Genomic DNA, 72,089 nt, shown 5'->3' with positions numbered 1-72,089 from the left:
TTGCATAATGAAGGATTTTTTCCCCCCTTTATCATTAAACAAATATTCCTGAAGAACAACTTGCCAGTGAACATTGTTCCTCTAGTGAAAGCTTATGAATCCTATCCCATGTTTTCTAATAAAAATTCTAATATAAATTTTGAACCCATCAAATGCCTTAAATTGGCTCGGGTCATTTGTGATTTCAGGCTTTTTAAAGTCTAACTATACAAATGGTAAGTTCTGAAGAGTGTTGACATGCATGAAAAAAATATAATTAAAGATTCAGCTGCAGAGTTTTTGCTGGTTCACCTGAGTTGGATTTCTGTCAGTGATTTGCATAGCTAATGACCCATAGGAGTTTGCTGCTTTGCTTTTTTGTTCTGCAGCTGAGCATTCTTTAAGTTTTACATTGTGTTTGTCTTTTTTAAAATCTTTTTTTGGTTGGTTCTTTTGTTTTGTTTTGTAGTTTTTTTGTTTTGCAAGTATCACATTTTTATAGAGTTGACTTTCAGTTTTAATTATTTTTTTCTTTTGTGAAACATTTGCAGATACAGTGTTTATTATCTAACCATATATGTAGAATAAGAATTAGACTTTTGTCATGACTATAATTGAATTTAATTATGTAAAGAAGCATTGCTCGTCTAAAGGGATTTTCTAATTGAAATTTACCATATCTGAAAGACTGATTGCTAGGGACCCACATGATTTAATTGCTTCTGAATATCCATGACAACTGTTATCCTATTGCTTCATAGCACCAGGTCCTGCTGTCAGATTATGTGGAGCTGTATATATTTGAAAATGCCTGCTTAAATTATCACAAGTTTAAAAATATGCTAAAATAATATGTATACTAGAAAAGGTAGAACTTCTCTTTCCTTTTTACTTTGCAGGTGTTACTTACAGTAGACAGAAGTATTCTAAGTACTTAGGAGATTTTAAAATTGAATAAAATCTTAATATGAGCATGGTATGCAAAATTTGGTATTAAATTATGTTGAAGCTGCTTGAAATTTGAGACATACTTAAAAATGAGGGTATTGTAAAAGAAACTTCAATGAAACAGCAAGTTTGTTATGTGGGAGAGTTTGTAACTAATATTTAGTATTAAGAACTCGTGAAGTCTAACATAAAAGCCATGGGCTGAAACAGCAGATGGGATTTTACTTACACACTCTCCTCTGAGCCCTGTTCCCAAGGCGTATTGTTGGCTTTCTTCCAGAAATCGGACTTTAATGTTGTACACTCTTCTTCCATAATAAACAACCAAAACGTATGGTTCAGCCTTTGATTTCTTTGAACAATCTCTAACCAAGAATGTCTCATCCTGAATGATACAGATTTAAATTATGGACTGTATGGTTAGTTCACAACAAAACTTGTAAGCCATTGTGGACAGCTTACAGAAATTTCCCCCCAGGAGTTCACATCCCATGTTTTGAGATAAATGGTACTTACAGTGTTTTTCTGTAACAGGATCTTCTCTGCTTTATGGCGATCATATTCTCCAACATACCACTCACATTTGTGTAAATCCTTAATTTTAAGATAGTATAATCAGTGTATAGAAATTAACAACAAGCAGAAGAAAAACCAGATTGTATCTAATCTGCATTTAAAGCACAGTATATAATGGTAATGCATCTATATTGAGAAGTCCTGTTAGGAAGTGTTAATCAAATTAGACATTTAAATTCTTATCCATGGTTTCAAGAGCTCATATTGGACTTTCTCAATGGTGCTGAACACCCACAGCTTTCAGAGGGGATCAGGGTTGGTGCCATATAGTGTTAATCCTGTTTCCTAAAAGCTTGTATTGTTATGTAGCAAAGCCGGTCTTTACCTTTTCAGTGGGTTTGGTAAGAGATTGCATTTCCTGTTCTACAAGCAAATGTTTTGATTTATTTTTGCATGCTGCGTATGACGTAGGAGGTGGTGGCTTCTTCACTGTCAAATTATCTACACTTAATGTGGAACCTGTAAAAGTAAATTCAGAAGGAAAAAGGTTGTATTCTTAAAAGCTATAATTTAATTTTACACTTTGTTTTACTTAGTAATTTTGAGAATAGTACTTTTAATTTAGAGTATTGTGGTATTAACCTTTAAAATTTAGAGCTATCTGTTAAGAGTGGCATTATGCTAATGCAGCATCAGTGATTTCAGATTAATGCCCCCAGAGATTTAACACATAAGATTTCTGATGGTTTTTAATTGACTTCAGTCTGTCAGGCTATTGTGGACATAGCAAAATAATAAACTGTAAATAAAACAGCAGATGCTAAATAAAATACTAAATATGGGACAAGGATAATGATTCATTCTGTTCTTCTTTCACCTTTTGAATCCCTTTTATTTGTGTTGGATCCCAGTTACTGTTACGTTGGATCATATTATAGCCTCTCATTATTCCATTGCCAACTAGCATTGTTTCTACCAAGCTGTTGAACCCTCAGATGAGTCAGAAGTTCTGCCATGCTGCTGAATTTCAGTTTTCTCTGTGACTTAACAAATTCAGGACCCAGGGGTGAGGTTGCTCTCGCATTAGGGAGAGGCTGTTGGTCTGTGGCTGTGTGTGCCTGCTCCGTGCGGTGCTGCTGGCACAGGGTGCTGGAGTAGCTGAAATCCTCCTCCCCCAGCAAATGTGATTTGCTGTCTTTACAAGCTAGACCCAGCTACCCAGGTCTCTGTGGAGATAAGGAAGTGCAGGGGTTGGGTCAGGAACACAAGAAGTCATGTAATACAGGAGGCTTGGGCTGACTTTGAGGATGCAGAAACAACCTCAGAAAAGCAAGGGCTTCCTTTCAATGTAAAGATCAAATGTAATTTTAAAATATGTGACGTGGGGAAAAATTGTTAATTGAAGATAAAAACCACCATATTCTGCTGTATAACAGAAAACAGATTTGTGTTTTTCATGCAATGCTGGTGGGAGAAATGATCCAGTGTCCATTTTAAAAGTAAATGAGAAAAATGTGTTTATCAATGGCTTCCATCTTTTCCTTCTGGTTACTGTCACCAGAGACAGTGCTGTTTGTCAGGGTGGTATTTCATTGTGCTTTATCTCTTCATGCTTTATCAGTTTATTGTTGTTATGCTGGTGTGTAGCATAAGACAATATTAAATTTTACTAGGATGACTTCCTTTTACAGAGGGGAAGCAGTTTTCACTGCCTTTCACTGTTCCATTCATATTTGTACCGTGTTCTGATTTATAACTGCATTGCTTTTGTTTTTAAAACAAGATCCACTGATAGCAGTAGACAAAGAGCCATGATCTTCAGCAGGCAGTCAGTCTGTTCAGTAATGAAACCACTGCTCAAAGGGCCTGGCACCAGACATCAACCTTTTGTTTCTGCAATCACTTTGACTTGCCAAATGTGACATATTCTTTCTGTTCAGCTTATTGGATCATGATTTTAGCATTTTTGTTCACATTGCATTTTTAGTGGCTGGCATCCCCAGAATTTATTTTTAAAGAGACCCCACTGCTAGGACCACAGTTGCTTTGTGGACCTGTGCTGTGTATTTTTTGCAGATTTATTTTTTCTGCTGTGTCTTAAGGTGTGGGACAAGAAGGGTAAAATTAAAATTCTCTTGAAATGTTTATGTACCAAGTCTGGCTGAGATGGAGCTAACAACACCTTGTCAAGAAATAAGATTTAATAAAATTTGTTCTTACAATATTTTTTAAGCCAAATATAGACTTTAAAGGCAATTACAAGGTAACAGGGGAAAGGCTACTTATTTGTTCTCTCCCTGTTGCTTCAGGAGGGCAAGGAATTGACAGAGGAAAAAGGATACTCTGCTGTCCCAGAGAGTCTAGAGGAGCAAAAGCCCTGGTAAGAATGGTAGGAAGTGTCTGAAGTGGCAGCAGCAAACAGAGACCTGGATGAGCTTTATGGATTCTGTAAAGAAGGGTTTTTAGTAGGTGTCCAGAGGACAGTGTGTGCAATTGCACCCCAGCAGAAGAAGGAAGGGGGTCAATGGAGGGAGCCCACCAGAATCTGGGAGCTGGGGCCTGTGAAGCAAAGCTGGGGGAGGTAAGCTTGGTTAGCCTGGCAGTGACCAAAGTTCATTTGAATCCTACTTGATCTGAGCACATAATGCAGTCCATATGTTCTTCCTGGTGGTATTTGCTGTTACCACAAGTTCGTGTTACGCACTCAAGGTTCTTGGCACAGCTTAGGGGTTTGTTTTTTTGATAAAGGGCATTTGCAGAAACATTTACAGGAGAGTAAAAGTATGCTATGTTGTCAAGGACAGTAGGAAGTGCATTGAAAATCCTCACTGCAGACATACAAGCTTAGCAACCTGAATCTGTTTCTTACTCTTATTTTTCCATGTTTAGTTTGGCTTTCAAAGCAATCTCTGGTTCTTACCTGATCTGCAGATGTTTTTAAAGCTCCGTGTACATTGAGGGCTAGGAAAAAGCAATGAATAAAAGTAATGTCAGAAAAATATTTCTTATAGTGGCAGTGTAAGAGTCAAATTAGAGAGCAATGCATAGCTGTGACTCCCCTGAATACCCCTTTCTCTTACTGATGGCAGCTTTGGGCCTTCCCAGGTTTTGGGTGGTAATTTCGTATTTAGTGTCTTTTGACAGATTTTCCTCGTTTTCATGAGCTACTTTTTCAAGTTGCATAGAGTTTTGGGTTTGTTTTAGTCTCCATAAGAGTTCCATATTTTAACTGCATGTGTAGTAAAGCACAGTTGCTTTTGTTCACTGCTAATTTCAGCTGATGTTCCCAGTGCCTCTGTAGGAAGACCCAGGGAGCAGTTCTTCCCTGCCTGTGCTGATTTTCTAGACTGCTCCTGAGTGGCTGGCCAGTTAGTATTTTATGGTGTTACACTGGGAGAAATATTGGTCAAATAACTTCTCATAAAAGAAGCATAAGAAGAAAGAGAATACTAGGGGTCACAAATATGATCATATTTACTCCATACAATAATATTATCCCAGAGAAATGCCATTATTGTAAACAACTTTATGTGAGAGATTCTGTGTTTGTCTAGGAAGGATGTTAAATCATTCATATACTTCCTATGCTGTCTCCTGTATTTTTGGGTTTTGTTGCATACTTCAGTAGAAAAGAGATTACAGACATTTAGAAAGGAAAGATTTGTATAGGTTAGAAAAACAAAGTAGGTCTAACTATGGAAGATTTCTGTGGAAGAATAATCAGCCTTTAGAAAACCAGGTGTGTATCCTTTGTAAATAAAAATAGAAAATGAGGGGGAGAGGAAATGCTGAGGCTGGAGCTAGCAAAACTTCTTTATACAATATATTTAACATCCTATCACAGAAATAGCAGCAGAAATGTAATACAGCAGCATGCTGTTAAAGATAAAAATTGGCTGTGCAATTACAATAGCTTGAAAGCAATTCCCAAAGATGTTCTTGTCACACATCAGGGCAAAACACATCACTGCATGGCATCAGAAAGTGGTGTCATTTTGCTGTTATTGCATAGTGAAGTACAATTTTCTAGGGCACAATGTTTAGTCTTTGAAGCATCCAGTACAAACTCATGAAATTCTTCTATTCCTACCTGCCTTCAGGAGGATGCTGTTGTGCTTGAAAAGGTACTTCAGGTTTCTTCCCCAAACTTGTAACTGTTAGTAAAAAGGATAAGAACTTAGTATTTCTTCTTTTGTCTAACTGACAGCATCTGGCAACTACTGTGAAATAAATTAAGTAAATTCATACATGAGGGTGAGGCAGTTTAATAGAAAACCTTAAAGGGCTGTAATCAGTCTGGCTGGAATGAGTCAGCTAATGATTTCAGTGGGAAACATTTGGTCTAGTACTGAATGTTACATGGGGGACGTTACAGGGTTTGCTGATGCCAAATATGGCTTCACATAATAGTAAATAATGTAGAATGTTGAACAAGAGGTCTGTGGAGAGTTCATAAATCCTTTTTATAGGACAGGATAGGCATTGAATTTATTAATACAGTCGATTCTATTTCTTGCTGAAAATCAGGAAATGGTGCCTTAATCCACAAAAGGAAAAGCCAGAGGAAAAGATGAATTTATTAACACAAAATGTAAACATCATGAAAGCCATGTAACCTGTATCTAGCTTCAAAGTATTTTGGAGTAACAGTGTTTGTCATGGACCTTTGTGCACGTGGACACAGTGAATGGTTTGAGCAGTTTTGTCAAAGCTGTGTGTACATCTAACAAATTGACATATTTTTACAACATTGGACGTTTCAAATCTTTTAAATATTTTTTTAGCTTTAAAAGCCTAAAGCTTTTAAAAAACTTTATTTCAAAATTCTCACCCTCCAATAACGGTAGAGCAGCAAGATTGTCAGAAGGGTGTTGTCCTCTGTGCAGATCTCTCTTGGAGGTTTTTTTAGGGACCAACACTCTTATTTTCCCCAAAACCTTAAGACATTTGCTTAGGACAAATGTGTTACTCTGGCTCCCCAGACAGCTGAAGCTAAGGCCAAGTTAAGTTTCCTTTTTTCTGCTGCTCATCAGCAACTGTTTAGGTCTCTAACTCTCTCCATTCTTAGCAGATGTATACCTGGGGGATGTCTCTTTTTTCAGCTAGAATTTTAATGATAGAATATTTTAGTTTTGGAATATAAAGGAAAGAAAACAAATTATTATCATAATATTGAATACTGACCTTGCTCTCTTCCAGGTGTCTGTAAAAAATGATAACATAGTAAATATTTTTCTTTGCATTCGTAACTTGAATTTGCCCCAACAGACCCAACTATCCACCAGTTTTCAATAATTTATAGACATTCAATCTTTAATACCTGATCACTTTGTCAAAAACCTGGGCTGAATACTGATCTCAGTCTGCTAGCAACAATGAGAATTATACTTTTTAGGGGTGTAAGTGAACATGTGGTTTACTGCAAAGATCACCATTTCATGATGACTACTGTGTATAAATTTAACTTACAATATGGTTTTCCTTCCTTGATCTTGTATTAAATTGAGATTGATTATGGTTGACTGGAGAGACACAAAGATTAAAATCAGTCACTTTTTTTAGGCTCCTTAACTGACAGTACAATTATTTTAGTGTCATGGCAGATATTTCATTCAAAATCACTGTGTGGAGAGTCTTAATCCAGCACATTATGTTAAAATTAAGAATGATAGATTTCTAAAGATTGGAGTTTGGCTCCTAAACTTTCACTGTATTTCTTTATTATTTTGATTCACAAATCAAAATGATGGTAATATCAATTACTTTGTTTGTTAAGATGCATCTAAGACTATAATGCATAAATATTAAAGAGAAAAATAAGTTTTTTTGGTAGATATTGCATTTTGAATCTTCCATATAAATTACTTCCCCAATAATGTTTACCTATTACTTAGAAATTTTAAGTCTAATTCAGGCTGGACAAGACCTGGGCAGGTCCTAGCCCAAGCTCCTGCTTAAAGCAGGGAGAACTGTGAGATGAGCCCTGGGGTCTCAGAGCTTTAACCAGCTGGGTCTTGCAAACCTCCCAGATCTCACAGCCTCTTTGGGAAACCTCTTTCAATACCCTCATAATTATTTTTTCTCCTATTTCTGATCGAAACCTTCATCATTTCAAGATTGTTGCTTCTTGTACTTCCACTGTGCATTCTGTGGAAGAATGCTCTGCCTTTTTGACAAACATCTCTCAGACACCGACTGGCAGCTGTTGGGTTCCCCCAGGGCTGTCCCCTCTCCAGGCAAGGGGAGCCCAGTCCCACCAGACTCATTTCACAGGGCAGGTACTGGATGTCCTGGTGACCCTGTGCTGAGCCTCGCTGCTCTGTCAGCTTCAGCCTTGAGCAGGACTGCAGGTGTTGTCTAGTGAGTGATGAGTAGAAGGGAACAGTCCCTTCCCTTGTTCTCTTGGCAATGCTTCTGTTGACACAGCCTGAGATGCTCTTGGCCTTTATGGCTTCCTAGGATACACCAGTGGCTCATGGTCAGCCTTTGGTCCCCAGGTCCTTCTGAGCTGAGCAGAGGGTTTAGTTCATTCTTAGGTAGCATTTTGCCTTTGTCCTTTCCAATTTCAAGAGGCTCCTCAGCAGCCTTTCCTGCAGCCTGTCTGGGTTGTGGTGAAGGGCAGTCCTTCTCTCAAACCTGCTCTTTGGTGTTTGAAACCCTGGCAAGGGCACACTCTGTCTTCTCCAGGTCACATTGAAACTGTTTAGGCCTTCATATCTATAGGAATGGGAAGTGACCAAAATTAAATTTTATCTTTTCTATGTCATAAGAGACACAATATTTCTCCTTAAGATGTAACCAAACTAAGAGTCTGTTAAGAGATGAAGTATTTGTGCAGCTGTACAGTGTCCAGCCAGAAATATTCATTACAGATGTAAGATATTTATTTTTCTTGGGAGTGTTTTCATGTTTGGTTTGTAATGAGTCAGTATCCAGGACAAGAAAAAGCTCTTTTAAATAGTATCTTTCTTGCCAATATATCATTTTTTCAAGCAGTAAGTGTTGATTACAGTATTGCTATCAAACCATGTTTTTGTCACTATCTTTCAAACTAAAGCTTCTAACCACTCACTAAAGGGAGTGAGGTTTGGGGAAGGAAAACTCAATGGATTTAAGAGTTAGACAAGTCTGCAGATTTGTGCTTCAACCTGCTGTGGAAGGAAACAGTTGGGATTAACTACTACAGATTCCTGTCTTCTGATCCCTTTAATGAGAAAAAAAATTAAACCAGTTCAGTAGGAACACATTAGTGCAGGAACTAAAACATTCAGTGAGAAGCACAAAATGCTATAAATGATAACCTCTTTCCAAATTTTACAAACATCCTTTAACACTCTATGTGATTGTAGGGACTGTATTTCTTAAAAAGTTTTATAGGAAACCACTTGTCATAACTAAACTCCCTTATTGCTAAAACCTCTGCTTTACTTCACTGGTCTGAATAGAAAGTGAGTGGGGAAGGAGAGGCCTCAGGGAGCTGGGGGATAGCAGGCTCTGTTAAAACTGGATTTAAAATTTGTCCATTCTTGTTTCATATTGAAATGGGTCATCTTATATTTGAAGTATTTATATTAAATGAATGCTATTACACTCCTCTATTGACCTTATAATTTCAGTTCTCTGCTTGTAAAAATGTATGTGGAATCTCTGTCTGAAGGAGAGTGTCTCCTGCTGCTCCCTCTTCACAGCCATCCACATCAGGCAGTTACAAGAGATGCTTTATGTGGATAGTTGGACAGGGAGCTGTGCACTGTACCTGTATTTTATTTCTTCAAACAAATTCAGAAACTGACCCCGTTCAGGAAGTAGCAGTATTGAAACTGCAACACACCTTAAAGATGGACACCTTTATGACACAAAGCTAACATGACAGGTTTTTTAACCTAATAGGCTAAAGTACTATTACATACTGTAACCATGGAATGTGTTTGGCTTTTATGGTCCTAATACATACAAAGATGAATACTTACTGTATTTGATTCCCTAACAGATGAATGTCTGGAAAAGAAAGAATAATGCACAAAACATTTCATTATGATAAAATAAAAATCACTTTGAGTACATCATCACTGAGGATTACATCTTGACAAGGGAAGGACTTCGCTATTGCTAGAGAAGTTCAATGTCTGGTTATTTTTTACATGAATTATTTTCAGGAGAATTATCTTGGACCTTCTTAAAAAAGGAATAGCATCCTGTGAATTCATTATGGTAAAAGACAACTTTGTTAAGGATTTATACTGGAAGGAGGGGAAAAAGAAGAGAATCAACTTCAGCACTTTTCATCTCAGGCCAAAAAGTCTTATTACACACTTTAGAGTCAGCTATAAATGGAAGTAAGGTCCTTGAAGACTGAAGAATTTAAAAAAATGAAACAGTCACAGAGCTGAAATGGGAAGTGTAGAAGAAAGGAGGTGCAAAACAGGGAAGATGAGTGGAGATTGTTCCTCATAGCCCCCATTAAGTAGGTTTTAAGGTATTTTTCTGTCTTCTCCTGATATGCCTGATCAACAGAAATATCATCCTTTCCTGGGAAGGAAGTATTCTCTCTCTAAAAAATTATGGACAAGGTATTGAATCTGGCATCTTTTGTTAGATGTTTTGATTGTGATGAAAGCTTAGACTTTTTAGCAGTGTGTATCTCCTAATAAAGAGACAGCGTAACAGATTTTGCAAGATATTTAGCAACATAAGGTGTGAATAAGCATCTAGTAGTTTTTGGAAGGCTCTGGGATTTAGTCCCTGTTTAGCCTATCTCATGGACTGGAAAAATATGACAGTGAGATATTTTGCTAAATCAGTCAGAAAACAAAAGAAAGATCTGGTATAGGAAACCCTGGGAGCTATTTTTCAACAGTGACAAGGGCTCTCTTCCTCATGTCTGTGTTGAAAACATCAATCAACATGGAGGCCTGAGGCAAGAAATTTGGAAATGATCAGTATTATTCAAGAAGGCTAGGAGAAAGGAGAGGAACTGGATAGGTTTGGATAGTTGTTTTTGTGTTAGTTTCTTCAACTTGTTAGCTTGGTCTCCAGGGCCATTACTTAGTGTGTGAAAGCTCATTTCAGGTCTCTGGGTGTGAGGTAAAGTTCCTTGACATTAAAGATGTGCTTGCAGGGCTGGCCTCCACCTCCAAGGGACATGGCCCTTGCATGGCCTGCTTACCACAGGCATACAAAAGTTTCAATCACATCAGAGCTTCTGATATTCATTCCAGGACTCTGTGCTTGCCTGTTTTTTTATAAAGCTATTTTTTAGAGTGTATAAATGATGTGGTACATTTTATAAGTCTTCCAGATTTTGTTGGAAAACAAGACTTGCACTCCTAAATCACATCTATGGTTGGACAGCTTTGCTTTCAGTCTAGCAAAGGGCTGTAAGCTGTGGTGCCATACTCCTTCCCTCTGCAGCTCATGGCTGTTTTCTCCTTACAAAGCTGCAACTGGACTGAAGATGGGTGAGAAATATTTTGAGTGAAGTGCTTGTGGGAAATTTGTCAAGTGCCTTCCCCAGATATTGTGTTGTCTTATTCTGTTCCACTTCTGTTTTACTCACGTAATAAAAACCTCTAATACATGACATGTATTACTATTACAGAATTTGGCTTTCTAATAGGACCTTTTAAATGGAAGTGCTCTGCATACTGATATCTGCTGGAAACATGGATTATAACATTTCTCAAAAAGCCTTCAATCTGTGCTGCCCTACCAAGGGAGGGGATCAGTCATGGGATTTGGAACTTTGCAGCTCTGTGTCAGGTCTTGCATCTGAATATGAAGCGCCTTCATATTAATAAAATGTCTTAGCAAACAACATATTTTGGAACCTAAGCCATGAAAAAATCTAAGCACCATTCAGGAAAAAAACACAACCCAATAACCCATAATTAGAGCTCACTCAATAAATACATACTTTAAGCCAAAGATTATTTTCTTGATTTGTAAGCTTATTTTCCCCCCAAAGGATTTGAAGTGACCTCTGTAAAATGAAGCAAAATTCCATCCTGATGAGCTGAAATTGAAATCATGAAAGGGAGGATGGACGGGATTGACACAGTTTCTGGCTGCTATCGGAGTCATTTGAGCATCATACCCTGTGGCCCCTGGATTTGTGTCATTCCTGTTGCCAGCATGTGTCCAACACTGTCCCCTGTTATGAATGTGAATTCTGGTCACACAGCAGGCACACATCTGCTTGTGTGGCAGTGAGCAGAGTGTGTTCGTGCTCATCTGGTCAGGTATGTGTTGTGTGGAAAAAGCAACCAGACTCCTAACCTGGCATAAGCATGTGCTGGGTCATACAGCTGGGCACGAGCCTTTGTGCTTCAGGTGGCTCATGCTCACTGCCATGTCAGGATGCTGGATGCCCACGGGTGCTGTGTGGCTGAGGAGTGCAAAATGGAAAGGGCAAGAAGTGATTTGTAGCTTGGATTCATTGGTCCCATGGGCTGAAGCCAGACTTCTGCCTACAGATGAGTCATTTCTTTTGCTGCATGCAATGTTTTTGGGATGTGGAGTGAGTTTCTGTATCTCTGGAGCAGTCGGTGTGTTTCCCCATCACTTGATTCACTGACTGTGATAAGTAAATAGCATTTTTGTACTTAAAAGTGGTTACAGACCTCTAAATATTATTAAGGAAAAAAAGACCTCTAAATATTATTAAGGAAAAAAAAATCTTAAACGAAGTGTTCATGAAAGTTCTGTCTGCTTTTCTACTCCTTTACCATTATTTTGTAATTTCTTTTTTTTTTTTTAAATGCCAGTGTCACATTACACTAAATACCACTTCTCTCAATTATTCACAGCTGTCTAAAGAATAATTTTCTTAAGTAAAAGCAGAGGTGTGACAGAAGTAAAATGTTGTGGTTTGAGCAGGGAGAGTGTTTTGATTGTCAGGGAGCAAAGATGAGGAGTGCACTGTACCTTGTGGCTTTTGCTGACATTGGAAAGGTGGGATCTCGGCTGAGCGTGTTCCTCTTGTGTAAGGCTGGGCTGCTTATTCTTGGCTCTGGAGGAAGGGGCTGATACTGCTTTGGCAGCATCTTTGGAGGCCTAGAAAAGTCAAAAGAGACCTTGAAGAGCTATTAGGGAATAAAGGAGGTGCAGGGACTGTGTTTTAAGTGCAAGTTCTAGAAGTGAGAGACTGGAATTTTCTGAGAGTAATTCAATGTATTTGTGCTGAGCCAAGCTCAGACCCAGGAGCTCTTCAGGGCCCTTCAACAGCAACAGTAATGTTGGATAATATTCTACATTTGCAAGACATTACTGCACTGTGCTGTGTGCCACTAAATAGTGCTCTTGTGTGCCTCACCAGTGTGTGCCAAGCACAGCTCTGCAGTGTGGATATTTCCAGGTGGGTATGGCTGTGTGTATGGTCCAGTGAACACAATCCAGTTTCAGACACAGAGGAAAAAATGTTCTTCATCCCAGAAAGCTCACAGGTACCATGGGCCTGGTGTTTTCTGAGGGATGTGGGCACGCCCTGTCTGTGCTCTGAGACCAGGCAGTCACAGCCCAGCTCCAGCTGGAAGCTGTAGCATGGAGAGGCTGGCTGGACAAAACTGGAGGTGCATCCAAGGTGCCTGGCAGAGCTGTCTTCAGTGGTGGGCTCCTGGGGAGAGAGCCTTGTGTGTTTCCACATACCCAAGTTAAGTCAAGTGAGAGAATTAAGAACCATTCTGGCCACTACAATGCAAACAGAAACAAATTTTTGGAATTTTGTAGAATAATGGACTGAGAATGTTCTTATTCCTGCACTAATACGGTTTTGAATTTGTGAAGTTTTACTGCCCTTTTATGCTATTTCATATTTTTTAGAGTCAAGTCTAAATATGTAATGCTAATCATATTTTAAAATTCTTTTTATTTTTAGAGCAGTCAGTGTAGGCATGGAGGAATAAACTTGCTATTCCTAAAAGACTTATGAAAGGATTTTTTTAATTATAGCAGTTATTATTTGAGTTTGACCAAATTAAGAAGTGTTTATTTTTTATTTATGGACATATCATAGAAAAATATATTTGTGGAATAGAGCTTGGTCTATCTTCTGTGGAGTAAGAGGAAATATTCCAGTTGATTTCCATACATGATTTAGATGTGTAGCAAAAATTGATTTTAGTGAGAATGAAGTCAGTATTATCACAATGAACAGAGCCTAAGGCACCAATACAATTGGTGGAATGTTTTTTTTCCCCAGTAATTTATATCTGGGTTGAACCAGATTCGATATTTCTAGACTTTTGACTTGTCTGCAGGCACAGCCAAGTTGGTTTTGAAGATGCAGGCCTGAGCTCCTGCTATGAATGCTTAGAGCTCATGTGCTGTTCTCCCTAACTCCATATCAGAACCCGTGGAGTCCAAAGAGAGGCAGCAGTAAAAGGATGCTGGCTCACTTCCAGCCACCTCATTACCATGAGCAGCACAGATGGATGTGAGCATTCATTAGCACTGAGTTCCCCGGGGAGCACAGGTAAGTGATCTCTGATGTGATCTTACCGTGGGGGAGGTGTAGGCTCCTGGAAAAGAGAGGAAACAAAAATCTCCGTAAGCTTTTTCCCCCCCCTTAGTTTACCTGAGAGAAATGTGAAGAAATTAGATTAAGTAAACATGCCTGTGTCAAGAGTCAAAGGGTTTATGTGCTCTACAGCACAAAACATCATTCTGTAACATGGCACTTTAAAATCACTGAGGAATAAAAGACATCCTCATGCCAATGCAAGTGAACGAGGTAATGCAGACAGGAATTCTCTTTTCCTTTAGCTAGTGCTAGCAAAATGGCAGCCTGCTTTTAAAAATCTATTAAATGGCAAAATAACCAGTAAAAAATTGAATTGATGAGAGATTCTGCTTACCTGGTATCCGTGTATTTTCATTCTTCCTCCTAAGAATAATTACAAATAATTCTTAGTAGAGTGCTACTCATACAAATCACAAATGAAGTTACAGCTTTGTTCTGGTATTGTTGTTATTATTATGGGCAGTCCAATCCCATTCCTTGCCTTCCCCTGGCTCTACCTCTAGAACTCTGCTCTTGCTTTCAGAATGAAATATTTGAGGGTGATATTTATTCAGGTACTGTAAACTTAAATATTTTCCAGAGACTTTATATGCATATATATATATATATATATATATATATATATATATATATATATATATATATATATATATGCTTATTGAGTTAGGGATGCATTTTTTGTCTGTTTTTATTTTTGTATAGAAATTTATAAAAATACTGAAAACCAATGAAATCAGTTCTTTTTTTTTCAAATATACAAAAATATGACATTATTTAAGTTAACATCTTACTATTAAAAAATTCTTACTTTATTTTTGCTATATTGAAATTATTTTTCTAAGTTCTACATGCTGAAATCCTAAATAATGCAAGGCACATGCAACAGATCTCAAGCTCTCCTTCAAATAAACCATAACAAATTGCTCTGAATAAAATAATGATACCTTAAATGTTTAACATTTCTAGAAACTACTGCTGAAAAAAAAGTCTTCTGTGCTATTTATGCCATCTTGTGGCAAGGCCACTTAATAGCACTGGGCATATGAAAAAAATTTAGGATATATTTTAAAACAGTGTAACTATTATGTAAAAATAATCATGTTCTCTATAAGCACTGATCACTCAAGAAGTACTAAAAATATATCTCAGTTGCATCCTCAAACACCAGAGTTTAATTTACCTTCCTGTATTGGCTTTGGCTCATCTTAACACCAGCACACATCACATGGAGACATGTAAATTCAACCTGCTGAACCCTGGTGGAATTCAAAGCTTTAGATAAACTGGCAAACTGTCCTTGCCTACTGATTTCTGCAGATTTTGAAGCTTGCTTAATTTATCTCAATTCAGCTTTTTTCCAGGCTACATGGGGATTTGCTCACAAGAATCAATCTAACCTTCCATTTTTAACCTATATAGTGCTTCCTTTCTCATCATCTGTAGGAATTACTTCTCTCTATATTTTGCATTACAGTGTGAAATAAGGGGAGGGGGGAAGAAAATGCTGTTTTACATGGAATTCTTTGAATTATTTTTTCTGGCTAGTCAAATTATGATACTTTCTAAAAATCAGCTGTTACAGCAAAAACAAAAGGGTCAAATTTTCTTGGCTTGGCAATTGCAATTTTTTGGACCATATTACCTTGTGATTCAAAGATCTGAAAATGGTAAGATAAAAACACAATTTATTTTCAAAGATAATCATATATTTAATCCTTCAGTAGGTGACTTCATGACAGTACTGCTATATCAAAAGCAAATTAAAAAAGTGTATAGAAACCTACTTTTAAAACAATCCTACAATTGAGTGAAACTGTCAGAGGATTTTATATTTGGACACTTCATTAGGTTCTTGAAGAATAAGACTGCCTGCCTCTGATTTCACCACAAGAAACAGAACAAAAATTAAAGGTACATTTTTGACTCAAAATTAAAGGATTTTGAATCAAATTTAGAGTTAAAGGTAAAGCAGCAGAGAACAAAATATGCCAGGTGATGTACCACCCCATTAGCACATTCTGAGTAGGTGAACTTTGTCAGGAAACCTTTGTAAATAGTCACCCTAGGATGTAAATCCCTAGTGGGAATTGCTGAAGTTGCTATTACTAGTTAAAAATAGTTCTTAGATTATGTTTTACAATATATTCATGGAAAAACCCTGAGAAGGATAGGGAGTGAAAAAGAATTACATCATTAGAAGTAAAGCCCAGCGGGGATCTTGCAGGCTTTTGGTGAAAGAGTTCAGGAGACACTGGCTGCTCCCTGCCCCTTATGTGCTTACAGTATAGCGAAAAGGAAAATCTGGTTTTTAAACTAGAGGGCTTTTTTATCTCCCCTTGTAGGAGCAGGAAACTCCTGAGAAAAAATATATCTCTTTCTGTAAATAATTACTTCAGTGTTAGATAGTTGAAAGAGTATTGCAAAATTTGCAGGGTGATTGTTCTGGAAAGCAGCTGCTGTTCTGAAAACTGTGTCTATTCTATCACGTGTAATCTCTGCCTAAGTACAAAAGGTAAATCTGGAATAGAAATTACTATTTCTGTTTGCAGAAATGGGTAGATTTTTTTTTTTAATACCTCTTACATTTGGCACTGTTCTCCCCTCCGGATCAAATGTGTGAATCTGTTAATAAACCAAAAGAAAGATGTGATGTTAGCCATCATTCCTGAAGCTATGGCCAGTAGAAAGGGTGCTGCTCCTGGCTGGGATGCCTCTAAGTCTTAGCCCAGCAGCCAAGGAGTGAAAGGAAGAGATGAGGGCATCCGTGCAAAGTGAAACAGGAACAGCTCACAGGAACTTGGGCTGCCTGGTGCAGATGAATGTGATGTGGCTAAGACTTTAAATAGACTGCACTTTGGGGGATATCACAGAAAAGGGGAAATCTGATTGTGAATAAGCTTTAGGATCTTTACTTACAGCTGAGTGTGGAGGGGGCTGAGATGGGCTCTCGCTCGTTGGGGAAGTGGTACCTGAAGGCCTTAAGCACCGTGTATCTGCAAAAGGGGAAGAAAAATCAAGCTGGAGTAATTCAGTAATATGTTTGAAGGAGGGATTTATGTCCAAAATGTGTTTTTCTGGACAGATCTCACCATTTATACAGCATTTATTTTTTCCTCCAGAACTTAATAACCATTATAGCAGCTCTATTGAGAACATAAGCATGACCCTGGTAATAGCTTTATGGTTAATGTCCCCACTGTGGTTATAAATAAAAGCTTCATAAGCTGGTAAACAGTTACGGCAGACATTTGACCTTAACTGTGGTTAGATTACTGAATTTGTTTATCATTTGAACCTTTGCTCTTGGCAATGCCATCATGTTGTTCTGGTTTTGTGAGGGTTGTAGGGGTTTTATTCTCTAGGTAGTATTTTAATTTCTACTTTAGCTTTTAATAAAAAACTGCATCCTTGGCCATCAAAAAGAAATGCTAACATGTGTTTTTCAGTTATTAATTTTATATCTCAAGGGCACTTGTATTTTTCTAGAAAAGAGAACAAAAATTTTACCATTGAATTTTACCCTTTTGAAATATATTTTCAGTCCTTTCTTTTCTCTTGTATCTTGCCATGTTATAGTTACTGGGCATAATACACAGGCAAAAAGCAGCTTTTTGTTTCATGTGCTTTACCTTAAATCACCAAACAAAAACTGTCTTCTGGCTAATACAGCTCAATCTTACATAAACCACAGAAGATGCTGACTGCTAAATGAAAGTTTTTACTGCTAACCAAGATAGAAACTGTACTTAGAATTCACTTAGTTTTCCAAATAAAATGGACAAATTAGTCTTGGAACATAATGAAGCATATCTGGTTGTTCAGACTGATTGTGGTCCTTTCACACACTGATGAATTTACTCACTTTAAAAGCCATCTATTTGTTTAGACATCAAACAAACTCCCACAAAAAACGAGTAGAAAATGTGTTTGCTGAGTTTGATGTGAACTGGAGCGAGCTATCTGGCTTATGGTTTCCAGTCTCTCTCATCTAGGACTCCCCCCCATTTTTTAAAACTGTTTAAAACCTCTAGAGTGTTTATATTGGATTGGTGCAATGCACAGCTAGGATGACATTTCACTTCCATGAATGGGATATTAATTGGCTCTGTATGTTTAGGTATTAAATGTGACTTAGAATAGCTTTAGTAAACCAAAAGGTGATTAATGCAGCTGCCTCACAAAGTTAAGAATGCTTGAGAAATACACTCCAAGTAATTGCTTATTACTGCTATTTAAAGCACCAGAGAACTCCTTTAGAAAGGATACTACATTATCATCTGGAGGAAAGTTTAGTGTGTTCTTTAAATATGTTTTTCATCTTAAAGGTTTTTAGGCTTAAATAGCAGGGAGATTTTCTAAAATGGCTGTGTGTTTCATCAGCCAGTTTTCTGCACATTCCATGTGGAATGGGATAATAGAATTTATCCCATGAAGGTAATATTAAGATTAAAAAGCGTGTAATTATTAATTTAGCATAATCTAATGAAAATCAGGTTAACTCTTGAATATGAAGAAGCAGACAAAGCTCTTCCATGTTTCTACCTACCAGTGTTATTTTCCAGTTGAACCATTTAATTAAAAAAAAAAAAAATCTGGACAGAAAACTCCAGGTCTATACTGTTCCCCTACAACTCTAGGTTTTGCTCAGTTTCCACAGACAGAAAATGTTACCTGCATATTCAGATTCTTGTAGAGGTTTGGCAGGAAGGATTTTCAAAGAATGAATGGCCTCCAGCACTGAAGAATTTACAGTCTCATACATACTGTCTTCCTCCTCGGATAGCTCAGAGGGAAGCTGGAAGTCACTCTTGCCCTTCATTGTCAAGTATTCACTCTGGAGAGAAGAGGAAATATACAGATAATACCAATACATTTAAATTCAAGATTGATTTCAGTGTGGAAATATATGATTGCCATAACCAAAAATTCTGGTGCATGGGAAATTTTCTAATGGAAACTGAAAGGTTGGAAAGTAGTTGAGGAAGTGGTTTGAGCCTAAATTTTTAATTTAGACTCATGAAGTAGCCATTTGGGAGACAGTTTAAATGTCTCTCTGAATTTTGCCTTTCTGCTCTTGAAAATATAATGAGAGTGTTTTATTTATGATCATTGCAGACATTTGAAACTGTATTTTTTATTATAATATTAGCCATGTGGTATTTGTATTGTACAGACTGTTTACATACGTTACTTGCAAGAATGTATTAACTAGCTCGTCACAAATGTCACACTTCAAAATAAAACCATACAGTGTTTTGGGGAATTTGTGCTAACAGATGTGCAGTCCAAGTGACTGCAATAGTGAGTATGTATTGAACAGAGGAGTCCATGGAAATCTGGTGCTGAGAGTGACTCAGGATGTCTCTGGATGTGTCTTTACAAGGTTGTGTTCTGGAGTGCTGCTCCACCCTTCATCCTCACTGTTTACTCACTGAAACATAACTGCTGCCTTCCTTCAGCACACAGCCAATACTGCTGCTGAGGAAACTTGACTGAAGGCACCCCATGCCTCTAGAAGTCACATTTTGTTACCAACAGTGTAGGTGCATCCATGCACTTGGGTCTGGTCTTCTTTGGTGTTTATTCTATTCTCAAATTTATTTTATTCTCAAATTTATTCCCTGATGATTGTTTTATTCTCATTACTAATGAGGAATCAATAGCTTCCTGACATATCTTCTACCAGTTAACTGCCTTCAGTTCATGCTTTTTCTCTTGAGTGCTAGAATTGAAGCCAATTTGTTTTACTCTCCAAGGACACTGAATAAATTGATTACTATCCACTTTATTTCAAATTTTATTATGCTAATGCCTATAATTATATATTTTTTTATTCTTCTCACTAAGCAAATATACTTCTTTAAATCTTTCCTGAATTGTCAACCAACTTAAAAGACTTTGAATCTCATATCCCCAGTGTTACCTTCCTGTGAGCACACTCCATGTTGTACACATCTTTGTTACAACACGAGGCAGACCTTCCAGAAATGTTCTTTACAGTACATTGCAGGGTGAGGTTTGTCTTTATGACAGTACATAAAAATGTCACCACACCCTAGACAGACCCTGCAGGGTACCTGGGTTTTCAGGCTCTTCTCTTTCAGGCACCACTCTTTCCAGTTCAATAGCAATACTGTCAGCTAGGCTGAGAGTGGCTATTTTTTCAATCAGTGGTGCAAGCACTTTCATCTAGGTGAAATCATTTTCATCTAGACCAGGCATGTACTTGTGAGACTGTCTTCTGGGAAATATCAGAGGCCTAATAAAAAGCAATATATATCACATTTACTGTCTTCTTTCACATTATTGTAGTCATATTTCTGCTGAAAAGGAAATTACTTTTAGTTTGAGGAATTGATGAGATGTTCTTCATGTCACATTAACACGTCTTTACATAATCAGACTTATTATTTCCAAAAGATGCTTTCAGATTGACTTTGTTTAATAATCTTTCCAGGTACCAAATAATTCCTCAGGATTTGCTTTCTTTCTTGTAAGATATTGTGGTTACCACTGTTCTTTTCCATAATTTTAGAAACTCGGGACTCCGCAGAATTTCCAAAGAGAATTAATACCTCAGAAATTTTTAAAATAATTGTTTAAGTGTCTTAGCATAAGTAAAGAATTTCCTGACCATTCTTTCCTCATTCTTCTCTGTGCTGTTTTTGCCTTCTATTTGGTATTAATCCCATAAAGCATCTGATTGTTATTTATCATTCTGTGAAATCAGAAGCAAAGTACTGATTGCATCAAACTTATTAAGTCATCCTTTATTTGTCCAACCTGCTTATTAAAACACAGACCTGTGCTTTATTTTCATCTTTTTGTGATTTAAAATGTATTTTTACTCTTTTCTTATACACCTGAACTGAAACTCAAACCCAGATTTCAAATACAACTGGAAAGACATCGAAATGTTCTCTGTTTGCTTTTCAGCTTTCATTTGTATTGCTCACATATTTAATCTTGAGATTTATGACTTACATCCTTGTTCAGCTTGACTCCTGTTATTTTTATCTGATCTTATGATAAAGGTGTATTTTAGATTCAGCCCATAAATGGAGAATTGGCAAGTGAGTCACTTCTCCAGTCTAGATCCCACTAAAAAAAAGTAAAAGTTCTCATCTATATTTCACAATTCTTATGCCTTATTTTGCATTAAAAACCAGCGATGATTGCATTTTTTGTTGGTATTATAGCCAAGATGATATTAACATACATCAGGAAGTGAAAGAAAAGTAAAATTTTAGGAAGAACATGTGGTACTTACAGAATTATAGGTGTTAGCAGGAATGGTTCTCTTTTCTGTATGAAATGGAGAAAAGCTGTCAGAAGGTCCCATTCTGTTGTAAATTATACAGTAGCTAGTAACTTATATAAAGGAATAAAAGTCTGCCAACTGTAGCTTTTAGAGTATCTATTTACAGTATTTTAAAGATATGGGTAAAAGGACATGAAGCAGGTCCACCCAGGAGTTTGTGGACCTGTACAATGCATGAGGAAGTAGCTGTGTGGAAATGGGATTCACAACCAAGAGCACGTCTAAGCCCGCCCACCGAAAACACCCAAAAAAGGATGTGCTTGAGCTCCTGTCTCCCTCCTGAGTTTTGCTTCTTGGTGCTGAACTTTTGAGATCTCTGGGACTCCTGGTCTGGAAATCCCTCTGTGAATAGAAATGTGTTTTGTTCTCTTCAGAGCAGAAGAAAATCCCAGATCTGACAACACTCAGCTATCAGGCTACAAACTGTTCTCAGTGGTGTTTGTCTGCCCATGAAGCTGTTTCATGGCATAGCCAGGAGAGCATGAGCTACAGGGCCAAAGAGCTGGTGAACAGAGACTCCTAGCTTCTGCACTTCACCTGATTTACACATTTAACCCAGTGACTCTAATGCAAAACAGCCATGGTATGACCTTGCCCAGTATGTGCTCTCATTCTGGACTGTTTAATCCTTAGGCTGCCTGTAACCTCACAAATCTTGAATCTCTGGCTACATAATGACCTGATTTCAAAAGTAGAGCATGAAAGTCCTTCTATCAAGACCAACCAATAACAAATAATAACTGCATGTTGAAATGCTTAGGAAAAAAAAGGGATAATTGTGCACTTTTATGCTAAGGAGAGAGTTAAAACCTGAATTACTTCTTGTCCAGGGCTTGTACCCCATGTCTGAAGGGTATTAAGGACAGCCAGCATCCCACAAGGCTTCCTTACAGCTCTGTTTTGGAAGAAGCAAGTTTCTGCCTAAAATCCCTCTTTGCATTTGTCACTCTGGTCCTGTGAGCCTGGTATTGCCTATTTTTGTACACCCCAGCAGATGGCATTGAATGCTCATTTATTCAATAGATGTTGTACTTTAATCTCGGCTCACAGGATCATTCCTGGGTGACAGGGAAGGACACTTATTCATGCAAGCTACTTGTCTGATTTTCTATTTAGTGATACTGGTGCTAATCAGAAGTAAGCCAGTTAAAGGTGGTACCAGGATAATAATAAAAAAGGCAGTGTCTTAATTTGTAGCCTTTGTACTTCTCTTCATAAAAAGAGCATGGTTGATTTATCCTCAACAATAAAAAGTGAGTAATAGTGGTAAACATCAATACCCATGCATTTCAGGGCTTAATGCTAAAAAGGGACTGTTTGACACAAGCCTTTGGGGTGATGTATTGCCATCCAATATCAGTTTACAATTTGATGTCCAGGTCAGTTTATCATCTCTTCTGTTCTGCATGAATCACTGGAGTTGGGATGAACTCCATCTGCCTTCTTTCTTCTTAGGCCTCCTTTGCACTGGGCCAGTGAAGGGAGCAGCACTGGTGCTGCTTTTCCATGGGTCTGCCCTCTGCATTAGGAAACTGCCCAAATATTTGCTCTGTGCTAGCTGAGGAGTGCAAACCAGTGAGAAACCACTCTTCCTGTTATTTAAGAATACAATTTTCACAATGAAGATGATAGCTGCAATCAGCTGGACCTTCTGGCATAATTTTTTTCACTGCAAGGTAAAGATTTAAAGCTGGCACAGGCTAGAGTCTCCTCAAGCTATAGGGACTCATCATGTTTTATTCAGTCTGGAAGTTTTTCGTTGCTTTGCTGCATTGCCTGTGAAATTGATAAATAGAGACTATCACATAATAATAGTAAGATGTTATATTTCTGTGGTATACAAGTTAGGTGGGTTTCTGCCAATTGACAGAGAATGCCTGATGTCAAAGGACAAAATGGAAAAAATTATCTTCGCTTTAATTTGCAATGGAATAAAACAGTGTGTGCATTTTGTGGCAACCTTGATGTTTCATGGTGACCTAAACAAGTTTTGTTTAAAAGGGAGACAGGTTAGGAATTTGTACACAAAAATCCAACATCAAAAATATAACCCTTTGAGTGGGAAAACAGAAGGTAAATCTGTTCCCATTGGCTTCTCTGAATCTATGAATGCAAAGTGGTTTTTTTTTTTTAGTCACTGTGTTGTTTCAGCCAGTGGCAGAAAGTGATAAAGAATTGTGGGTTGTGATTTAATAAAATCATAGCCTGTGATCCTGCAAGGGTGTGTCCTAACCACTTCAGCAGAAAAAACCCTGAAGCTGGAAACACTGCAAGGAAGAACTGTGTGGATGTTTTCAGAATCACTTTTTTTACTGTCTTGCCCAAAATTATGATGGAAAGCCTTGTCCTGTTCAGGTATGCAGGCATCTTCCTTAAGCATATAGAGGGGCTAGACAAACAAGCTTCCTGAAAAATACAGGTTTAATTAGAGTACCAAGTAAAAGATGAGGAAGGTTTCACTTCAGAAATGTGAAAAAGGCATGTGAATAAATACCAGTTATGGTGGGCATTTGGGCTAAGGCCAGCTATCCACAACAATAAAAGATTTGCAGTTAGATGATAGATTGCTGGGTTTTATTTATTATTTATTCCAGCCCTAAATCTAAATCTTCTATATTATATGGATATTGAATGCATTTAAGCAAATTTCACATAACACTATAAACATATGGTACATCAAATAAATTTATCTGGTGAGTTGTGCCATCTAACTTTTTAGTTCAATAATTTTATATGCTTTTATATGCTTTAGTTCAATAATTTTATATGCTTTGCATTAAATGTTTCAGCTCAGCTACAGTTGTGAACTGCAGTGTCATTTACAAATAATTTAAGTAAATGAAGAAATTTGCTTTTGAAATTAATGTAGTTTAAACACATGCTTGCTATTGACCACAATCTGTCATGGAAACAGATTTAGAGATCCTGTGTCACTGTCTTGTTGTTTTGGAACATCAAACAGCAAAAAGAGGAGAGACCTTCAAAGGTAGCAGCAGAGGGAAAATGGAAGTTCCCTCAGTTGCTTTCTAGAATCCATCAGCCAAGCTAATGTTTTCAGTCTGCATCAAGAGAATCATTTATTCCTGGCTTTTTGCAGGGTATACCATCATGAAGCCAAACATTTTTTTGGTGCACAGTGGAAGTAAACACCTTTTAGTTGTCTGCATTAGTAGGTATTCCCTTAGTGGGTATCCATTACTTTTCATTTTTTCTACCAATTCATTTTAATTTTTATGATATTAAAATGTTCTGATCTATCACAGACTTTTACTGGCTCTGAGTAAGAAGTAGTAACATAGACATGCTACAGTACTTCCTTTTTCAGCAGTGAAGGAGTCTTACTTTTCAAATGTCTATTTGGATTCATTACTTCATGTATGTTTGGGCAAGATCTAAATACAGAAAAGCAGAAAAAAAAATCCACTTAATTAAATATTAGAATTCTATTTCCATTGTTCTATGAAACTCTCAAAGAGTCCAGTTTAAATTAATGAGTGAAAGTTGCAAGGATAATAAGTGCATTTGAGAAATGACTTTGCAGACTTGGAAATTCAACAATCTTGGGTCAAACCTTACATTTTATGTTCACTTACAGCTCCAAGTTTGTTGCAGAGAGCTCTACTCATTTTGCTAACATTCATTTGAGACATAAATATTGTAACAGCCTTATTGATGCCTTACATATTCAGTGTATTATTGGAGGGATGAATTTCCTTAGGGAGACAGGAGCTAAAACTCTCTTTCCACATGCAGCTGTGCCACTCCACATGGCTCCCTTCCCATCCTGCCAAGTAAGTATAACACTTTCCCTAGACCTGATGTGGTACTCTTCAATCCTCCTATTCCTCTGCCATGGAGAATATAGGAGATATACTGGGTGTGGAAGAACCACATAAGCCCTACTCTGGTGCTGGTTCTCTCACCCTGACCCTCTTTACCCACTGGACTGTAGCTAGACTGTCCCTGGACTTTACCCAGACTGTAGCTCTCTATCAGCCTGCCCAGCAACATTTGTGGATCATTGCAGTAGGAGCACTTAGTATTCAGAAGCAACATCAAAAGCTATTTTGCAATGAAGATTTGGCCAGGGATCACATTAAGACTGCATTAATGCACACTCATTTTATCTATATCTAAGCATCCACCCTTGGAATTGCCTAAAGTTTGGGAAATACCACCACAAATCTCAGAGTTTCAACTACCCCACTCTTAAAATTACAAAATAATTTAGATTAGCAGCAGCTTTTGAGCACAGGGTGAAGCTGAATGGTTTCCTGCTCAGTGAGCAAGCTGTAAACCACACAAGAGTGTACTAGAGTGTGTGACAATAGCATGGACACATCAATAATAAAACTTTTATTTATATTACTTATCAGTGATTTAAAAAATAATTTATTTACTTACTTATTTTTTGGCAAAGCTGTTTTCCTGCTGTTGGAATCTGCTGGGTGATATTCTACTGTTTTCCTGTTGGCTCTGACAGAATTGAACAAAGTTTACTATTAGAGAGCAACAGTAAGTGGGAGAGAAATGCAAGTGCAAGCAGAGGTCCAAAACTATTTTTAAAACTTTTCAAGGAACATATGTAAATTATTACCTTCTTCTCTGTCTCAAACATTTCCATTCTCTCAATATTTTACTGATTTTTTTTTTTTTTTGTTTTGTTTTCAGCTATTTGGAAAAAAGAACAACAATTTCCTGCTGAGGGAATGAAAAGCTGGAACCTGAATTCCTGTGTCCACTGTTTTGGTTACATTAGAATAGGGCACTTATTGAATTCAACTGAATAGGAAATAAAACCCAGGGGCACCTATCCAAGATCTCTATTGCTGGTAAAACAGTTGCTAAACACCAGTGGTGTAGATACCAAAACAACAGAGCTCAGTTCTCTTGGCCTCTCTACTTCTGATTGCCCTTGGGTCTCTCTTAGAAACAGAACTCCTTATGTTACTCAAGTGCAATAATACTGATTTTTAATTATTTGAAACAAAAACTGAGATGATTTCTACTTTCACCTTTTGACTACTGGACATTTCAGCGTTTTCAGCAAAACGAGTTAGGATTATCTCACAAATAATTCCTAGAAATGAAAAGGCATTTGAGTCCTTTTGGACACGAGTCTGACCCAAACTCATTTAAATTCACAGATCCTATAATCAGTGTTGTCAAATCAGGTTTCAGTTTTTCTTTACAAACATTTGAAACAAACAATCAATCAAACAACCAAACAAAAACCACCCCCCCACACACATTTTAATCAATATTTAAATGCACATATTGCTAATGAATTTTTCTAACTGTCATGTTAGACAGTTTAATATGGAAATACTAAAGGGCTTAAATGCAAAGACACAAATTTTAGAAGAAAGACAAGATATGTTTATTTTCAGCTGTGGATTTAGCTGGAGAGGTATGCTTGAGCAGTTACTATAGCTATAGAGAATTTTGGATAAGTGGTTAAATCTGTACTGCAGTGATATGTCTCTGGAGCATGTGGACTATGAACAGGTAACTGATTTCTGTCATCTCAGTGCTCTTTATCATTCATGTATAATTTTTTGTCTTTTAAAAGAACAGTTTCATTCCTTGCAAAACTCTTCCTCCAGCTCCCCCAAGGCAGTCTATATTACAAATGCAAAAGGCTGTTGCATGAGTTCTATACACACAGTGAACATAAATTTTGTGAGCTTGAATTTACTTCATTCCTCCCTGCCCCTTCCTGTGGCAAATTTCCCAATATGCCCCTGCAGAGTGACCTTCTGCAGGTTCTCCTCTGCCTGCAGCAGGGAGCTCCTTTAGTCTCTTTGGTAGTTTTTGTCGTTGTGTGAGATGCAGCACTGAGCTTTTACTGGTATCTCTGTGAGTCCATCAGAACTACACACACATTACTGGTGACTAGTAACATAAATGGCTCAGGATTTATCAGAAACTTATCATGGCTGAGGCCATGAGGACATTTAGGACCTTCTGAATGTTCTACGTTAATCAAATCCTGATCTGGCTTAAAAAGAAGTATTTTTCACCATTTTTGCTTTAAAATATTGGTATGCCATTTTAAAAACCCCCATGTCAAGTTATAGGTCCAAAGCATCTTTCCTTCTTCATTCTCTGGTCAACACTACAGCAACACTGCTTCCTCCTGCAAAAATGTGGGATTTTCTTTAATTTAGGACTATTAATTTTCTTTAATTTTCTTTAATTGAGGACCATTTCCCCTCTTTTTACTTAAAATGTAGAATTTAGCTGGGTATGTTGTGTAAGTTTTTCCATTTATGATACTCATACCAGACTGACCAGATACAAAATCCTAAGTTGTGTGGTTTTGATAGTGCAGACTAGTGGCACAGACAGAGCAGCAATACCCATTCCTCTCGAGATTCAAGTTACATTCTGTATGGCCAGAAGATATTTTGGGGCGAAAAGGTGAGGACAGATTTCATTTTAGGCCGTGACTGACTCATATTTAAATGCTGACCAACTGTAATTGAGCACCTACAGAAATAGAAATTACATTTATATTAAAGTCAACTGAATTCATCTTGATTGTTCTGTTGCAATGTTGTGCTTAATTTATGATTAACTGATTGCATAGAAGCATCTGTTTCAAAGATCTTATGATTTCTGAGAACCATGAAATTATTAAGTAAATTTTAAGACACTCCATTTGAAAGTTTATTTCACAGCATTTAAGGGGATTGTTACCAGAATAAATTTTACTTGTTAGGAATTAAAGTTGGCTAAGTACAGATGATTCAAAGAGACCAAAATTAATTTCCTCTTATTTTGATTGTCTCTCTTTTCTTCTGTTTCGACAGTGAAACAACAAGAAGAAAAATAGTGAGCATATTTACTAGCTCTCCTCTGACTGCAAAACTCTGCATTTAACACTGAAATATTGCCTGATGTTTTGTTCCATCAGTTGCTACATTGCAAAGGCTCTGCTGTATTCATGTCAAATTCTTCATCATGACAGACTATAAATAGCCTAATCTGGCCCAAAATATCTAGAATTCCTTAAACATCATTTTGGTTATTTGGTTTTATTGTTATTTATTTTTACAGTTATTTGCATATTTATTTGGTTTTGCAGATCTATTTGAGAGCTCCTATCATAGAACAGTCCTCCTGTGACAGATGAGTCACAATTGTAAAATTAGTCCCTGTCCAAAGAGTGCATAAACCAAGAGAAAATAGGTGGATGCAACAGAAAAATGGAGATAAAACAACAATCTGAAGGTAAAAGGAGTTTTTCTAGAAGGAAAGGAATAAAACATAGAGCATGCATCTCTGTGCTGACTGTAGACATCTAAAGGGGGTCAAGTCCCCAGTTTGAAAACCAGGCAGCTCTCAGGTCTGTGGAGAGAAAACCACATTTGTATTTCATATTTGCATTCAATTACTACTATTGAAAGAGGTCAATATTATATTTTATGGGCTCCTTAATATAACAAAAGTATCACACTATTTAGGACTCTGATTGTATCAATCCATGGCTTATAGCTATTTTCTAAATAAATTGTTGCCACAGTGACTATTAAGAAGTGCTCTCATTCAGGAACCATCCTGTTTCCTGAAACAGCTACTGAAGGTGGTATGTGCACCACACATGTCAGTGTGATTGGACTTTGGGGCACTTGGCAATCACGAGGTCCTTCAGTTGGTTTGAAAGTGCATTGTACTGTTCATTTTGTCTTCTGGTCACATCTACATCTGTAGACACTTTTACTTAATAGCAGGGTTTGGGCTGGGAGGAGGTTCAGCCACCTCTGCTGTGGACCAGATTAAGCAAAAACTGCAGTCAGGAGGCAAGAAGTAACTTTGAAATAGCTTAAATCTAACAACAGTTAACATAGTCAAGAACTTCTAAGGAAGTGCATAGAAGAGAGTTTATTTTTGAAAATGCTACCTGTGAGTAAGAGAGATGATGAACCTGGCTTGATTGGGCTAAGTCACTCTTGAAAATAAGCATGGATTTCAAAGTTGGCTGAACCCAGGTGTGTCTTTCTGTTTTGGGTGCCTGGTATATCCTGCCTGGCCTGAGATGCTGCTCAAGAGGGCTGTAGGTCTTTTTCAGATCTTGGATTGAACTTCTTTGGCTGGTGCCTGTCAATTTAGATACCTCAAAGCAGGGTCTGAAATCTCAAGCTTGCTGAATGGGGATCTGCCTGGAGCTAGCAAAGAGAGCTGCCTGAAATGGGTCTTGGTGGCTGCTCAGGCTGCAGAGGAGGCACAGCCAGTGCTTGCAGTACACAGCTGGGAGCATTGGAAAGACCCTTTCCTCTGAGGAAAAATGAGGGATAGCTATCCACCATATTTTGTATGAAATAATCCAGCAGTCAGAGAAGTTTTTAGCTTTGTACTGTGACTGTTACTGGGTCTTGCTTGGATAATTGGTCTGCACTGAAAAGAAAAGAGGTGCAGGAACCCAGTGTGGGCTCCCACGCCCCAGCTGGGCACCTGCACCCCTTGGATCTTCCCTTACAGTTTAGGTGCTGATGAAGGAGGAGAGGTTTCCTGGACAGTGCCTGCCTGGGCAGGTGATGAAGGCTTCTCACCAGAATACCCTGCAGTCTTCATCCTGTGGGTGCTATCCACAAAAAGGGCTTGGAACTCCCAAAAGCTGAGCCCAAACATTCCTGTTCCTGAGCACTGCAACTACATGCAGAAGGACAATTTGAGAGTTTTGGAGAGGCAGTTACCTCCCTAGGTATGTTAGATAATTTTTGCTGCACAGGCTCTGGCTGGGATGAGTTAATTGTGCTGAGAGCAGTCTGCTGGGTGCTGTACTGTGGATCTGTGACCAGAGCAGTGTTGACAACAGACTCTGTTTTGGCTGTAGTTAGCAGTGCCTGCACAGCACCAAGGCTTTCTCCTTCTCCTGTTCTGCCCTCCCAGTGGGTGGGCTGGGGGTGGGCAGAGGCTGGAAGTGGACAAAACTGGCACAGCTGACCCCAGCTAACCCCGGGGATATCCCACACTGCACAGCATGTACTCAGCAAAAAAAAAACCCAAGTGAGTTTTTTTTTTTTTTTTTTTCTTTTTGGAAGACAGCCACTGCTCAGCAATTGCCTTCACACAACTTGTTTTGTTTCAGGCTTTTTTTCTTTTTCTTTCCTTTACTTACTAATCCATGTCTGTCTCAACCCACAAGCTTCCTCATTTGCTTTCCATCTTTCCCCAGCCAGGGGCATCCTGCTGCAGGCACAGCAGCAGGTAGGATTACAGGAAAGGAGGGAAGAGCCATTTGACCTTTCAGCTGATCACAGGGAGTTCTGGATCACAGTTTTGACACTGGCATATAAATATCATCCAGGTCCAAGACAAAGGCCTGACCACTTTTATCCACTTTTATATAATCCCAACTACTGCCGTAAAATGGAGCTTTTTTTGTTTTTTTTTTTTAATTTTTAAAGGTCAGTTTTATGAATCAGTAATAAGATCATCCATGGCAACATTGTACTTACTATTGTGACTTACAATACTCTGTAAAACAGATGCTCTTCTGATTACCACACTTGAACTACAATAGTCCTCCAAGTATGCCATGTTGGAGGACACTTGTTCTATTCTTTTTACCAAAAGTAAATGCTAGGAACATAATAATAAATATTAAAGGCTCTATTATGTTAGCAAAATTATGTAACTGACCATTTGCAAAACTAATTAGAATTTATGATTGGCACAATTAATTTCTATTCTCTTTTTCCTAAAAGAGTGCTCTAGGTTTCCCTGGCAACCTTTAAAATGCTATGTGTAAATACAGAAACCAATCTGCATGCCATCAGTTCAGATAACCCCACAGAAACACAAGCATTTTGAACAGCAATTCATCATTGTACTGATTAAATTCAGATTTTAGAAATGTCAAATAGAAACGAGACACTGTAGAACCAAACTGCAGTAACAAGCTGCAAAGTGGCAACTCCTTGCAAGAATCATACAATCATAGAATCACTTGGATTGGAAGAGACCTTAAAGATTATCTAGTTCCAGCTACCCTGCTGTGGGCAGGGACAGGATGCCTGGGACCCCATAAACCTGACACTGAACACTTCCAGGATTAGGCATCCACAAATACTTAATGTATTTCAATGCCTCACTAGACTTACACTAAAACAATTCTTCCTAATATCACATCTAAACCTGCTCTCTTCAGTTTGAAGCTATTTCCCCTCACCCTGTTCCTACATGTCCATGTAAAGAGTCTCTCTCCATTTTCCTTGTAGGCACCCATCAGATACTGGATTAGCTGCAATCCCAAAGCCTTCTCTTCTTCAGGCTGGGCAATCCCAATCCTCCCTCTCAGCCTTTCCTCATGGGAGAGGTTCTCCATCCCTCTGCTCATCTTGGTGGCCTTCCCTGGGCTCGCTCCAGCAGGTCCATGTCCTTCCTGTGCTGGGGACTCCAGAAATGGATGCAGTACTCTAGTGCCACATACAAAACTGCAAAAGACATTGAAACTAGCTTTATCAGGGAATCAAGATCCTGGTGAATGTTATGAATGTCACTTCTCTGCTACTGGTTACTACAGGAATTCAGGCTGACAACTAGGATACACAGACTACACTTGTAATACAGTATCATCTCATGTGGAAGTGTTGTAATGAATCCTAGCCAGGTGACTTTGCACTGGATGAGAGAAAAAGAGAACAAATGGTAAGCCACAGTGGCTGAAGTAAAGGTTGACACTCTACTAAGGTATGTTTCAAGCCAAAAGCTTGGAATCTTCCAGGAAGGGAAAATATTTCATTCAGTCTCAATTGCAAGTACTGACAGAGACTTCTCCTTTTCAGCCATTGCTGTTCTGAAACTGGTATTTGGTCTTTGTTGTTGTGCATGACACCACGCCTTACAAAGAAATGCCAGGAAAAGATTCAGTGTTTGGCATGGTTTTCTTCCCACAACTTTTGTACTGATTAAGATAGAACATATTCACACAGCAGTGGAGTAGTATGGGTCATTTCAAGCCAAATGCTGCAATATAATCTGAACCACATGGCAAAGATTTCTTGGCGTGGTGTGTCATGAAAACTTTGCCTCTGAATAAAGTGGTAAGAACAATGAGCCTGCCCCCTCCTTGCTTTACCCTTCCTGTATGTTTCCCTAATGGTATGGATTGCACAAGACAGTATTATTGCTTAATTAATAATATGTACTTGCTTAAGCATAGCATCTCTCACCTCAAGTCCATACATTTGAGACTAAGCTACTTTTAAAGAATCCACAGCCTATTGGAAGGGGCTCACAAGAATGATCCAGTTAAACTCCTGGACCATAGGACAACCCAAAGTTAGTCAGGTTCCTATAGTCTGATGTTGCATACAAATAGAGATACTATTAAAGGTCTTATAAAATCAGGCCTTGCTCTGCTAAATTACCAGCTAGCCTGTTACCTCTTCTAAGTGCAGCTAGCTAACTTCCCATGTGAAAAATCCTAAGAATGAAAGCAGTTAACACAAAAACGAGCTAAGAAAACTGTTTGCACCTATAATAAACAAGAAATCTATTCCACGGGAATCAGTGAACAAAATATGTAAACTAACCAAATATAGAGAGATTTGACAGGCATACACCCTGGCCATTTACCAACCAATGAACTGAGTGTCAGTGCATTGCTAGCTAGTTAGGTCTACCACAGAGCCTTCTGATATTTCCTGTAAGTAGGAGCTTTGTGAATAAACAAAGGGATTTTTCTGCAAGAAGAAACTGAGTCCCAGCTGCTTTATTTTAACAGTCTGAACTACTGATAAATTGTCAGGCAGTGACTGGCTGGCTGAAGTTATGCTGTCAGGCAAGACAGGGGCTATGGGTACCTGAAAGGTAACCACAGATATTTGGCACTTGGAAGAATGCTGCTGGGAGGCCTGGGTACCTGTAATTACTGTTTGTACTACTGTGCTTGCTTATGCCAAGCACCTCCTTATCTAAAATAACAGCTCTGCCATGGCACAGCATAGAGCAGAGAGATTAGGCAAACAGTGGATTGAAATAGAAATGCTTATTAAGAATGAATAAAAATTGTCTCTCAGTAAGTTTTGCTAAACTCACTGGAAATCATGTCTTCTATGAGAAGATGAGTAAGACTCCAAAAGAAGCAAATCTATCATATGGACAGTGTTTTCACATTTTCCAGTCCAAGCAGGTAAGTACTAAACTGCGTGGCCATGACTGAGGGAATTCTTTAAGCATGTGAAGTGGTTTATAGTAACATAATAACAGTAAAAAAAAAAAGATGCTTTTGGAGAACTGGTGGTTTGTGATCACAGAAATGGAAGTCACTGAATTAAAATGCTTCATCTGAATTTGTTCCTGGGAGGATACTAACACTTTGTAGTGTTAGGGTTGCATCACTATGACTACACTAATTTTTGCATTCCTTGGCTTCTGTGCAAACCCTTGAGATATTTCACATCTAAATCATAGAGGATTTCTTCTGGAATGAAGAGCAAAGGTGTGAATGGACAACAAATGTGTTTTAATTTTCATTAAGATCCTTGCAACAAAAGCACTCTCAGAAGAGACACAATTTGAAAACATGCCATCTAAAAATAATTCTACCTACAGTGTGTGTCTTTCTGAATGTTGATATATATATTTTTAATTATTTTCTGTTTTGTCCCTCTCATAAGCAGTATAATTTTCAGGATTTTTCTGTGTTGGTACCTACCAAGTTATTCTTACTCTTCAAGTTTGTACAGCAGCATATATCACTGATCTCTGTCCCTACATCTTGTAATGAAGGGTGCAAATTCCTATACACCTGGGGAAGTCAAAGGGAAAAATATTTAACTTCTTAAATGTCTCACTAGTCCTTGCAATCTTGGAGTTACCACCTGCCAGACATTTTGGGAGCTGCTTCATGTGAAAATGGAAGTTAAAACCTTCTAGTTTTCCACTATTTCCACTCACCTAGGGAATACCCAGGAATCCCAGCCTCAGTAGTCAGAAGAGTTTATTATCTCCCTCTTCCGTGGATGAGCAACATCCTGGGAGCAAACAAGAAGTCAGGCAGATGAGACTGTGTCTCAGGGGATGGGTGCCAGAGAACCTCAGGGGTGCTGTCATTACATGTATAGATCTTTCTAGCACATATCAGAGGCCAGAGTCTGGCAATCTGCCCCACAGCCCCAGGCAAACCTACTGTTTCAGCAGGCACTGACTTAGAGTTAAGTGCTGGATCAAAACTCCCTCCTTATTCCCACTATGTCAATGGCTTGCTGCTTCTCTACCACAGCAAATCATAAAACAACCTGAGCCTACCTACTGCACATGACAGGCAAGTAACAAGGCAGAACTTGAAGAAAATGCCATTTCTGCTCTTCCTTGCTACCTGCTGTCAGGAAGGAGCTAGCAGGTAAGCAGCTTTTAATTTAATTTCACTCTGAGTCGAGGTGGACTAATCTGCATATAAATGTAATAATGTAAGTCCTTGATCCCTCCCTCACAGACACAGAACACAGCCTAAAATAAGACTCTAGGATCCAGGGAGAATAAAATTACCCTGCCCAAGGTTGGAGAGAAATACGTGTCTAGTGAAAAGAGCAGGGTACACTGAAGCACTCCACAGTCACTGGCCTCTAAACCTATATCCACATTCTTAGTATCTGTGCATCCAACAGCGTCATACTGTATTTACAGGTTGCCAAAGAAATCCAGTTTAAGGGAGGATAAAAATGATTGCTCCAAGTGTTATCACAGGAATGGCTTCCATGCTGTATTAGAGATAAGTATAGTGGTAATTCTTCCAAGTAAAAATGAAAGCAGGAAATTACCTTCAAAGCTGTTTGTTTTTTTAATAAGCCTATTGATGGGGTTTTGAATCATCAGCAAAACACAAACAAAAATAATTAATTTTATTATTTTTCCTTTTTTAAATTACCTCGTATTCTTTTTAAGAAAACAGCCGCTGGCATTTCCTGAACACAAATTTCTTCAGGGAGAACAGCAAATCATAAACCAGAGATTTCTGCAGGAGATTTCTGACTGGAAAACTGTATTTATTAATTATATGTAAATTTCATAATGTTTTGATATCTTCATCTAGCAATCTGTACACATCACACTGAAAAATCAAATGTAAGAAATGCTTAATTTGGGAGAAAGTGAAGAGGCTTTGTTGAATAGATTATATTTACTTATTGAAACATTCATATCACTCAGATTGGAGTCTTAAAATATAAATTACATGGCTGAATTAATCTGCTGTTGACTCAGTGTCAGCACTCATGTTTGAGAAGAGTAGGTTTTCTCTGGCTGTAGCTAAGTGACTCTGAAAATAAAAAACCCACAAAAGTCCTCCACTTCAGAAGAATTCTCCCTTCCAACTATCCATCTTGGTGTAAAAACTCATGTTCTTGACCTGTCCTACATTGCAAGTGGTGTCTGTTCCTGACTAATCCCAGACTAAGCCTCTTCTCACTTTTGGCCACATTTGTGACCCGCTCTGGAGGCGTAAATGCTGCAGCAGTCACTGCTGGATACCTGCTGATGCCAGGCTGCTGGCTACCCCAGCTCCTGCCTGCCCAGTTCTTCAGTCCAGGCTGCCTGGCAGCAGCAGCAGTGTCCCTGAGTGAATGGCTGGGGGCTGCGGTTCTGGATTTCTCCAGCCCAAGCAGCTCCTGGCACCGACAGCAGGAGGGGGACATCCCAGAGAGCTGCGGGATCCGGGCTAGGGCTGTAGGGCACTGCTGCCATCTTATTTCAAAAGTCTCATACTTTCTCTGTAATTTCTCATGGGCAGCTCCTCACAGCACTGACTCCTTCTTCACAGCCTCCAACTCTCTAGACAGCACAACCAACAAACCCCAGCTCCCTTCACAGCTCACTAACAAACTCCTTCTCTCTCCTCAATCACCTAACCCACTCTTTTGTAGCACTCTTTTTATTGGACACAGCTGTGGCCTATTAAGGGCAGGTCTGTTCCTAATCTTTGGGGATTAGTACAGCTGCAACTCCTCAGGTGTGAGATTACCTTCTGCACTATCTTTATTTTCTTACATTCCATCCCTCCGCAAGGCACGGCTGCTCTAGGCCCAGGCGGGCTGTGTTGGGGACAGGAGTGCCCTGAGGGTAGGGACAAGGAACAGGGAGCAATCTTCTGTATATGCCCAAAGACACTTATTTCCGGGGGGATCAAGGGCAGAAAAACACTGACTCAAAGCCATACATCAACTTATAAAGGGGGGAGGTCCCAGGGGAGGATACAATCCTTAGCCAATTGGGAGAAACTGGGGGTGGAACACAAGGCGGGGAGTACAATGTTTAAACCAATAGAGGACCGCAGGGGAGGAGAATAACTTAAACAAACCAATGGGGTTTTGAAGGATATAAAATTGATATGGAAGTTTCTAGAGAAAGGGACAGGCTTGGGGAGGGATTGCCATTCAATGGGAGGAGGAATGGGAACAAAAGGGCAGGTCTTTGGGGAGATGGACAGCTAGGACAAAACCAGCAACTCAGGGGAAAGGAACAATCAATAGGTAATAAAATACGATATAACAATACAAAAGGGTGGGGAGGGGTATAAAACTGATAACTAGTACCAAATTACAATCAAAAACACACACTGAACAGCTGGGTGTCTGCAGAAACACTCACTGAAGGAGGGGACTGGAGGGGAATAGGCCTTGCTGTTTCAGTAGCCTTTGTGAATAAGTGTCTGGCTCTGGTAGCTGGCAAAAGGGAAAAGCAGACACAAGCAGCACGATGTTACTTTTAGGAGAGATTTCCTAAATCATTTTTCAGCTGCAGCCTGATGTTTAACCTTTGTCTCAGTTCTTCTCGAAGGCCATTCAACAGACAAACAAACTGTATTGTAAATAACTGGGTTTTTATAAAGGACCAGCACAAATTTGTTAGTTTGTCTATGCTGCCTGGGGATCTGAAGATGATAAAACTTGAACAGTCCTCAAGTTGTCTATCCTTTGTCATGAAGTAGTCTTGAAATTAGACTGGGAATGGGGCTTGACTCCACACTTGGCTAATTAATATCTTCCAGTTAACTGTAATAACTTAATTTTTTTTTTTTTAATTTATTTTTTGCACCTTCAGTTGCTGTCAGATATTGCTCAGAGAAGCAGAGAACAAACATGTTGCTTTTGTATCTGGGGAGGATATAGTGATTAGGATACTTGGTAAAAACCAGTAGTGCTAACTTTATGTCATAACTTTCTCAAAAGATCTGCTTCATCTCTACTAATCCTGCGGTTCGCAGCAGAAAATTAATTACATCATTCCATCATCAATTTCATTCATAATCTCATAAATGCCCAATAACTTTATGGAAAAATTCCCACCAACTTTCAAAAGGTTTGATCATATTCCTATATTTATTTTCTTTCCAATAGAAGGCTGTCAAAAAGCAGGACTACTTTTCCATCTTTCCTTTTTCAATAGTGGGACCATTACTGCATGCCCCTATTCTAGCATGCTGGAGAATACTTTACTATGGACATGCTAATGTGTAGATGTACATTCCAAACAAATTAAGGAATTCAGCAAAATGAACTAAAGATTAACAATGCAAACAGAAGTCTCTTAAAATAAAGCTATCCCTAGTGTCCACTGTTCAGATTATGTTCCTGGCAATACCCAGCTCTGATGTCCAGTCCCAAATTAAACAATGCAAGGTTAAATGTCAAGAAAGTTTGTGAAAAATATCTGCAAATAAAAAATTATGCTGGTAAAGTCAGTCAAATGAGAACTGATAGGCTCCATTGCAGGAAAAAAAGATGCTTCATCAGTGTCTTTGGTGAAAGCTGAAAAGAGTTATGCTGTGTTTTGAAGTCAAACTTAATCCATTTACAACAACTTAAAGTTTCATTCAATATACATCCAAAATTACCATTGTTGATATTCTTTCTCCTGTTACAATATGAGACCAAACCTAGAGAAAGACATCTGGAAGACTCAAAAGGAAGGCATCATTTATCCTCTTCTGCCTTAGCTATTCCTACATTGGACTCAGAGGCTTTTCACTGTCTGTGTAATATGTCACACTATGTCCTACTTTCTGCTAACCCACTGGCAGAGTAAAAGTGCAGACTCTGCTGCTTGTCCCTGAGGGGGTTCCAGATGATACCAGCTGATTTACTTTCAGTAAAGATCCCTGGTCCTGTACCCAGCTGGCCTTACTGTGATTGTGTGCCCAAAGGGGTGGCTTCAGAAAAGTCCTGTGAAAGACTGCAAATTTTCCATCTAGTTCAACAGATTTGCTAAAGCCAACACTTTGGTCTCAGTTTCAAACATAGTATCAGTAATATCTAACTCTCGGTAATGTCAGTTACAACCAAAACCTCTTTGGAAGGGGGATCCACGTTCAGTATTTGCTCATGTTAAATTGAGCATGGGCACATACACAAAACCCCATCTGTTTTTCTGAAGGAAGAAAATAAGGAAAGTCCTTCATCCTTGCTTTAGGCCAATCTGCAACTTATTCCTGTTCATGCCCAGAAGTAAAATGCTCAAGAAATCTATCTTCATTTTTCTTTTTTGCCATTGCTGTGCAACCCATCAGGCAGCTAAATTAATTCACAGCTCTTATCCTAGCCTATACTGATCTAGAAATAAACTGTGTCTTTTATTATATTTATTTATTCCCTGAGTGGAACTTAGCCTTAACTGTACTTGAGTGAAACCTTTCATAGACCTAACCACCATGCTGCTGTTGTCAGCCCACATCCTAATTCTGTGGGGTTTATCTGACACAGTTTAAAGCTATCTCACGAATCTATGCCTTTAGCCTCAACCCCAATTCTGAACCCAAAAGGTAGTTCACAGGCTCTTGTCACTACTCATCCTTTGCTGCCAGGACCCTGAGCACACTAACAGCCCTTAAAGGCTCTGACCAGCCAACCCTGGGGCTATTGGCCCAGGATGCCATTTCAGTCCAAGGGGGCTGTGAGGCCCTACACAATGAATTCAAAGAAATGCCAGGCTCCAGCTCAGCCAAGGCCGTGCCAATGTCTGTCCATGGACCCTGTTGATTGATGTCCCAACCCACAAATTACTTCCCAGCATGATTTTGATCCTGCCCAGCAACCACGGTGCTATGTCTGACCCTTACTACCCCCATCAGACAAGGTCAGAACCCTCACCAACAAACTGTCTTCCCATGTTAGCCTTGCCCCTGCCTCACTGCCATGAGTTTGTCTGATCTGGACCCTGGGCTGAATCTGGCTGTCACTGCCTGGCAAAGCCCTTGCTCTGACAGTTCCCTTGACTCCTGGCTCTGCATCCCTTGGGACAGTTTTTATCCAAGCTCTACCAGTCCAATAAAATTTACCATTATATTTAATTCACTTCATGCTCATTTAATTCCCTTACCTCTGCCCCAGACACTGCTGAGTCTCAACAAACCATATCCATTTGTAAAGTCACCTTTGGTAATGTGCATTTGTCATCCCTATGGGTCTCACCGTCATTTATCAACACAACCATCTTCTCACTGCTTGCTCTCTGAGAATTTCACACTAACTGATTCTAGTAATAATTATAATACAGCCTCAAACCAACAGAGGTTCTTTGTCCATAGCAGCAGCAGCATTCACTTAACCTCAAACACCTTTCAGAGAGCTCTGTAATAAACCGGATCTGGTTACTTTAGGCTCAAACTCCAGTCCTAGATCTGATTGTGTCCCACTTTCAACACACTGCTTGTGTTGAAAGTGGGACACACTGCTTGTGTGAATTAAAAAGTAAAATTCTAGGCACACAGCTTTAGAAATAGAAATGTTTAGTATGTAAAGGAAAGCAGATGGGAAGGCAATCATGAGTGTGTTCAGATGAAAACCATAGGAGCATCAGATGCTCTACCAGTTGCTGGAATGTTGACCTTAATAGAGCTATGACAACTCACACAAGCTGAGCTCTGCACCATAGGGCAGGGAGAGTCATAATGGCTTTGAACTGTATGTTTTCCACTTTAATGCAGGCTGCAGTTATGTCAGATGTACATAAATTGCTCAGAATGAAGAATTAGAATGAAAAAGAATATTGCATTGGAGAGGAAAAAAAGGATAATAAGAATTACAAATGTGTATTTGCTTTGATAGAGTAAAATAAAAACTAATATTTAGTACAAATGTATTATAATTTTTTCCTAATTCCCCAGTCACAGACCATCTAGGAAAGCATTTTCCAACATCTCACAGAGATGCATTACTTTAAAACTTTCGCCACAAACTGGAAAATCCAACATATTTTGATAATAACAGATGGTTATGAAGTGAATATGGAGCTGTATGTCACTCCTGGGGCTTTGTGGCTATTCAGAAGTCACTTGAATTATATGCTCATGGTTAATAACATCAGCAGAACCACTCCAGTTAATTGCAGCACTATAGTTTCTCCATACTTCTCTATTATACTTTTAAGTTGCAGTGAGTAAGGGCAACTATATAATCCCTCCAAAGACATTGTACTGCCCTTGTTAAAAATACTGAAAAAGCTTCATAGCTGCAGACAAAATGTAAACTCCAGTATGGAACAAGAGATGCTCTTTAATGTCTCTTGCACAGAGCAGCTGAATTGACAGTAATTCCAGCCTGGCCAGATAGCAAACATTGTATTGCTTCTCATTGTGGGCTAATAAAATGGAATGTTGCCTCTTGCCTGGAGAAGGAGGGAGGAAATGGGAGGTGTAATGAGTATGCAGAAAGGATTCTCAGGAAGCTTCGAGCTGTCTCCAGTTTAATTTCACTTTTGTTCCTAATTTCATCTCATTCTCTACATTTTTGTCCCTTTTCAATTCATTTTGAAGGAGAGGAAACACATAAGCAAAGCCAAATACACAAGAATGCTTTTTTTATGAAATAATTCAGACAAAGTGAAACAAAAATTTTTCACCAAGAAAATCTTAAGGATTTTTCAAGAGACGTTTTTGCCAGTAAGGCTGTAAATTATTGACTTAGATTTTTCATTAAAAATAAAAGGGAAAACTCTTCAAAGTAGGCTTCAGTTCAGATGAAATAAATGCCATGACTAAAAATGGAATTGATAACCTCCAAAAAGCCAGTTCTTAACATACTTTTCTAGTCATGTTGGCTCAATACACCCTGTAGACAATGAACCAGAAGGAGTTTTCCTGTTGTGTCCCTTTCCAGCCTCTAGATTCTTACTTTAGGCTCCAAACCCAGGAGATGGAGAATGACAGAACCACATAATCTGTGGGTCAGGGATAAGGAGAGGCACTGTCTGTGGATTAATCTAGGAAATACTATTGAAGCATGTATCAGTGGGATTTCTTTTAACAATATTCTGAAATCTGTGCTCTAGCCCAGTGTGAGCCAAGCTTCCCCTGCATACAGTGTCTCTGTGATGAGGAGCCTGTTCTCACCTGCTTTGCCACACTTACTGGGTGGCAAAAGCTGCACTCTCCCTCTTGGCTCTCCCTTCACATGCCAAGCTGTGTGCTTGAAGTGTTTTAGTTTTTTCAGAATAAAGTCTGGGAAAAAATGCCATCTTTCCATATAGTAGCACTGGCCTTTTTGCAGCTTGAGTATTGTACTTGGCTAGGATATGGAATCATTCCTCAGTATATAGCATCAATATTTCAGAGGCCTTGATTGATCATAGGAAAGTTCTACCTAGTGCTAATGAAGGCAAGTCTTACTTTCAGCACCTTACCAAGCTACTGGAGGTATATGTCTGATCCTTTAAAAAGGATAACTTCTGAAAAATGTAAATAATTCACAAATTCTAAAATGTCTCCTTCATCTAAATAATATTTTAGAGCGTAGCTGTATTTAAAATTGCAAATTAGTGTTATAGATGGCTTCCAATTTATTAAAATGTATACATTGATAAAAATGATGATGAAAAACTTCAGATCATGAAATCTAGCATATGTTGAAGCTGGCATCTTAATTCTAGCTCTAGTACCAGCTGTGGAATCTATGCCTTTGAAGCACTCACAGCTGGGGTTGAAGCTCCTCTCTGCAGACAAAGAAACACACTGTCTTAAAACACTGGCTTTAAATTTCCTGCAGCTTAGCTGGAACTTGACTTGAAGAGTTGTTTCTCAGTGCAGAGAGACATCTCTGTATCTACTTTAGAGGCAGGTGATGCCACATCTTCAGATGTAGGTAAAATCCACTCCCACAGCAAAAGTAAGCCACCAGCTTTAAAACACAGGTTGAAATTCAGTTTATAGCTATGTTACACTTAGACACAAAGACCCTGGCTTAAATCTGAGCTCTTTTCCCATGCAAAATGTCATTTAATCAATTGCAATATTTCTAATGTACCTATAGCCCTCCTGTTTGAATTCATATGCCTGCAGCTCAGCAGGATTTTTTTCCAGAACAAGCAGAAAATAAGATCTCTGGGTTCAAGCTCCTTGGTTTAGCACAGCAGGGCATTCTCTGCTGAGCTGCTCCTACCTGTGAGCACTTCAAAGGAGCAGTCACAGCAGGGGCTGTGGCTGACACCAGAAGTGCTGGTTTGATCTAACATGGGAGATTTCACCAGTCTTCAGGCTCGAGGGCAACTTGTTCATTTAAAAAATGTATTTTAAAGTGATATATTGCATGGCTGTTATTAGACCTTGAAGAGAGTAATCACAGCTGTGTGTTCCTTCCCTCTGGTCAGCTTTGTGAGAAAATGAAGTGAAAAAACAGAAAGGAGGATGAGTGCACTGCTCCAGAAACTCTGTGTTAACCCCATTTCTGTACTGCACTGCAAGAGCAAGAGTGTGTGGAAGGGTGAACCACAAAGGTTGTTTGTGCTCTTTGATGTTGTTTCATGATGTACAAAGAGAGTTCCGTTTGAGATAGTATTTTCATTTGTTGTCTTAGTTAAAAATATCAGGAGTAATGGGTTATGTCTTTGCTTTTTGTACCAGAGGACTGACTGCAGCAAGATTTTGAGAGGTTTTGGGAATATCTTTTTATTCTTCCTATGATAGGAGAAAAAACATGTGCATCACTTATTTTGCATTATTTTACTGACTGTAACTCTGATATGATAAATGCTAAGTGACTTTGTACATATGGGATTTTTCCATCAAAGTTATACTGGGCAGGTCCCCAGCCATGTGTTTTGCTGCCAGCTGAAGGAGCTACAGTAGTTCATTCAGTGATTAACACATTTCTGTATTTACAGAATGTGTGTCATGGTGTGAATTAGCACATGACCATTCTTTTGGATTTTGTTAAACATTGAAAATTATAGACCCACAGTGGGGGAGTCCTGCCACTGATCAGTCATGGAATCTTAGAATATCCCATGTTGGAAGGGACCCACAAGGATCACAGTTTAAAAAACAAGGGTAAGCTAGGATAGAGGGCTGTCTACTACGTATTTGACTTCTATAAAATCTATAACAAAATATGTATAAACCTGTCAGTACCTCAGAAATGGTTCTTAATTTTCTAATTTGTGTTTGCCCCTTCTTGTTTGGAAGTCCAGTGTCCCATGAAAGTCTAACTTCTTTAAAAATGAAGTGTATTTTTTGTGATAGCTCAGAAATTGGTATTAATGAAGCCTCATTTAGCTAAACCCGAGCACTCCCTTTACCCATCTGAAGAAGAAAAATATCTGCAAGTGCAGCTTAGGTATTATTTTTCAGATAGAATTACCTGATATTGGGTATTGTACATAATTTTTTTTTTTTCTCTAAGGAGCTGACCAGCTCATCAGCTGGCAACCCTGTTACCTGCCAGAATACACATTTGTAGTAGGTTTTATGTCAGTGCTCCCACACACAAACAAATTCAGCTTCATGCATAGAACCTGCCTCCATATCTTTAATTTAGTTACCAGAGGGACTTCAGTCAAGGTGAATCTGTTAGAGCTGGTTTTGAACTGAGCCTTTCCTGCTCATGGGGGTAAATCCTCCAAGACTGCTTTCACCAAGCAGTGAGATGCTCTTGGTATGTTACTCTCCATAGTGAGCTGCCTAGTTTAAGCTGAATTAGCTGTTTCTTTACAAGTCATGGTAGCTGTGGGATGTTTCTGCAGTGACATTTTTTTGGTGTCAGAGGTGCCTAAAAATAACCATATGAGAAAATGAAGCAGATGCTGAGCTTTTTTTACAGAAAATAAGACTTTATCACAGATCCTTATAATTCCTGTTAGGGTGGTAGGCAAAAGCTGCAGGTCCCTGCTCTCTGTAGAAATGCTGTGAGATCACTCTGACTGATGGATGCAAGTCAGAATGAATGAAACCTTAAAAGATTTCACTAACTCCACCCTCTCCCCAAACTATGACCTCTTGCTGCTGCCAAAAATAACAACTTCTGAAGTATGCCTTCTGTTGTAGCCTCTGTGACATGCAAAACCTGAGGGTTTTTCAAAACCTTTAAGCAGGAAATTACATGGCCTCCTTTATGTCCCTGTGAATTTGAGCTCTTCCCTGAAGCCAGCAGATGAAAAAAGTGAAATGTGGTTGTGCCCCTGGAAGAAAACTGCAAATTAGCAGAATTCAATACTTGGAGCAAAATTACTGTTCCCCAAACTGCACAGTCCCTACACCAATCACAGGGTGCATTGCTCTATCAAGCCCCACTCTGGGAATGTCAGGGACATTAAAGTAAGTACAGGATATGATAACATCCTTTTTACCATGATGTTAGAAGAATGGGAAAAGAATAGGAAAAAAAGCCACAGCATAATAGAATGTGCATATACATGTATGATTCTATTGAAAACTGTCTGAATATCCAAGCCCAAAGGATTGTGATCAGTGGCACAAATTCCAGCTGGAGGCCAGTCACTAGTGGTGTACCCCAGGGGTTGATAGAGGGGCCAATACTGTTTAATATCTTCATTACTGTGACAGAGTGCAGCCTCAGCAAGCTTTCAGGAGATGGGAAACTGGGAGGAGCTGGTGATACAGCTCTCAGTTGTACTGTCATTCAGAGGGACCTGGACAGGATGGAGAAATAGCCAGAGAGGAAACTCACAAAGCTCAGGAAAGGAAATGCAGACTTTTATCTATGGGAAGAAACAACTCTATTCACCAATCCATGCTGAGGCTGGAAAGCATCTTGGCAGAGAAGGACCCAGGGGTCCTGCTGGACCCCAAGATGAGCATGAGTCAGTAAAGAAGGCAAGATGCATCCTCAGTGTTGCCAGCAAGGCTGAGGATGGTGACTCTGCACCAGTGCAGCCTCACCCTGAGTATGGAGTTTGGGGCTAACTGGTAAAAGAAAAAGATGGACTTGCTGGAGTGGGTCCAGTAAAGAACCATGACAATGATCAAAGGACCAGAGTATCTTTCATGCAAAGACAGCCTGAGAGAGCTGGTACTGTTCCCTCTGGAAAAGAGAAGGCTTGGGGGGATCTTATCAGATATTTAGAACTCAACTGGACACAACCCTGGACAAGCTGTTCTAGCTGATCCTGCTTGAGCAAGGAGGCTGGACGAGGTAGCCTCCAGAAGTACTTTCCAGAGGTACTTCCAAGGTACTTCAGAGGTACTTTCCAACCTCAACCATGCTATGATTTCTTCACTTAAATGGTACATCAAATTAAAGCTTTCCAAGTGTTAAAAATACATTTTTGTGTTAGTAATCAGTGGATCTGTTAAAGGAATTAAACTGTGTTTAAAGGAATGCCTTGTGAGGTGGGCTCCCATCACTTGGGAGCACTGAAGGAAATGTGGAAAAACCCATGGAGAAGAGGCAATGTGGAAAGACAGTCAAAGGGTAGAGCATGAGAAATATAAAGGAGAAAGAAGGTAAAGCTTTTAAGTCTGAGATACAAGGATCTAAAATAAAAGACTGATTTGGGGAGTTATTTCCCTTTGTCAATTTTAGTAATTGCTCTCAATTACCTGAGACATGTTTTGAAATAAAACACACACTCCCGGCAGCACATGAATTGCTCTGTTCCTTACAACTGAATTGGTTTGCAGCAAAGGGAATATATTTCAGTGCTGAATATTTCCTTTCTGTGTGTGCTGTTGAATCCTGATGCAACACATACACTCCCAGGCAGCTGGTATGAGTCAGTGTGCTTTAGATGTTTGCTACAGAGGAGAAGAGGGTGGGGATGGCTAAGTGCAGCAAATGGACAGTAATTTTGTGATGCTACCCAGATGCAAAGCCACCCTAAAATGAAGATAAAGGGATTGCATCCATGGTACAGTGTTGCAACAGCAGTGTAAGTGGTGAAAGTGAGGTAACCTGAGCAGAAGTTCAGGTACTCATTATGGGTAAAAGACAAGATGCCTCGTAGTAGAAGAAAGATGGGTCACCTTGTTAGACAATTAGAATTCCTTTGGGGAAAATATCTCAAAGCAAACACAGAAGTTGCTTTCAGTCTTTGCCTCTCATTTCTGTCTTAATATTTTTGCAAGAAGCAGACATAAATTTGGAGAAGTATTCAAGAGAAAAAATAAAAACACATGAAAAAAGTGAAAAGTTATTGAGTCCATCTCCCAGATGAGTTGTTAATTTTGGATGCTTACACACGAGAAGTATTTTTAGGGATAAAGTGACACAATAATAATTTTTAAGTCCACTTATTACCCATGGAAAAAATCCATTGGCTCCAGCTTTTTAAAAAGATATTCTTAAGCTACCCACTAATATATGACTCTGGAACTGCTTTGAAAAACTTTGTGTTCAAAGCCCCCAGTTGAAAAGAAACACAGGGGGAGGCAGTGTTTCACAATGAAGGACATCCAAGGGATTTGGAAAGCCTGCAGTCCTTGCTAGGACGTGCTACTGAGTCTCTGTATGAGCTTGGGTCTGGTCATGCATTCAATGTATTTTAACTGGCTTCAAAATCAAGCCTCACCTTTTTGCCCTACTAGAGGTCCCTACAAACTGAATCTAGAGTCCTACCTCTCTTTTTCCCAGATATTGGAAAATCCTGGAAGTGTGAAACTTGTTTGTGATTTCACTTCCTCCCATGCATCCCCTCAATAGATGACTTGCATGGGGCTGTGATGGCTCTTTAGCCTTCTTTAAAAACCCTGAAACTCCCTCCCAGAAAGACAGGTGAGGTTTATATACTCAATCTTTAGAGGTTTATACTCAGTTTATATAGAGGCAGGTGTAGTGGAATTAAAGTCACCCTTGAGAAATCATCCTGGAGGGGTGATTTGAGAACCAGGACATAAAGAAGGACATGGCAGTTTCAGAAAGGATAAAAGTAGAAGGCAGCAACAGCTCAGAAGATGTGAAAAGACTGTGACTGATACCATGTAACCCTTAGTTTGAGTGAAGCATAAAATTAACATCAATAATCAATAGTTGAATGCAGTAACAGCTAAGTATTGAGTGGCAAAGAGAGGTTGGCAAACATTCAGGTACAGTACTTACCTCTTGTTCATGATTCTTGAGTCAGGGAAATGCACATATTCAAAAGAGTCTGTGATGAAAAAATAGGCATGCTGTTTATTTAGAGACTTAAAATTCTAGATGAATTAGTTTTCAGTACTTTTGCATCTTTTTATTTTTTCAGAAGAATTTGTGCTAAAGTAGAAAAGGGCTTATCTTGAATTATCCTCTATTCTAAGGAGAAAATGCTTCAATTTTGGCAGGTGTTAATCTGCAGGTGTTTGAAGATATGATGATGACTGTCATCATGTTTTTAAAAGTGGCCTTAATGATATCTCCATTTGTACATGGACAAATTTTCATTTATTGCACACATTGTTCTACAGTCACTGTCTGTGCAGTCAGTAATGAAATTTGTGCATACAGATCTGCATTTATATTGGAATTTGTAAAGTGAAATTTAAATTTTAAAAAACAAGCATAAATTTGGAAAAGTATCTCTGAAAACCAAATCTGAGCACTATGGGTTTGTGAAACTCCTTGGACACAAAAGAGGGAATTACAATACTTGTGTGTATATACAAGCAAACACACACACACATACAGTTTTCAAAAGTTTGATTTTGCCATTTTGAAGAAATCTAGAATTCTGAAAGCTGTTTCAGAGATGTCAGCTCTTGTATTGCCAAGACTTTTAAGCTGATGACTCAATCAATATTCCAATTGTCTGCTTGTCTCTGCCTGATATTTCCTAATAGAAGCCTCAGTAGTCACATAATTTAGACATAAAAATGGAATTTATAACTTTTCCATTTACTCTGTCTCTATCACTGTCCACTGCCATTACTTTCTCTCAGCTTAATAACTGCAGTGAGAGTAAAAAATAGTCCTATTGTCTGCTCTCCTAATGTGCAGCAACTTGTCAAATGCCAGGGACTTGCAACTGTATGTATATCAACTATTTCTGAGCTTTCTATTATCCTCACCCTATTTTACATTTTCTTTTTAAATTGGTCATACATTTACAGACAAAAATTCTTAAGCTTTCTATTTTCCCATGAATGTGCACATTCAGTTTATTTTAAAGTGCTTTAACCCAGTTTTAGCTGTTGCTGAATCATATTGGTAGTGAACCAAACTGTTTTATTTTTATGCAGTTAATTTTCTCCTGCTGTTGTTCTGTATGAATTGTATTTATTCTGTGGTTTTGGTATTCTTGGTAGATTCTTGGTAGTGGAAATTGCCAGTGATGACATGTGAATTACAGTGTTGGTGAGCAGTGTTGGTAAAGCAGATGGATATATGAGAAAAAGAATTCATTAATTCCATTTTAAAATTAGGAAAGGATTAAAATTTTGGAAGATGTGCAAGAAACAGCACTTTTCCTTAAAAACCTTCTTTTTAAAAAGTTCACCAAAGAGTGCTGACTTCTGTTGCCACATACTACAAGAATGAAAGCTATTTTTCCTGCCTTAAATATTGAACATTATGCTTCAAACATCTGAAAAGTCCTTCATATTCTGAAAAAACCTACCTGAAAGTTTTGCTATCAAATGTGTGATCACTTTTGAAGCAGTTTAGCCAACATTTTCTTTGTGTCTTTGCACTTGTTGAAATGATTTAAAAGTATTCAGAGATGGCATGAGCCAAACCATAAACTACTAATAACTCACAGTATTGCAAATGAGTTGTTATGAATTTAATAATTATTTGTTTATTTATATTTACTAATTATTCAATAATCCCTTATATATTTATATTTATATATTAATATTTAGTAATTATTCAATAATCCTTTTTTTTTGGAAAATTTATAGGCATTTTGATATAGACTGGATCTTAAAATACAAGGTCTAAGTTAAAGGGGGAACAGCAGAGAAAACTCACATGAAAAAACCCTGTATTTTTCTAAAGCTTGCTTTGAGAGTATTAAAAAACTGAAGTTGTCATTAGTGGGGATGAAAAATGTAGTAGGGATGAAACTTTGAATACATTGGCAGATTCAGCTGAGAAGTCTATTTAGCTGAATCACAGAAATAACTCCTTATTTCTAATAACTGAGCTGGAAATCAGTCAGAGTGCAGAAGTAACACTGTACTAAGTTTCTCTACTCAGGTGTTGTGATAAGTGACTTTTCTGGCAGTTTACACCTACTGAATTTGGGTGTCTGCCTTTGCTGTGGTGTGGGGGCCTTTGGAAATAAAATCCTTGGAATAAATATGAGTGGTAAAATTACCAACTGTGCCTGTTATTGGTTAAGAAAAGGTTTAGCAACCATTTAGCAAGCTTGGCCCAGGTGTAAATGTAGATGTTCCATGGATGAAAGGAGAAGTGACAACAAATCATAATTGTATGTCTGCTTTCCATCAGCAACACAAAGTCTTTTGCAGACAAGAAAAATGCTGGGACTTCATGATGAGCTTTGCACTGCCATTCTCCCTCTGCCCATCAAACACAGGAGCACACGGGCATGCAGCACATTGTGCAGGAGTCAAGGAGATTGGCTGTTTCTTTTGGCTAAAACCCTGTGGTACAGAGGCCCCTGGCCAAGCAAACTGAAGCAACTGAAGCAGGGCACATGCCAGTCATGCCCCTGTCCTTAAAGGACCATCTTAGTAAAAAAAAACAACAACAAAAAAAATCCAGTCTCCCATAAAGTAGGCTCAGAAGGAGTGCTTCTATGCAACTTAAAAAGAGGCAAGAAAAATAAAAGGCCCCGAGCCAGCAAGTGTTTGTAAAAAGCGTAACTGAGGGTAATGAGAAAATGAGAATTAGCTTTTATGTGCTGTCTAAAAAATTGACTAGTCAACATATGAAGCAGAGTTAAAAATTCAGCCAAGCACTACTTGCCAAGAACAATAAAAAATAATCAAAACCTTTCAATTATGCTCACTTAAATGAAATTTCAAAATGAAAGTCAGGGAAAAGTGAAGATGTGTAGCTTTGCATTTGGTTTAGCTCTGTTGTACAAAAGGCAGCAGATTTCCTGGGGCTTGTACTTTCAGAAGAGGGATGTGCAGTGCAAACAAATTTCAGGGCCCTGCAGGATATTTCATGAGTTGTTTGTCCAAACATCAGACTAGAGCAAATCAGAGGAACCTGCATTATCCTTGGGGTGACCCAGTATATTAAAATGCTGAGCATTTTAAAATGCTTCATTTTATAACTGAGAAGGCCTCTGTCTGTTCATTTGGATAGTTAGTGCAAGTTTGTTCTATTAATATCTTGCTAGACAGTACGTCCTTGTTAGTGCTTTAAGGTTTTTTGCCCCTGTTATTTGACTAAGAAGAAAATTTACAGGCTCTTCAGGACATTTACATTTTCTTTAAAAACTCCAAACAAACCCAAACCAAACAGGACATAACTAAAACCAAACCTACATGGAGTTGATGCAGGAAAAAAAGACGTTTTCTTACAATCAAATGTGAGTTAACAAACAAGTAACTTGCATCTGAAACTGAAAATGGGATGTAGCCTTCTAAAATCATTTAGACACCTTTGAAAACTGGATTTGAAAATCCTACTGACAGCATAGTCAGACTCCTTGTCAAGTACTTCTGAAGGAAGAACTAAGGATTTGGTTTTCACTTCTGTATATCATTAACTCAGCCTATAAATAGCTAAAAATGTCTGCCAGGGCCCAGAACTTCATGCTGAGACTGACACTACAGAGGCATTGTGTAAACTTTTCACTGGTTATTCTTGCTAGTTTGGCCATCTGTATTCTCACATTAAAGATTAATGGAAATGGGTAGAAGCTGCCACGGACACTACCATATTCCTAGTTCAGAAAATCAGTTTTGAGTCTACAGTTAAGGTGTGGGAATTCTTGGGAAGCTTAATTTTTATGCTGCTCAATCTCATTTTGAAGTGCTTTATAGCACCAGGCCAACTGTATTTGGTACAATAGGAAACAGTGGTAGAGATTGAAATAGTCATTTCACCAGCACATGAAAAGCACTTGTCAAAAGGCATTGTCAGAAATTTTTTCAAAGGCTGTCTTTACAGCAACAACAAACAGTTACATGTAGGAGGAAGTACTTATTTATCTGATTCAAATGAACACAATCTGACTTCACTAATTCCTTTCTGGCAATAATTAGCATGTTGCTCAATTTATTTTAATAGCACATTAATTTGATTCCTGATCTTGCCAGAAATGCAACCAGAGGCTTCACAGTAACAAAATATATCTCTAATAGAAGCTGCCAAAGCTCTCTGTTAAGACAGTTATTAAGGAAACTATTTGCATTGGTTTATTAAGTGTAACTTTGTAATGCAGTTCTAATATCTAACTTTCACCCAGAAACATAAATTAGTTATGCAGAAAAAACATGCAGTGGAATTAGGCAAAAAAAAAATACAGTTGCTTTATAGGGGCTCTATAGATTTTCTTAATGGAGAAGAAAACTGTTAAACAAGGCAGGCTCAAGGCAAAAGCCACCCCCCAGGGTGTCAGGCTATTTCTGGGACCCTCATCCCATTAAATTCACAGGTTTCAAGATATAGTCGGCATCTGCTGGAGCAAAACCAGACTATGGAACACAAGCTAATCCCTTGGATAAAACTCTTCAGCAGAAAGTTTTCAAAAGCAGAAGAGCACAGGAAGAATCAAAGGCAACTCACAGAGCTCTTCCTTCACGGAGTGTGGGTTTGGAGCTAGCACAATACCCAGGTGGTTTCCCCTGTAAAACAAATTTTTGCAGCTTTGCTAAATGCTTCAGAAAGCTGTCTGAAGATCAGAGGCACTGGTAGGTTGAAATGGGGCAAGTGGACAAATATTCTGTGGGGTTTTGGTGAGTTTCCTGTGGATGGCCACAACAGACCTGGCGCCAATCAGCTCTGTGAGATATTCATCCTTTCCTCTCTAAGAGGAAAGTGAACTAAGTGAACTCAAAGTGAACTAAGACAGACAGCATGCTTTCTCATCCTCATCTCCTTTAACCCATATTCAGCAGCTCTGTCTGTGTGGCAATAGTTATTTCAAATGTTAACACACAGAAAAATTTTTTGTTTCAATAGGCAGCTGCTTAATTTTAATGGGGAAGAATATATCTCCTGATTTTAAAGTTTCTCAACTTCTAAAGCTTTTCAAAGAGCTTTGGTATTATTTCAAGGTATTTTTAATTATTTTCATTATCTATTCCTTAAAAATAAATTAATATTTTGGGAACAATGTCCTTATTCTTACATTGTGGTTTCAAGGGATTTCAGTAAATCTTTTGCCTATGTATAGGACTACTTTTGAGAACATGAAGAATGGTTTTTTCCTTGTATTTTAAAACATAAGATCTATATGTGAATAGAAAATATGTATGAGGTTTCTAAATATATCCTTCATTAAATATTTTTCCTACTAAAAATAACTTTTTGTAAAAAATGTCAGTTATGCTGTGGGAAAAAAATGTATATCCTGAAAACATCAGTCCATAGTATTCAGGAATGGTGTCCCAGCACAAGAACACTGGCAGCATTTTATAGAGCCCAGAAACAAGAATGCATGGGGCACTAACAGTATAGCCCCAATAAATCTTCTTAGAATTTATGGAACAAAATCCTCTGTTGTAAGCTTACTCCCCTTTCAGAAGCTTTTATGCTGGCTTATTGTATTTCTCAGGAAATAAAAGTGTATTTTATCTGAAAATATGCTTTCCATTCAAGAAATCAGTCAAAAATAGAATAGATATTTCCAATTCTCAATCAAATCAGCCTCTGACCCACAAACCAATTGATACTTTTTCTGTGTTTGCAAACATGCTATATTTTTATTTGGGATTTTTAATGCAAACATTTGAAGCCGTAACATTGAGAGCGCTCTGTGCATAAATTAAATATTATAATTAAAATATTACATGGAACCACCATTATGGTAAATGAACACATTTATAATTACTATCTGTAAAACTGCAGAGTGCCAGTTTTGTATAAACTGGAGTCAACATGAGTCCTATTCTTCTCATTAATTGTTGCTTTAGAGAATGAAGATGCACACTATGGCTTCCTTTGTAAAACACCACTGCAAATTCAGTTTCTTCTTTCTTTTATTGCTGTGCTATGGGAAGTCCTTACCATCCTGCTGAGGAGGAGTAAGTACAGGAATTCTTAGGAAGCCTTTGATGGAGTGATGACACCAGTACTGTCTGTTGCAGGATGGACCTTTGTGGTGTATGTTGCAGAAATGCCTCCAGATCTGCTTGCTTTGTGTTCAGGTCAGGGTTTTTGTCTGTTTTTTGACTGAAGCAGTAATAAAGTGACTTTTGGTTTTGTTCCAGAAGTCTGTTCTTGCTCATGTTTTGCAGAACAGAAAGTTCTGGAGCTGTGAGGCAGTTTCTGAGGGACAGTGTTTTTGTGCTACGCTTATGACTCTATGACTGTGGTATTCTTTTGCTGAGACTTATTTGCTTTAATTGCTGATAAAAATAATTTCAGTTTATCTACATCTACTTGCAGACTCTGGTAACACTGGGATCCAGTAATAGTTCAACTGAAGAAAAAGTGGGGGGAAAAAACCCAGCCATTTTGAAACTGTTTAGAAATTTTTGAAATTGAACATTTGTTAGACTAAGTTCAGAAAGTTCACAAAGGTACCATTTATAAAAGAACTATTTGATTACAACTGAACAAACGTTCCTGAATGACTTTTCATGCAAAATGTTTGTGACAAATATGTGTCTTTTTTATGGCTGAATAATAAGGTAAATGCTACTGCTGTGGATGGCCAGTCTCACTGTGTCACCATCATTCAAGCAACAGACATTGACAAAGGCTAGAATGGGCAAGAACTGACCTCCTGTTTCAATGAGAGGAATACGAAATATCTTACTTCCCTAGAAAGTTTCTCAGTGTCTTGAAATTGTTAGCTTTTAAATTCCCTCAGTCTCTTTTCTTCAGAAAATGTTGTTTTATCTTTATAATTACCATCAGCAGTACTTTGCCTAGTAAATGGTACATTACTGCTTTCATACCCAAGCTGTTCACTGTGGGAAAATATCTCATTTATGCTGGAGGGACTCAGTGGCTGTGTCTTTGTGCCTCTGAAAGTGCAGCATCCCAGGACAGATGTGAACACAGCATGGTTCACCTCCTGCCAGCTTTCCATCTGCATGGCAGCCTTGGTGGAGCTGCAGGCTGCCTGGGGACAGGCTCAGTGCACGCTGGGCAGCCTTGGACTGGCAAGTTCCTCTGTGCTGGAAAGGAGGCTTCCTGTCCCTGGTAAAACCACTCTTGCAGGCCTCCCATGCTGAAGAGCTGAGGCTTGATAGGGCCAATAGAAGTGCCCTTTCATGAATTATAAAGACAAAGATCATTTTTCTCCATGAGGCAGAGAGAAGAATGGGTTGTACTTTGCCTTTTTGGTTGGGAGAACATTGACTTTTCTGTGTTGCAGGATATTCTCTATTCTGTTTATCCCTTTTTGTTCTTGGATGAAGAATTAAATGTCCTACATTCACATCTCCCATTTACTTCATTTAATTTCTGCATCTTCTGTTTTTCTGTTTAGTCAATAATCTTGTTAGTCATGACAGCATGGGAATATCCCTGACATTCTTAAATACTGCAGGTAGCCAGCAGCACAGGATGAAATGCCAGAATCACCAAACTTGTTTTCTAACAATACAATTATAATGGGAAGGTAAACTCAAAAATACAGCTTTTACAACAAAATTTGGATTATCTCAGCTTTGAGATAAAATGAATGAAAACTTGTTTTTCCAGTTTTAGTGAAAGGTTATAAAAATATTTAGAAGTATGAGTGCTTAGCAGGAACCTCCTGTTTTACCTGGGTTCATCCAAACCCTGTGCTGAGGAAAGGAATTAGTAAATGGCAGGGCAAGACCTGTTATTTATACACTGTTTATGCTTTGCCCCTACAGATGGCATCCTGTCTGACAGACATTGTCCTTGTGTTTTGGTCAGTGAAAAAAACCCCACAACATTTGCCCATCCAATTTTTTCCAAGTTATGTTTTGATTATGGATAGTTTTATGGGTAAATCCATAATGGAATTTCTAGTATATGTGGAACATGTTTATTCTGCATCCCTTCCCTGAAGCAATAATAAGGTGCTTGTAGCATTACAGAACTGTAATTAAACCTTTCTAGGGAGGTTATTTGTCAATCACTTACAGACAGTTCTCACCATACTCTTGCTCATAATACTGCTTTGAAAAGCAAAGTATGCCCCTCTATTTACAAGGCATTTTGCTGACTTCTCAATTTTATTTTTATACATTCCTCAGTGTCACTTACAAGGCCAGAACCTCCTGTATGAAATGCTAATAAATATAAGGCTGGTGTATCCAATGGGGAAGCTCTGTGTGCAATGTGCCTCTGCAATTCTTTGAATGGAGATCATGTCCATACCCAAAATGTGTATGTGTTATCAAGGTCACAGACTCTACAGTAATAGATCAACTCTGTCAATATAAATGAGGTTAGAGAGTGTCTTTTCAATCCAAAGGTATTCTTCTGTAAAGCTAAATAAAAAGACCATAATTCCAGGGAAGTCTTATGGGAGCCTTTGCTTAATTACTGATCAGGTGAGGTTGCAGTACCGTATTATTTTTCTTAACCAAAATAAATTTTGCTATTTTTACACCAGAACATTTTGCTTTGATCAAATTTATAAATATTTTTGGTTTCCTTTCCACTGAAGTCATCCCCTTTTCCCCAAGTTGATTAGAAATGTGATATTTGCATATAGCAAAAAATGTCTGTCTGTGAAGTACAAAAATTTACTAAAAAAATGATAAAGGTTTTGACTGGTAACAAATCAAGTTTTCATTGCTGATTATGCTCATTTGCATGGGCTTTGTTTAATTTTGTTTTGTTTTTCCAGAGACACAAGCTTTGAAATCTGCATACTGTGCTGTCAAGAAGTGTGACTTAAATCAGATGGAAGTTTTAGCACTGTTAAAGAAATAAAAACTTATCAAGCCTGCTGAACAGTGAAAATAATACCTATTAATATTTTATTCCAATTCAGCTTCCTATAGAATATACTAATTAAAACCAGCACAAATCATTATGAGCTTAGCTACTTTCAACTTAGGTAGCTTTTTGTACTCAGCCTGTGGGTTTAAATAGCAGAGTTATCAAATGTGGGTTTGGGTAAAAGCTGCTGACATCAATGCATTTGTGGAATAAGAATGTTCAGATTAGTTTGAGTAAATTGCAAGAATATCTCTCTAATAAAGTTTGAGGTTGGGGAAAAGTTCAATGGTACATGTCAATTAAACCCAAAGATACCTTTGTGAAATATTTCTAAATTCCCCAACAACATGAGCATGCTTTTGGAGCAGAATGCCTCCTATCACAGGTGTGCCTGGTGTTAACATGGATGGTCAAAAGAATCAGCAAAACAGTTCTGATTCCTCTGCCTCAAAAATACTCAAACCCTACTTTATTTCTGCCTCTTCCAATTCAGCTGATATGATGAGATAACATTTAGTGTCTTGTGTCTAATTGGTACATGAAGGAGCCATTGAGTTCTTGGGGCAGTTGCTTTCCTGTATCTTTTCTTTCTGCTGAATTTCAGAGTCACAATCACACTGCTTTACATGACATAGTATGTCTTTTCAATTTTCATAAAATAGACTCAACCTGGACTCCAAATTCCAGACATTGCAGACTTGAGAAGCATGATTTCTTTTTATATTTTTGGCGTTTTTTTTCTTGTTCTAGCTCTGAAATGTTGCATGTGGAGGGGTTTCAAACAGTTAAAATTAGCCCACCTGTATGTTGTGTACCTCAGTATCAAGTACTGAAGACATAAATACAGTATTTCACCAATGCTGTCCTCCTGCATTAACCTGTGCAGTGCAGAGGACCACACTGATCCTAAGGTGATTTCTGCCACCCTGAGGAGCATTGGGCTTCTGATGTGACATGGAGCTGCAAAAAGGGTCACGTGGGGCTTGCTGCCTGTCCCAAAGCCTCTGTCCACCCTGGCACAACAGACCTTCAGCCAAAGCTAAGCTCAAAGCTCAGCAGGAAGCACAAGTCAGGAACCAAGCCAAGCCAAGATACTGTGGGCAGGACATTCACTTTTCCTTTGTGAGCTGCAAGGCTTCTTGAGCTGAGCTGTCTAGTTGAGAGCCCATTATCTCTCACTGGGTTCCTGCACACATCCCCATATATTCAGCTGTTTCCTACAGGAATTGGCACTTAGCTGATATTCTGCTCAGAAAGAAAAATCAGTGGCTGAGACTGATTTCTGGGCACTGCTTTCCTTTTGCATAACTACCCCTTAATTTTAGAATGTTTTCTTAAAAAAAATTAGCATATCCCACACTTGTGTCTGATCCAAGGCTGAGTACTTCAAAATTTTACTTTGAGTTGAACAAGTTCAAATGTGAATTGACCAATTTTAGAAATAGAGAATTTAACAAAAACACTGAGCTGAAAAATTTGAAGACCTCTGCATATGTTTATCTTTTTTGTAAGGTACTCTTTTTAAAATTTAATCTTTTTTTGATTTGCCATATTTACTCTAACAGGTTACTAGATCTGTAACAGGTTACTACAGCTAAACTTTCAGTTAATAAAACTACTTGTTAAAAAAATTTAAAAAAAATTCACTGTAGAGCTTAGCAAATAGATTCTCCTTTACATAAAATGTAGTAGAACACATCACTGGATGGTGGTACATGAAGGATATTAAAGATATATGGTAAACTACATCTAACTGCATTTTAATCTCTGAAAGATTATATAAACATTCAACTTTAGAAGAGTTTTCTGGAAGTTGCTCCGTTTGTACTCATAATCAAGAAATGCTGTAATTTTTGTGTGGGCAAATTTATTCAGATTCCCTTTCCCCCAATTTAATTTCCTGTTTAGATTAAAAAAAAAACAAAACCAAACTAAAACATTAATAAGTCTCACTAGATACATTCAGTGAGTGGGATTTGCTCAGAAATAGTTCATTCTTTCTTGGCTGCTAACTTTGTCCCTCATCTTTGTGTGCCACGTTGTTGGAAACCTGCTTTGAAGAGTGAGAATTTACTTGACAGAGTTCCTATGGCATGACTGCTGTGGTATCTGAGTACTGGCATTAACTGATAAATCCTCACAGCACCCTTGGGAGGTGAAGGCATGCTATTTTCCAAATTTGACTGATGAGGGATCCAGGTAAAAACTTCCATTAATTTTGGGAGTCCACTCAGTACAAGTCACATCTCCCTGTTTCTAGACCCTTTGCTGTGAAGCTGGGATTAAGGATGTTGGAGGACCCTGGAGTACTCTGCAAGGGGGGGAATTTTTAGAGTCACAGCTGGCAAGATTCTTCTAGAAATCACTCAGAAATCTTGCAGCTTGGGTCATCTAAGCACCTATAGATCTGTGAGACTACTTAGTTTGCAGAAATCTTCGAAATACAGCTATTTTTTGCCAGTAGAAAAAGTATCTATATATAGACACCATTTTTCTGTCGCAGACTTTCTTTAAACTTTGAGTGCTGGAATATTAGATTTTTACATGAAATGGTGAAAATTATTCTCATATGGTTAAAATGCATTCAAAGGTGTACATTGGCAAAATATTATAGAAATCCTTAGAAAAAACCTTAGTATCCACCTTCGAAATAACTGAGTTGTTTGGGCCAAGTCAGGAAATAATTAAAATATTTTCTTGGTTTTCTCTGAGTTTCTAAGTGCAGTAGACAACAATAAAAATTATAAGAAATAGATTAGTACTAACACATACAGAAATCTGATCATATTTTAGTAGCACCAGGAAAAGAAAGATTCTGTTAGTAAAACTGCTCTATTTAAGCAATTAATCCTATATGCATATACATGCATGTAGGTATTGTGTATCACCTTTTGCTTACACTGACTGGCCAAATGTTAAATGCAATATTTGAGATTTTTACATTATTTTAAATTAATTTAATTTAATTTAATTAATCAGGTCAAACACTAGTAGTCCATGAGAACTTGTTTGATATTTATATTACAGCTTATCAGGCATAATGCATAAGTTCAAGGGCTTTGGTAATTGGAAAATAACTGTTTGCTACATGTAACAATGAGCTGATTTTCCTGCAGGGAAAATGACATGGAGAAAGCAGAATTACTCTTAAGTTATAAAATTGTGAAAAATGATTGTTTATGCCATCCTCACTGGAGAAGAAATTTATCTCCCTTTATCAACTTACATTATTAACTAATTAATTAATTTACAAAATATACAAATTGGGAGGCTCAGAGGGTGATACCTCTCTATGTCTTACCCTTCCCCATAGCTAAGCTCTGCTGCTTTTGGAGGGTGAGAACCTTTGCCCCACTCTGAACCAAAATTGTGTCATGGCAAAACACCTATTTTCAATACTTTACGAGCATTTTGAAAAAATTCAAAAGCATGAAATTTTTAATCCTTATCTTAATGCAGAGCTACAGAGCTTGTGGGGGATGTGCATGCAGGTCCTGGTTTCCCTGGGGCTCAGAAATAAAAGACATTCCTGATACTAATCCAATTCAAGGAGTTCAAACCCAGGAAGATTCTCCAGTCTTATTCTTCCTTTCAAACCATGATCACAAGCCAAAGAATTTCCTCCAAAAGATGAGGTAATTCTGTTCTGGAGAAATGTATCTAATCTCACTTTACAGGTTCGAGGTGTTAGTAAAGCTAAGTTGTTGAACTATTTAATCGGTGTAATTTCTCTGAAATGTCATCTTTTGTGAAATTTCAGCTACTTTGAAGTTCAGTTGCCTAATTTCCATTTCTAGTCATTGGATCTCGTTATATCATTGTCAGCAAGGTTCAAAAGCCTCCCACTATTTCATGTATTCATGATCAAGCACTTATTTTATAAGTTGAGCTCTTGAAGACTCACATAATAGGGTTTATTTTTCTTACACTTTCGTTCATTATTTTGGCCCTCCTTTGAACTGCCTTTGCACTTTCACATCTTTCATCTGTGGACAACAGAGAAGATACAACATTGCTTGCACTGCTCTTACTGACACTGGATGTGGTCCATAGCTGCTCATGGGCAGATCCTCTAATTAGCCTGTCGTAGGCAGAGTCTATTGTGAGCTGCTAGTGCTACATACAATCATTTCCATGTTAACTTTTCTGTAATGTTCCCATAATATGCAGAGGAAATACACCTCGAGGGCTCTGGTTCTCTACAATGTACTCATTATTTTGCAAGCAAATCTACAGGTGAACTTTGTATATTATTATTTCCCTGCATTTGCATTATATATTTAATATGTTAATGTGCGTTTGTAAATGATTTTTATCTCCAGTATATAATTCTGCCCTGTATACTACAGAAAAGGTCACTTTTCTAACATGGGAGTGCAAATGCTAGAAACACCTACCATCATATTAAATGAGAGCAAAAGCATTTAGCAAACCAAATGAGAACTAGTTCTTCAGATTAAATCAGAATAGGAAGTGTGTCAGTTCTCTTTATGCTGAGGTCTCACGTGTGGTTTCAGCTTTTGCTTTTGTTATTCATATTTCTTTTATACATTTAGTCCTTCAAGGCACTTCTGGGCAGTTACTAAAGCAGTTTTCATCTTGGCACATGCTCCTCATTGTATACACAGTCCATCCTGCTGGCTGGGTGTAACTCATTAGTACCCTCCACCAAAAGCCAACCCTTCACAAAAACCAGCAATTTCTGAACCTCATGAGGTGACTGAGGAGACAAATACATTGAAAATGTTTTCTAGGACTTTGATGCTTTGAATTGAATGATTGTGTCAAAAAATTGTGCTTATGAATGTATGTCAGGAGCACACACCAATGAGCAGTACTTTCCCAGTACATATATAACTTAAATGCAGATGGCTGCTTCAAATAGCACATGGAATGATTCCTAAAAGTGCCTGTAATTAAATAGGGTTAGAAAAGAGCAGGTTTTTCAAGAGAGATGGTTGTATGAAGATTTCTCTGAAATAGTCTGCAGGGTGAGAAGTGACTTAGAGCAATGAACAGTGTTGCTGGAGGAAGGCTGATCACAAGCTACCTTCCAGTAAATACTTTGCTCCACTACTGCTGTGTTTATGCAAGGGACTGATGTGGATAATGCCAATTTTTGTCAGTATATTTTTTCCAAACAGTGGTTCTGGGCACTCTAATAATCATTTTTATGCTGGAATTTTTAAAATAACAAATACATCTGTTTCACATAATGTAACATATTTTGTTGAGATTCTCAACTGGAACTTAGTTCAAAGCACAGTCACAAAAAAAAAAGCTCCTTAGCTGTGTGCCACAAGAAGACATCATGGTGTTAAGTACTGTCAGAAAAACATCTTATAGACAAATAAACTGTGATTCTCAATTTCTTAGAAGGTATTGCTTGTGATGATTAATTTCTGGTGTGACTGTGTTTTCTATTATGAAAAGAAGGATAGCAAAGCCTCACAATTCTAAGTCATTTTTACGTCTTAATTCTTCTTTAAAAATCTGGTTCCAAAACTTCCTAAAAAATCACTTAGGATACATTATATAGGGAAAATAAAATAAGAAGTAATGTTTATCGTGTCTTCAAGAGAAATACTTTTATTGAGATTCAGATAAGCTTTTGTTTTTAAAAAGTGTTATTCATATTTGTCTAGAGCTTTTTTCCTCATTCTGGTTTACAGGGACTATGCCAACTTAGATTTGGCTTGTACACTTCATATAAACAAACTTTTACATAATCGAGACTGGCAGAAATATTTGTCACATTTTATTCTGATTTTATATATTTGATTCCAAACATTCTGTTATGATGATTGAAATGCATTGCATTCAGTCCTGCCAGTTCTCATGGGTGAGTCTTGTAATACATTTTATTGGTCTCTAACAGGCCACAGCCCCCAAATCACATGGTTCTGTGAGATTCAGCTTTCCTTTACATGGAAATTATGTTTCTTATCCTCAGAGGAAAAGCTTGAATATATAAAGCCTATACTTTTAAAAAATAGTCAAACACTCCTGGAATAAACAATGAGAGTGGTTTTTACACCCCATCCAAAGTACTTCTAAGTGCTTCAGCTCTTGAATGGCCTTATTTAGCAATGTTGGATGTCCAGATTTGAAGACCAGTGGGGCTGCCTGCAGAGGTACCAACCCCTCCTGCATCCTCCCAGCTGGGGCTTTGTGGTGGACAAGAAAGTGGTGGTGGCCTGTGGGCTTGAGCATAGAGCTGGAGCTGAGGGGCTGAGGTTAGAGTGAGTTTACTCTTGGTGTTTTTTATATACAAGGGCAGGGATAAGCAGAAATAAAGTTTTGCAGAGAGAAAAAGAGGATGAAGGATGGATCTAGGCAGAGCTGGAAACTGAAAACCTGAAAAGATTAGTTTAAAACTATTCCGTTTTACCCCTACTAAAATTAGCCATCCTTGACATTTTGTTGCTTTTGCTTTGAATCAGGCTGCATTTATAGGCGCCTCTACATTATTCAAATGCAACCTATTTCACAGTGTTTTCAAACAACTATTCCTAAGGAGTTGTCAGAAAATAATGAGGATCTTTTGAGCCAGCCTTATAGTCATGCATTCCTGGGGCTGAGGAGCTTCTGTGCTAGAATGAATAATTTCTTGTGGGCAACCTGACTTAAGGGGGACAACTAATTGAAAATTTGATAGGAAACAAATTCAAAGAGCTGTTGATTAAAAAAGGCTAATACTTTAAATAGCATGATATGCCCTCACCCAAAAAGCTGCCAAATGGCTCAAGTTTATGTGATATGAATGGTGAGGATAGAAGCAACCCATATCCCCCACTGAGGAGAACAGAGGTATCTGGGAAGATTATGTAGAAACAAACATTTTCAACTTAGTTTTACATGAATGGGACTCAGGCTGAGCAAGAATTACTTGCATATTCAGTCTATTTGAATATCACAGGGAAAATGAACTTTTTAAAAAACATTATTCTATAATAGATCCAGAGCCCTGGACTTTGTGCTTGTGTCTCAGATCACTCTTAACACAGACACTTCTTTGTGTTTTCATGAAATGTCACTGGCTTTGAGTGCAGTGCTGCACCATGACTGAAAAGTTTTAGGCACATTATATTATCCTCCAAACTGTTGGCTATTTCATAACAATTTTTTTTCCTGATAGCTGCTTATTCAGCAGAAAATTTAAGTACCTGTTTAACTACTAATGTGAAGCAGATAACTAGTTGCTTGTTAAACAGGAAGAACAGATGGGAAACTGGGCATCAAACAGTCTGTTAGGAGAGGTCCGTTTGTCTTCGTTGTTTGGAAGAAAAATCTGGAAGGTTTCTTTACAACAGATTATATGGTTATGGCTAGAAGATTAAAAAAAATTCTGACCTTTCTATAGAAAACAGAGTATTATTACTTTATCATTCTGGAGAATCCTCAGTTTCACCATGAATTTTTTATCACAGTGTTCCCAAGATTAACTTTTCATAACTTTTCTCCATCATTGACAGTTTTTTGCCAAAATATAGCCCAAGGTAGGTGTGGATGTGTTTGTGTTGCCTTATTATCTACTTGCTTTTTGAGTGATCATCTGGTTTTCTTGAGAAATTCAAAAGAAGAGAATTACAATGCTCAGCTTTTCCTTCTCATTAAATTATTTCCCAAAAAAGGTCCCTGTGTAAATTTTGTTGCTGGTTAGTGGGGAGCAAGAATGTTTTCTAGAATCTTACCTGAAAATAAGAAATAGAAATGCAGAGTAGAAGGTAAACAAAAGAGGAGAAGGTAAACAAAATGTATATTTGATGAAAATAAAGAGGAACAGCTTGTATAACAAAGTCTGGGAGGAGACTGTCCTTACTAGGAGTGAAAGTAACAGGGAGAGAAGAGTTATTTAAACTAAACAAAATTGTCACAGGAATAAGTGTGTATGAGAACATACATTTGACTAAATTTAGTCAAATGTTAAAGTTAGAAGGTTATATAAAATTTAAAGTCAGAAGGTTATATAAATCAATGAAAAGAATTTGTGTAACAGTTTCAAAGAAGAAAGCAGCTGGAGGGAGAAGCTGTCATCTTTTAAATTGGGAGGAAAAAATCCTTTTTCACAAGAAGCAGTTACCTGCTTCTGAGAGGAATAACAAGGGGAGAAGTGCTCTGAAGTGCTTAGGGCTGGGGACACACAGATGTTGGAGACCCAAATTCATCCTCTAGGGCAGAAGAAGCAAAGCCATATATTGGACTTAATAGGAGGGAAGCTACCAATCTTTCCCATTTCTTTGAGTTTTTAAGCCTACCTGGACACTTGCTGGAAGCAGAAGAATAAAAGAATTTGTCACAGGGAAAACGAGGGTATTTTTGGCACTTCAATAAATATGTCTTCATACCAACAAAAAACTTCTGATAAATAATTTAAAAATTATATATATCATATTTCCTGAAATATTAAGTACTTTTGAAATATACAAGCTTTATTTATTTATTTATTTATTTAAATAATTAATTTAGAATCCTAGAATCACAGAATGGTTTGGCCTGGAAGGGGCCTTAAAGATCATCTGGTATGCTGAGGTAGAAAAGGTGTTTAAAAAGCTAGTTTTTTTAAGGACTGCTCAAAGTGAGAAAAAGAATAGTCTACTTAAAAAAACAGGAAATAAATGCAGTGCTTAGTGCTACAAAGCTAATAAATCTTAAAAGGACTTAACTGAGTGAGGATGTGGCCCTGCCCTGAACTTACGATTGCAGAAGTTATGAGATAAAATTTTCCAAATAGAAAAAAAGGCACATGTATAATCACTTAAAGGTTGGAACTATTTAGGTGGAATGTTTTTTTAATTTTTATTTGGAGGGAGGCAAAGTCAAGCCAGAGAACAGAAGGAAAAAATGAAGATGCCAAAACTTGCTGTGACTACAAAAACACAAGCCTTGAGAGAATTTGTGGCAGAGTACTGACTAAAAGGGCCTGGTAGCTCTGAGCCATCATTACTGCTTTATCCACAATAGGCTTAGTAAAAACTTGTTTGTACTAAAGATCCCAAATTCTGTTATTTTTGTCAAAATCCAAGGTAGAGTCTAAGCTCCTTATAAAAGTAAGATAATACTAAATTAAGTGATATGAAATTTGTTTATTTATGCAAATTTAAACATTTATGCATATATATATATATATATATATATATGTCTTAAAAGTTAATATTTGTTCTTAAAAGTTAGTATATGTTGGGTAAACATTGATTAATTGTTTTTCTTTCAAGAAATCACTCTGGAATTGGATACTACTACAGTGCTGAGTATCTCCTCCTAATGATTTCCCCTCAGCTCCACCTTCCCCCTTCCCCCTTTTCCAGGTGTCCTTGACTCAGAGTGCACATGCTGGGCCAAAGATAATGAAACAACTTTCCTACTTGCCCAGATATAACTTTGTAAAGGATCAGAACCATGTGAACTTGTAGTAATTGTGAGCAAACCAATTAAACAATTGCACATTCTGTAACCAAAAGGGCGTGAGGTCGGAAAACCTCCTGTCCTCCTGAGCCTTGTAGCTGCCTAAATGGAGACATAAAATAGTTGAGTCATTTCACTCAGGGTCTAGTCAGGGAGTGAAGTATCAATGCTTTGGGAAAAGTGACTTATGCAGGGACATCTGTGTGACATTTAAAAGCAATAATTGTTTTAAAAAATGTATGAAGAACTCTCCAATAAACATGTTTTGTCCTTTACTTCCCTTTGAAACTTGTTATTCATTCTTTTTCTCTCCTTTTGATGTCAAATCAGAATTTAGGCTGGCATTATAATCCTGAAACATCTGGAAATTGTAAATCCAGAAAGAAAACACTTGATCTGAGTAAACTGGAGATTCTTAAAGGTTGTTTTTTCACTTTGGCTTTCATATCTGGGAAAAAAAGTACTTTTATGCTTCTTACACCCTAGTGACACCATGTTCTCATGAGGACATTCCTTCCTTCCATCACTTTTTGCAGAAAACATACCTTAGAGTAGTGGAAGCTGATTTCAATTTTTCATAAACTCTATTTGCTGCTTAATCACTGACTTTAGCGGTAGAAGACTGTGTTCTTAGAGTGCACATCTCTGACTCCACCTGTTCAGGACTCTTTGATCCTGCTGCCTCATTTTCAGTGATATTTGCCAAAGCAGATGCACTGGACTTGTAGAAGAAGCAAGGCAGACCTAAATGTAAACTTATTCTTTACAAAGAAATATTGATATTGGCTATTTTCTATTTTAAAACCTATCTTAAGAAAACTGACAGCTGACAGTGCTTTCATGTGCTAAAAACCAGACTGGCAAAAAGCTTAAATTATTTCCATTAGAGAGCAGGTGTTAGTGGAAAACAAACACTGGCAGAGTAAACAGCTATTAAACATACTGGAAATAGCAGTTTTAATGGTGGATAAAAATAAACTGGTCTGGATCCAGGTGTAGGTATAGGCTAGACCTATGTTAAAGTGATAAGGGGATGCACAGATTAGCCTAAGGTCAGGTTATCATATGGCATTTGACACTGATTTTTTTTGGGGGCGCAGATTTAACTCTCTCCCTGAAAAATCCATGCCTCAAATTCATGGTTGGTAGGCATTTCAAAGTACTGAAAGGTTTGTATGCAACACACTAGCTAATATTCCCTTCTAAAATACCTGTGAAGGTTCGTCAGGAAGGAATTTTCCAAGAATTCCCTGACAGTTTTTTGAACAAGGTCGGTAGCAATACAGTGATCAATGCTGTGTTTGGCCATGTAGTTCCTAAATTATTCTATCCTGTTAATGCTTGATCTGAGAGTGGTTCATATTTGAATTTAAAAATAAGGCAATGCAAGCTCATTTTCAAAATAAAATTATAGACCTTCTTCAGGTAAGTGACAGCATGTTCCCAACACAGCTTGTGGCAAAACTGCCAAATGGTCAAGCAGGAAACATATTTAGTAAGGTCTGTGTATCAGTACTAGACCTGAATTTACATCAACCTGCTTGTCAAGGCAGCCAGAGATGGGAGGTGAGGGACAAAGGAACAGTTCTTCCTTCTTGCAGTATATTTGTGGGGGTCTCTGAAATTGTATGAACTGAAAAACATGCACAACTGTGCTTATAGTTTGTTAAAGATAAAGCAATGTACTCTGGAGTTACATAGTAAATCTTTGATTATATTGCAGTCATACAGATGTTTCAGAGTGTCTAAAGGACATCTTAATAAAACTTTTTCTGAAGATGCTGCAGTAGAACAAACTGGAAAATTGAAGGCTTTTCATTCTCATAAGAAAACCTGAATTAAAATATCTGTTGCTATCACATGATAAGGGCAGTTTTCTGTCAAGAACAGGGCAATAAAAAGTTTGAGTTTTGCCACCTGATAGCTTTGATACTCTCTAAATCTCTCATTTCATATTCTTCCTTCCTCCATTACTCATCCTATTGCATTGGTGAGATGTCATGGAGCTACAAATAATTGTAACAGGACATTCATTATTTGCAAAGTGGGGCTTCACTTATCTGCAGCACTTTGTGCTACTTAATGGTGTACAAGAAGTTTCTGGAACAGTTATGTGGACAGATCCTTGGAGAGCACATCATAACTTTAAAAAATACATAATAAATTTTTCCTATTTTTAATTATGTCCTAAATTTAATTATCAGTAGGATTTCATTGTGTTGAGTCGTTCTTCAGAAAATAGTATCTGAGATTCAGCTATTCAGGCAGGATTAGTGGAATTTCTATTTTATTCATAGATTTCAAAACAGTCAGGATAGATGGGTGTTTCTACAGGGAGAAAGTAATAGCATTTGCAATGCCTCTGGAAATTAAATAAAACTCCTTATAGGTAATTTAATGGAAGCAAGTAATGGACTGTGAAGACCCATGTACTTAATTCATGTCCAAAGCATGCTATTTGGGTTTTTGGATGTTGACCTGTTGAATAAGTTTTGCTCATTTGTTCATTCATATTTTCTATTTTTAAAATATTTAAATTTGCCTTTTATCCATGGAGGAGCACACTACTCTTTATGTCCACTGGTAGGGAGTTTGAGCATTGAGAGACTCAGAATTAGTTCTGAGTCAATTGCAGACCCATCACAATGGAACTACCTTCTGGATGGAATCACCATCATTTTGTGTTTTGTCTCTGCATTATATCAAAAGGAAAGCCAACTCATTTGATCTAATATAAGCCATTTCTAGGGACCTAGAGCTGAGTTACAGCGATGGGAACCATGTAGAATTTTCAGACATTTTTATATAATTATGAATGAGCAGGTGCATCTAAATTTCATGTGCTTTACTTCTATGTTATAATAGGTTTTCTTTAGACTTATATGTAAAAAGGGAATGAGAAATGTAAATAAAAACATCCTTTTTAATATCAGAGGGAAGCAGATGCCACTTGTTTGCTGGCATCAAATAATTATTGAACTTTTGAGGTCCCATAATTCCAAATTTTCTAATCTGATAACTCTGAAAAGTTTAAAGAAGTGACAAAATTGTCACGTACTACAAAACAAACTAATTCTAACTAGTGCAAATGGAAATTTGTGAAATTTGTGGCAATTGTTGACAAATAGGATGGAAGGAATAGTTGAAAAACTCTTCCAATCTGAAGTCAGAATTAAGCAATTGTGCATTCACTAGGTTATGTAGCTATCATTGTCAAATTTTCTTTGTGAAAAATACATTCTCTTCTTAGGAGCTATCCATAAAATAATTAGCATTATAGAATTCATCTCTTTCTTCTGTTGAGAAGTTACCAAACTAAAAGGTGAAGCAAGGTATTGCACAGAAATCATAAAACTGTAATACAGTAGAGCAATGCATGCAGACTGGAGTGCTAAGGCCTCTTCAGTCCTGAGATCCATTCTACAGGTTAAGTAAAACCAGAATAGAGATTGAAGTAAGATTTTTTTTTCATCTGTAACACTCTTTAAGAAGGATGAAATTTATCGCTGCCTTTACAGACCTTGTTGATTTCCCCCCCAGTGAAACTGATTTTATTGCAGAATCACAATTTTATTTGAAATGTCACTTTATCTTGCCAAAGCATATTTGCTCATGTAGTGCACTTGCTTCATCACTGATGTCAGCTGAGCCCTGGATCTGGTGATTTCTAGATAAAGACTCCTGCAGAACCAGCCATAATAGTTCAAAACTTATGAGCAATTGCTCTCTTTCTATCAGGAAGAACAGAAAGGAAAAGAAACCAGTGGGCTTGAGGTAGTGAGGCTGTTAGTGCAGCATTTGTCAGAATAATGGGGTAGATGTTAACCACCCAAACCACCAGGAGAAACACATTTTAACTGCTGAAGTGGCCCACAGGAAGCCAGAAACCTTCTCTGTCCTCTCATGCACCTTATATGTATGCACCTGGCTGGGTCTGACCTTGTTTATAGGGTTCAGTTGGAAAAACTAATTTAATGTGAAAGGCCTTGTAGCTTTCTGCACACAGCCTGGGTAAATCCCCAAAGGTGGGAGCTGCCTGGTGGGAACCTGATGCCCCTTCTGAGAGGTTCTGGCAGGTCCTTGCACACAGTAAGCAGCAGGTCTTACTCCAAAGACCACTTCTTTCTAATATCTTTGACAAATTGTCAACAGTAACAAGAAAAAACCCCAATCATTTCAATTCAATGAAATGTCTTTCAAATATTCACTTGTGAAGTAATGATTCATATTTACAGAAGTTCCACTGATAATCAAATTAATAATAGATTTATGCTTGATTATATTATAAAAATGAATGATAAAGCATTGAATTTTGCTTTCAAGTGTCAAAGATTTTCTTATTTTATAGGTCCTTTTCCTTTCCCATTCACACTGCCCCTTGTGTACCTTTTTTCCCCCATTCCCTGCCCATGTACAAGTGTCACTGAGTGCTGATGAGCAGCAAGCCAAGGCAGTGACTCCAGCCTGCTCAGCTCTCTCTTGTGGTCTGCACTCAGGTATCAGCTTAAGAAGACTCTTCCAAGCAGCTTAACATGTGAGTTGGGTTTCCTTAGGCTTGCATCTAACTACTAACATTGTCAAGTATGAGTTATTACACTGTCCCACTGCGTCAGCTCCTGCCACAAGCTTTGCCTGAGCTCGTGTCCAAGGCCACACCAACACTGTGGCTCCCTCCACCTTCTCTGCTTTCCTGTGGAGCAGTGTCCCAGACTGTTTATCAACATTCAGTGACAAAAATGTTATTGAATCAAAATTTGGGTGAAAAGGGACCCCCAGAGGCCATCTTAACCTGCCCCCCACTCAGCTGGACCTGGAGGGACTGGGCTGCTCTGAGCCATGTCCAGTTCAGTCCTGCACACTGTGTGTGCTGACCACACACAGCAGCTGGACACCCTGCCCTGCCTGTGGCCACCTTATTTTCATCACCCTCAGGAGCAGCCCCAAATTTCCCCCACCTCAGGCCTCCCTGCAGAGAGAGGATTCCACCTCAGCCCTCAGGCTGCAGGTCAGCCAGCATCCATGTGGCAAAGCAGGCATGAAAGTAGTTCTGACTAAATCTGGTCTTGACTAAATCTAGTCCTGACTAAAGTAGCGGGGGGTGGGAAGATAATGGAGATAATCAGGCAAACTAATTAATACCCAGACTTCCTCTGTGCCCTGCACTTGCCACTCACTGTTCTTGGGAGAGCCACAAGTGTGGTTTATTGATCATTCCTTTGTGCTCAAAGAGAAGTTTAAACAGGTTATTTTCAAGACATATGGCAAACTGTTCATAGAATCATAGAATTTTTAATGCTAGAAAAGACCTCTAATGTCATAAAGTCCAACCTTTAACCCAAAGCTGTAGTGTTCACCACTAAACTGTGTCCCCAAGTGGCACAACTGCATGTTTTTCAAACACTTCAAGGAATGGTGACTTCATCACCTCTGTGAGCAGCCTGCTCTGGTGCTTGAACACTCTTTTGGTGTAGAAATTTTTCTTAATGTCCAATCTACACCTCCCCTGGTGCAACCTGAGGCCATTTTTGCTTGTTCTGTCACTATTTACCTGGGAGAAGAGATAGACCTCCACCTGGCTACCACCTCCTTTCAGGGAGGTACAGAGAATGATAACATTCCCCCTAAAACTCATTTTCTTCAGGCTAAACACCCACAGCTCCCTCACCACTTCTCATAAGAGCTCCAGCCCCTTCACCAGCTTTCTTGTCCTGCTCTGGACAAGAAGTTCTTTCCATTTTCCTGCTTTTATGCTGTTTATTACCACTTTGTCCTCACCTAGGTAGCAATGTGTCTCCCCTAAGCAGAAGGATGCTGCTGATAATTCTGGATTTGATGAATGGAACATTATTATTTTTTCTTTTTAATATATTTTCCTTTTTTTCTGGAGAAGGATATGCTGCACAAAAATCCATTAAGAATTTGGAATTTCCAAATACTGCCATAAATAAGCAAGTCTGCAGAATGTTTCTGAATTTCTTTATCTTTTTATTGTTTGTTCTGTGTTGTCTTCTACAAAAGTGTTCTTCTGAAATACTGTTGATCTAAATTCTGACCAGCTTCAGGGACTCCAGGGTCTGCTAGCTTCTGGCTGGCATCAGTTCAGTAGTGCAGAGTGCTCTGTAAAAGGCACAACCAAAGTCCAACTCATTCTTCACCTCTCCTTTGCACTTGTTCTGGAGAGGAAAAGAGATAATTAAGCAGAAAGAATGTGGAATCATTGCCATCCATGTGTCTTTGAATG

The 72,089-nt window shown here is 38.1% G+C and overlaps 1 protein-coding gene and 1 long non-coding RNA gene across 2 annotated transcripts in view; both read right to left on the bottom strand.

Moving 5' to 3' along the window:
• The window catches only part of CLNK (cytokine dependent hematopoietic cell linker), a 26,051-nt gene extending 4,612 nt beyond the window's left edge, over window positions 1–21,439 (bottom strand). The window contains exons 1-14 of the mRNA XM_059845163.1: window positions 21,231–21,439; window positions 18,632–18,794; window positions 16,877–16,953; window positions 16,537–16,582; window positions 14,295–14,323; window positions 13,939–13,958; window positions 12,367–12,495; window positions 9,414–9,441; window positions 6,628–6,646; window positions 5,534–5,597; window positions 4,364–4,404; window positions 1,829–1,962; window positions 1,444–1,521; window positions 1,157–1,312 (exon numbers count right to left, since the gene is read on the bottom strand). Of these exons, the coding sequence (XP_059701146.1) occupies window positions 1,157–1,312; window positions 1,444–1,521; window positions 1,829–1,962; window positions 4,364–4,404; window positions 5,534–5,597; window positions 6,628–6,646; window positions 9,414–9,441; window positions 12,367–12,495; window positions 13,939–13,958; window positions 14,295–14,323; window positions 16,537–16,582; window positions 16,877–16,953; window positions 18,632–18,794; window positions 21,231–21,302 (1,056 nt within the window). The 5' untranslated portion in view covers window positions 21,303–21,439. The remainder of the gene's footprint in view (window positions 1–1,156; window positions 1,313–1,443; window positions 1,522–1,828; window positions 1,963–4,363; window positions 4,405–5,533; window positions 5,598–6,627; window positions 6,647–9,413; window positions 9,442–12,366; window positions 12,496–13,938; window positions 13,959–14,294; window positions 14,324–16,536; window positions 16,583–16,876; window positions 16,954–18,631; window positions 18,795–21,230) is intronic.
• A 4,246-nt stretch (window positions 21,440–25,685) lies between these two features.
• On the bottom strand, window positions 25,686–52,265 carry LOC132326952 (uncharacterized). Its single transcript, XR_009486386.1, has 3 exons — window positions 52,136–52,265; window positions 47,552–47,600; window positions 25,686–25,757 (listed from the first exon to the last, which is right to left on the bottom strand). It is a non-coding gene; the product is annotated as an uncharacterized LOC132326952 (long non-coding RNA).
• Window positions 52,266–72,089: the final 19,824 nt, after the last annotated feature.

This window comes from Haemorhous mexicanus, chromosome 4, assembly GCF_027477595.1.
Source record: "Haemorhous mexicanus isolate bHaeMex1 chromosome 4, bHaeMex1.pri, whole genome shotgun sequence".
Lineage (NCBI taxonomy): Eukaryota > Metazoa > Chordata > Aves > Passeriformes > Fringillidae > Haemorhous > Haemorhous mexicanus.
The sequence above is the reverse complement of the archived record's forward strand: the minus strand, read 5'-3'. Positions and strand labels throughout refer to the sequence as shown.